General features: G+C 40.5%; 1 protein-coding gene across 1 annotated transcript; it reads right to left on the bottom strand.

Annotated features, from left to right (window-relative positions):
- Positions 1-1699: 1699 nt before the first annotated feature.
- On the bottom strand, positions 1700-58620 carry exoc2 (exocyst complex component 2). Its single transcript, XM_067596214.1, has 28 exons — positions 58517-58620; positions 47301-47455; positions 45015-45191; positions 43670-43796; positions 40286-40399; positions 38958-39082; positions 32369-32449; positions 30658-30803; positions 27332-27413; positions 27123-27225; positions 20407-20525; positions 14980-15096; positions 14460-14584; positions 13604-13672; positions 13336-13493; positions 13050-13171; positions 11765-11826; positions 11317-11397; positions 10677-10736; positions 9498-9559; positions 9333-9402; positions 7854-7970; positions 5651-5792; positions 3256-3311; positions 3053-3175; positions 2734-2795; positions 2322-2381; positions 1700-2227 (listed from the first exon to the last, which is right to left on the bottom strand). The coding sequence occupies exons 1-28, from the start codon at positions 58618-58620 to the stop codon at positions 2134-2136; spliced, it is 2913 nt and encodes a 970-aa protein (XP_067452315.1). The 3' UTR covers positions 1700-2133.
- Positions 58621-60948: the final 2328 nt, after the last annotated feature.

The following is a 60948-nucleotide window of genomic DNA, read 5'->3' as shown; positions in this document are numbered from 1 at the left end:
AAGTATATCTCATCTATCAGCAATAGAATTCAAGCAAATTTGTGCCGTTGACCGTTTTAACTCCTTTGTACAAAAAGGTCAGATTTCCTTAAGTTGTATCTCTTCCATGGAAGCGTTCAGACGACACTTAGATGGATTTGATCGACTCATCAGAGGCTCGTTCTCAACCTGCAGCCGCTGTTCACCTGTTATAAACTCGGCTGTTCCTCACGTTTCCAGCAGATCACTGCTCACTAAGTAGCATTGTAATATCGGGAAACATGGCATCAGAACGAAATGAGTGTCAGAAGTCAAAATGGTTTTTTAAGAGAAGAGGGGCTTTCTCAGTGTCAAATCACGGCTAGATTTGAGGTTTCTAGAGGGGGGGGGGGGGGGTGGCTGTGCATGGAAGTCTAAAACACTTTGCAGAAACTGGATCAGGCAGACCAAAACTGACCACAGCATCAGAAGATCAAACGCTTAGTTCCTTAGATAGATAGAAAAGCAACTCCGTCATACATACAGCGTTTGCTAAATAAAGAACACAAGACTCCCAATCAGCAGTAACTGTCAAGAGAAGTAGTGGTCTCGAGAGGACGAGTTGGACGAGTTGCGGTTTCTAAACCACTACTCAAGAGGTGAAACAAGGCCAATTGTTTGAGGTGGGCTGAGAAATACCAGCATTTCTCAATGGATGACAGGGAAAAAAAGTCCCATTAACTGATGAATCCAAGTTTGAGATGTATGGCAGTAACAGAAGGGTTCATGTGAGTATCAAACCCACAAACATGTCGGTGGGATAATATTGAAGTCTGGCGGTGTCTTGCAGAATAATAATGACCCTAAACACACCTCAAAGCTTTGCAAGAACCACATAAAGACCAAAGAAGACCAAGGAGTCCTGACTTTCCTCCACAGTCGACTGACCTCAAGCCCATTGAACGTTTACGGGGGCACTTGAAGACTGAGACAGCCGAGCACTGTGACATCACAGGAGCTCTTTGGAACATTAAATGTCATCAAATCCTGCTGGGATTAACGTGGGTCATCAAGTTTTGCACAAACTTGTGGAGTCTACACCAGCTCGAGTTCATGTTGTCATTAAAAAGGGGGACATACCAAATACTACTCTGAAATCCATGTACATTTTTCAAAGATTCAACCTTTCACTCATACTGTTAAGCTGATATTATCATTTGTAATGAAAAAAAATAGTAGTACATTCAAAACGAATGCGAAATAGAAGTATCTAGCTGTGAAATCTGGTGGACAGTTCGGCTACGGGCCGAGAAACGAGTGATTTGTTTTTGGGGTGGATAACTTCACCATGTGGTTCTCTTTATAGCACTTTATACTTTGTCTCTGATGATTTGGTTTCCCCCCAAAAAAAATCACAGCTGCCATCAGTCAGTCAACATGACAGTCAATCTGATCATCTGATGTTACACCTTGGAAATGAAGATACATTTTGTGATATGATATTTTGCCTGCTCGCACATTCCTCGCTGAAGGGGCTAACCGGGGTGGGGGGGTGAGGTCGCCATTAGAGGTAACTGAAACTATTTACCAAACATACTAATGCTGTATGCCAAATCACAAACGGAAACGTCGAGCTCAACTTTCTAGGCGTCATTGACGAAAAGCTCGCTCGCCGTGTGATACAGTTGACAGCTTAATCAGATCTGACAAAACAACCGAATGAAAACACATCACATTTAAACATAGTTTGTCTCATTTTATTGGGCATTTGAGATGGCACAGTACAAAGAGTGATCAAGACACATATTTGACTCTGAGTGGAGTGGACTGGAGACTCCAGTTTGTGACTGGTGATGGCCTCCAATCCCAGTAGTGACCCAGAGCTTTCTCAAAAAGTGTAGGTTAACTACTTGTACATTGTGTGCCCGTGTGCAATTAGCATAACCAACATGAATGGGACTGTCCAACACAGTAACAATGAAATCAACTCATTTAGCGTGTACAAGATTAGATGAACAGACATTTTGTGTTCGACCTAGTGAAGCAGAAATTGAAAGTGACACACGAGTAGAGTGATGAGTAAACAATAAAGTGATAACTGAAAAGATAAAGAGTTAAAGTTGATCTGCAGACAGATAAGAAACACTGACAGTGCAGAACAGACGTTCATCAGGTTCATCTCTTCACAGGCTGGACGGAGGAAGGCTGGAAGCAGTTGAGCTGTAGCTGCATGCTGCTCTTAAACTTGTTCAGCTGCTCCTCCAGCAACCTGGCGGAAGAGATGGAAAAACCCCACGTGAGATTAACCTCAAAAGCACCAAAAAGGTCGATTTATTAGCGACATGTGCCAGCGTCAGACTCACTTCTTATCGGCTCCGTTGTGTAACTGAGGCAGGGCGTCCAAAGCCAGTTTAAAGCTTTCACTAAAAGACGACAAACACCGGTTAAAAGCACATTTATTAACACTGCGACCAGAAAATACTGTTCAAAATAAGTCCAAGTATGTATTCAGGCATAAACACCGACCTACCCACATGCACACATACATGCATACACACACACGCACGCAAACACCGCAGCGCATGCACACAGCAGAACCAGATTACTTTCACTTCCTTTCTATAACCCACCAAGTAACATAAATAGGGATTGTAATGAGGGATGTGCGACTGCTAAGATTTATGTCTGTGACATTCACAGCCATAAATCACTGGGCACATAATGTGAGTTCCCGTCTGTGGCTACCATGTGAATGTGTGTGCGCGCCGCACTCACTTGCTTTCAGCGTTTAGGTATGTGGCTATGGCATCTCTCAGAGCACAGAGTTCAAGTCGAGCCTAAGGAAGGGAAGTGCGGGGTGAGGGGACGGGGTTTGAAAAAAAAAAAAAAGAGAGAGAGAGAGAGATAACAGAGCTGATATAATCACATCACAAACTGTCAGCAGTTGGCAGCTTGAACTGAAATATGGCATTATCAGAAACGGCAGGTAAATCCCCAACAAATGTGAGGGTCGACTTATGAGTCAAGGTCTTACTATGAGTGATAAAATACTCTCTAACTGTGTGTGTGTGTGCTTGTCGGTGTCAGTGTGTACCTGGAGCGCTCCGTTTTTACTGAAAGAAGAGACGCACTGCATAAGACGACACATCTCGTCCGCCACTGACTCGACAATTTTAGACAGAACCCGAGGTACCAGATCCTTAGAGACTGTGAAGACCTGAGAAAGTTGAAAACCTTATAAATAAAAGGGGGTTTGAGGAAAGAACAAGTGTTGAGGGTTTAAGAGGATAGTTGTACCTCAGCGTGAACTGTGATGATGTTGACCAGAGCTTCTTTTAGGTAGTTCCTTACACCTGAGGGAGGAGAAGACACAGATCCAATCAAAACACAGACACAGTGGGATGACAAGATGCTGTGAGAGCTAATAAGAAACAGGAACAGTTTTCATAATTCTTCACCTCTCCCACGAGGCCACTGAAAGCAGAGCTTCAGAGATGATTTTGAGTCAGTAAATCAACTATTTGGGTCATTTAAACGAGGTAGATAATCATTCTGACTGGAGACGTTTTGCCAGACGTGCACTCATTACACTAGAGTGATCTCATCAGAGAACAACTGGAGTCTAACGGTGTGTTGACTAGCAGATAACTTTTATTCATCCAACTGGGCAGACAGCCTGTGAAGCAGGATATCAACCGTTCACACATCCGGAGTCAAACGCAGGAGATGCGACATGATTTATGATGAACTCAACCTCAAAGTAACATCCTGGCGCTTCCCAAACCCAAACTCAAAAGACTCGAAAGGCTCCCATCTGTGCGAAGTAGGGACGTTGAGAAAGGTAACGTCCACAGATGAGGTGCAGGAGCAACAACCTGTCTTTTAGATTTCCTCGTGAAACAGAAGCACAGTCGGGGGTCAACTATAGATTTTAAGGAGCTACCGGGACTCGAATAAGAAAAACAAAGAGCTGACTATGTAAATGATGCCTTCAATGCAAACTGTTTTGCAAACTTTCAGTTCATGAAAAGGGAAGCTTCTTTTAATCTATATGTGTACAAAAGTCATACAGCCACATATCAGACTTATCTGATAAAATGATCATGATCAAAGAGAAGAGATGTGCTCGACTGAGGAACAGGTTCACTGTAAATGTAGTGAGGAAAAATCATTTTGTGTTGTTTTTTTATTTTTTATTTTTACATGTTTAAAATCAAAATGGACTGAAAGTGGTGTCGTCATATTCTGTTTCAAGAGCTAGCTAACTGTTTTTATGTCAATAAACCAATAAATATGCGTCTTTGTACAGTTTATTGACATATAATAAAACATTATCTAGATTTCCATCATTTGTAGCCTCATGAAATGATTTCATGTTTCTTTATTTGTCTTTATTCATTCATTAATATAAAATATTAATATAAAATAGGTGCAACTTGGACAATCAGCTTTTCCTGTGAGAGCTGCAGCTGTACAGCATTTTTAAAATCAAACTTAAAATATGCTTAAAATCTACTCAGATATGTGATCATGAATGACGTCTTTATTATTGATTAACTAACGTATTTGTAGCGTTTTATACCTGTCTGACTGTATCGTCTGTTTAAGATTGTTCAGACAAAGATCTGTGATACATTTTCTCCAGTTTTTTTCCTTCTTTTGATTGTAATTCTGCTATGTATGACGTGTTTTATCCATTTTATTACCTCGGCACATTTACGTTGATTAATGTGTTACTGTCTCCTATAAATAAACAAACAAATAAATAAACATACTGAACTGTGTGAGATCTTTTACAAACAATACAGCATGTGTCACTTGCTTTGTTGTGTGAGGAAGACAAGAAGCTACAGTCACCATGTTGCCTAGAAGTAAAATCTAAATAACATTAAGTAAACTTTAAAAGTGAAACAACAAGAGACAACAAGACCGAAAGCACTGAAACTGGATTTCTAATGCCTTGCACCGCCCACAGTCGCACGCAAAAAGTGCAACAAGTGAAAGTATCATATCCTAGAAATGCGGTTTAGTGTCCAAAATGTTCCTCTTTCACATACAGCCTCAACATATAGACACAGACCGACAGGAACAGACCAGAGCAAGGCCCAACTTTCGATCAGTACTGCCTTTTTTTTTTTAGAACACACTGTAATAAGCTGCTGCCCATCTGAATATTCACTCAGAGCAGACACACAAACACACACACACACACACACACACACACAGAAACGTTGCTTCACATCCTGTGCTAAGGTAAACCACATATACACATATAAGTTTCACCTGGGTTTGGAGTGCATCTGGTGAGCAAAAAGTCAAACTAAACTCATAAACACATATCGCTGCACACCCACAGTTTAAACGCAAAGGGCATGAGACTTTAAGGGGACCAACAGAATTATCTCTGTGGTGTTTACAGTAAGACATCAAAGAGCTGTACTTTACACATGACACATGTGAACCGCAACAGCGCAAAATCAGACCGGAGATGTTGAGTTCCCACCCCGCAGGACTGTTAAGGGCCGATTTCTGATATTACACGGGTCAGTTAGTGGTTTTCTGGGGTGATTTCCACCGCGGTCTCCGCCTAACACGCGAGGGTTCATCATTGTGACACACAAGGAGCACGTACAGGCCGATGACTTTTCACTTTTTTTGAGTGCACGTCCCATGAGGCTCTGCTGTAAGGTACCTGTAGGTGTTTGGCAGTCTCTCCAGTCGAAGTATCCAGCGTAGATACCGGGTTCCAGAGAACCCGCGATGGGATCGGCCCGCCTCTCGATGTAGGCGTCGAAGAGTTTCCTGTCCAGCTCCCGTACGGCGTCCACACTCACCTGGCGGGTCAACCACAGGAAATCTTACCACAACAAAAGAGCCTGCAGCCAGTTAACGGCTCTGTGAGAGTGAATGCTAATGCTAGCATGCTGATGCTAAGCAGATGTAACGATTACCATGATCACCATCGTAGTTTAGCATCTTAGCGGGCTAATATTTTCTAATTAGCACAAAACACAAAGTACAGATGAAACTGAAGGGAATGTTATTAGTGCTGCATTTATTGGTGAATGGTCATAAACCAAAGTGTTGGACTAATTGAAATTTTGACTTGATGGTGGGTCTTGATGAAAAATTAACCCTTTAACATCCACCCTTTTTACAGAATTTTCCCCTATTGGGCATTCCCAAATGGAAAAGCTTATAACAGAGGAACTGTAAGGCCATGATGCATGTATAAGGCTTCATTTGACAAGTGACATCTTCTAGTTTCTGGAAATGTGTTTGTTTAGCATGTGGCTAAAACACAAACGGCACAAAAAAGTGTTTTTGGTCCTCTCGTCTATAATGAGTCATATATTTGAATAACAATAATTAGGACACGCTTTATACCACAACTATGCAGAACACCATAAACCATCTACACATACCATCTATGGGAGTTTTTAGTTTGTGGGGTCACTGGTGTCACCACAAACCTCTCCAATCATCTCCAATTGGCCAAATTGTGCCAGTTGCTTTAACTCATTACTGCGTGATGCTGCCGCTTACAACTGGCTTAAGCGTGTCGCCGGTGACCCGGTGGATGTTAAGAGGATTTATTAAGAGATCACAAAAGTGGTTACAGTTCATCCAAAGGGGAACATGAATGCTGTATTTATCAAAATATTTCACAACCACAAATGTCAACCTCACGGTGGCTCTGAGGGAAAAATCAGGGGAAAGTCAATACGATACATCGCCTGGAAACCACAAATAACCGTACAAAGCAACTATTTGATGTGTATAAAGATACTGCATGTTTATCTAGTTGTTTGTCGTGAAACTTGGCACGTATCTTCACGTTACCATGAGGATGACCTATAATGACCTCTGTGATCCTGTAACTATTCATCTAGAGCCAAACTGCAAATTTAAAAAATCTGATTCAATATAATGAACTGAGCTCCAGATTTATGCTCTTAATTGTTTCTCTTTGTGTTTAATTGGTCCAGTTTTTAATAGCAGTTGTCTTAGAATAATTTATTTGGACAATCCAATCCTGCATATACCTATATGACGGAAGAGGCTTTTACTGCATATACAGATTATAACATGCAATTGTTTTAGTGCTGCAAATTTTCAGTATTTTATAACTTTGTATAAATTCAATATCATGTGTAATATTACTTTTATTGTTACTCTATTAGCCACTGGTGTTAGCATTCACTCCTTATACACTTTACATTTATTACTCTATTGTTTTTATTCTTATTTTATTTAGTTTTCCATCTTATCTTCACTTTTTGCAGTCATAACGTGTGAGGGGACATCCGTATGGTTGGCAGATGTGTGATCGGGGATTCTTTTTTTTTTATTTTTCAGAGCCTTGTTCGAAACCGTGTTATCTGCAGATATTTCGAGATAGAAATCTAGACAAACAGACACTCATATCATTCTTTCAAATTATTAACGAGACGCGAGTAAAAAGTCTAAATTGATCTTTCAAAGTAAATGCTGTTCACCTATTTTACTGGAAAGTCAACCGAACACTTCTTTGCTTTGTGATTCAACCATTAGTCATTGTGTGAAGTTATGTGTGTGTGTGTCTTTTAATGGATGTGTGAAGATGAGAAAGGAGAAAAAAAAAAAAAAAAAAAAGAAGAACTTTACTTCCAAGACAATGACCTTTACTTTTTTTTCAAGATAAGAGTCATATCTCTGCTCAGAAAAGCGAGGGGACCTTTAGCATCTCTAATCATCTCCGTTGCTCATGACAACAGCTTCTCACCGACTGTGTGAGCAAGAAAAACTGCTTACTACTTATTTATTTATTTGAAGATCTTACACTTATCTAAAAGCTCAGTGGCAGATTTAAAAAAAGGGGAGGATAAATGGGAGCTACTGTACACGTCACCGACCCGTGTGATCTTCTCTGTCCCCGTGAGGCCGTGTTTCTCGAAGTGATCGGCCAGGTTCAGGAAGGTGCGTCTCTCCAGGTATTGGCAGTTACTGAGGATGATCAGCAGGCGTTGTTCCTAAACAGACACCACAGATATTTATACATGTGAGGACTCAAATACACACAAAGCATTTCCTTGCCTCTAATCTTATCTAAATCTCAAATGCCCACACGTTTCCTAAATACATTCACTTCCTAAAATTGTCTTCACTTAAATATCTTGCCTTTCCTAAAATATCCTCCCTTTGCAAAAAATGTCCTGAATTATTGAAAATGTCCCTTTCTTAAAATGTTTTCACGTTCCTAAAACGCCCTCCCTTTTCAAAAGTGTCCCCACTTTCTAAAGATGTCCCCAATTCACTTTCCTTAAATGTCCTCAAATTGCAAAATGTTGTCACTTTCCTTAAAAGCTCTAATTTTTCTAAAATGTCCATGATTACTGAAAATGTCCTCATCAAATACTGAAAATGTTTTTAATTCTCCAACATGTCTTCCAAACAAAAATGTCTCCACTTTTCATAATTTCTTCCTTTTCAAAAGTCATCATCAGCTTTCTAAAAATGTCCAAACTTTCAAGGTGTAAAACTCAAACATTCCTCACAAAGAAATAAGTGTCAGAGCATGCGCACACACGCGCACACACACACGTACACATGCTCACACGCACACACACACGTACACATGCTCACACGCACACACACACACACGTACACATGCTCACACACACACACACACACACACACACACACATGCATAATGCATTCAGATTAATAAACAAACTCTGACAGGGTTGCTGACATGAAGGTTAGCCTACATTGTGGCAACCACAAATGATGTCGTCATTGGCTGCTATTTTGTTTTTCACAGTTCTTACCGCGACTAGAGGCCTACAGACAAGCTTAACGTGAACCAATCTTTGTCTACTAGTAACAGCAGCTTGGTACCGTCCTACTTTGTAATGTGGCTTTGTTTTCTAACTTGCCAACTACTCAAATGCCAGATTTTATATCAGCAGTGACACTATTCTTAACTCTGGTCAGCTGCACTCACTTGAGTCTGACTGCTTCACATATTTGGGGTTGGGGAAAGCCCCGTCTGCACCTTGCTCCATTTCCCTTTACCAGAAGCACTCTACGCCCTGCTCTTCTTCCTCCTCATCCTCCTCCTCCCCTACGCTTAACCCCCTTCACCAACATCTTCAATAACTTACAGGAAATGAGGACGTATCTGCTTCTTGTCCACAACCAGGAAACAGCCTGATAACATTTCGTGGTTTTGAATGAGTGAGACACATGTTTGTCTGGTTGTGTAAAGGAGAAGGCCCACGCTTTAGTGACGCTGGCAGTCACAAGACGTGGGATTTAAAGGTGTGTTAAACAAACACAGTTTAAAGGAAATAATAAAGGAAAAAAAAAAAACAAAAAAACATCAAGCTTACAGATGTTGGACTGAAGCCTTCTTGAATGCTGGTAAACCGATCCGGAGAGGACAGGTCCACTGAAACGTTGCTGAGCACACACACACACACACACGGGAGGAGACATTTTTAACATATAATAACACTGTAATTAAAGATAAAGTGCATGAAAATTGAAATACTTACTGAGATGTGTTAATTTCTCCGTCTGTCTTAGTGCTCAGCTGATCCAAACAGTTGATGAAAGCCTGAGATGAACACATGTTGTCAGGCATGTTGTGGATATATCTCACATATCATGATAAACTCACCCGAGGCTCACGCAAGGTGAGTCGGTGCAGGGAAAGTATTTGTATAGCAGATTTCATACACAAAGCCAATCAGAGAGCTTTACATGATGTTCAAGCTCTGTGCTGCTTCTCCATGTGTGTTACAGCATCTCTTCTACCGGATGACCTGAGAGGCTGAGATGTGTTTTGGTCCCAAACCATTGAGAGATTTATGGAAAAGCAGCAGTTCTCTTAACACTATTCTACAACATACTGTGTGTGAGCCAATGCAAGGACCTGAGAATTGGTGTGACGTGTTCAGTTTTTAGGACTTTCTTTTTTGGGGGAGACTTGAGAAGAGACTATTACAGTAATCTAACCTGCTAGAAGTGAAAGCGTGGATTAGTTGCCTGGACATTAATCTTTGGATTCATGCTGTTAAAGTAAGTTAAAGTCCGAGACTACACCAACATTTTTGACTTGTTTTTTTTTTGGGGGGGGGTTTTTTCAGAGATGAGCACTAACTCTCACCCTTCCTTCTTTTGCAAAGATAGTTATCTCACTTTTGTCTGCATAATCGCTTGTGTGGCACCATTACACCGCGCGATAACGACGGTCTTGCAAGGTCACGGCGCGGCAAAGTGTCTGAGATGGGTCTTTATCACACTGTAAAATGTTAAATGTTGAGTCATGTGAGGTGTGATGAATTACGGTACTATGATGTGAATAGAAAGAAAACAAAAAAAAAAAACGATGCAAGACATGTCATAAACCATGCCAATTCTGCTGAGTGAGTTTGAGGTTTTTATTAGTAGCCTGATAATAGCTTACATGTGTATTCGACATCATTTCATGTAAACGTGGGTCATGGCAACTTTGATCTTGACGGGCAACCAAGATTTTATCACATTTCTCTCACGGTTGTCATGTCGACTGTGAGAGAAACATGATGGCTGCCCGAAATAGGACAGTGTGAAGGTAGAGATAAGATTGTGGGTGCATGTTAAATGGGCTTATGAATCAAATTTACTAATTTCCTACTTTCCTTCTTACATCTTTAACGACACCGAATTTGTTAGTTTTGACAGATTTTTACCTTCATGATGTTCACGCTGAGCTCTGAGGCCTGGTCCTGGACCTGGTCCAGCTGCAGCACCTGAAGAAAAGAGTGAAACACAACAAACCGCATCAGTGAAATCCCACTTTGTCTGTCACGGGTTAAGTATCATGAGTATGTCCTTTGTGTGAGTACAAACTTATATGACAGCTTTTTGTTAATTGTAGCGTTGCAGGATTTAGGCTAAAATCTGACGGCTTTTCTCAAATGTTAGATAATTATTATTTATCGTGATTCTCCATCTGTGGGAACTAAATAAGTTTACTGTACCTTCTTTTATCACTACAGAGAAAACGTAGAGATCCTTTGTCAGGATTCTTAAGTATGCAAAATTTGTTTTATTAGTTTTGTTTAGTTCAGTTATGCTTTTATTAATCTCCTGTGTTTGGCCCAACCTAAAAAGGAGCAGCCTTTTTTGCAGTAGTAGGAGTTCAAGTATGAGATCAGTTTAGATCAGTCTTGTCAATAGAAAACAAAAAATGATTTGATATGAAACATCGGACACTTCAAACTAAGCGTTAATCTGACTAACTCAGCTGAGTCAAAATTGTGATTATGCTTATCATACGGCAACTCTGGTTATTGCGATGGCTTTAATGGTTGCGTGAGCTTATCTTACGTTGATCTCTCCCGGTTTGATCTCCAGAGGTTCTTTGAGCGACTGCAGCATCTGGACCATGCACTGTTCGAACTGCGACGGCTGCACAGAAGACAGAAACACAGATGATGAAAAAAACTGGTTCCAGCAAATTTTTCTACAAATTTGAACTTGTTGAACATGTTGCAAGAAACAGCAGCTTGCACAGATGTAAACACATTATGAGTCAAAAAACTGTCAAAAAACCCCCAGACACGTTACACACTGTGTCTTTAATGGTCAGAGGAAACAGAAAACACATACAAATATTAGCAAGAGCCAATTTATTTCTTATTGTTATGAAGAACGCTGCAGAGTGAAGGTGAAAAATTAGTATATTTATATTTGTTTTAGCGTGTATCTGATGTCTGATGTGTTATTTTTCATCATGAAATATAATATACTGCTTAATGCAATAATACATCCTTACCAGACTAGTGATTCCCTCATTATCTACAACCCAGTCCTCCTTTTCAGCGAGCCTCTTGACATCTTGAGTGCAAAAACAAAGCACACATATGAATTGAAAGGGCAATAACTTCACATTTTTCAACAGTTAACTGAACTGGAAAAAAAAAAAAAAAAGCCTCTTTGAATATGAATCGCGTTCACTTTCATACAGGGTCATTACAAATGAAAATATAAACAGGATTTGTTTCTGAGGGGAAACCACAACATGATATAAAAATCAAACTCTTGCTGCCGTGACCACAGTTTGATGTGAGTGTGTGTGTGTGTGTGTGTGGAGGGGGAGGAGGGGGGGTGCGGGAGGAGGGGGGGGGGAAAGTTAAGTGAAAACCAGTCACTCTTCTCAAAATGACCATGCCTAACCACAAGTGAAACCGAGCATGTCTGGTTTTAGTCTCATAACACATTCTTCATTACTACCTTGGAAGCTGTATGAGTTAAAAAGCGACATTTGAGGACAATGACCAGCAAAAATACTCAATGGATGAATAAATGCAGCATAAATAGATCTTGTGAATGACATTATTATAAAGCTTCAGTTTTTAATTGTCAAAAAGCATATAGAGTATATCTGTAGCACATTCAGGAGTGTTTTTTTTAGTATTGTATACATACTGACCGCTCTGAGTAAACTTCATCTAATGTGGTCCAATACAAAAGCTCTGCTATAAATTCTACATTTATGATATTTATAGCTTTTCAGCTTTTGTTGACATTGTCAGAAAGTTGATAATTCTACTTTATGTTTGTTATTGAAGTCGTAGCGGGTGGAGGTGATGGTGGCGTACTGGAGTGCCTTACATTGAAAAGTGTTCCTAATATTTTGCCCACCTCATGTATGTTAATGGAGTGGACAAAATATTAGAAACACCATTCAATAAAATGCACCACTACCACCTCAATATTAAACATAAAGTAGAATTATCACCTTTCTGACAATGTCAACAAACATTTAAAATGTATAAGCTTCATAAATGTAGAGTTTATAGCAGAGCTGTTGTGTTGGGTTGCATTAGATTGCACAGGTGTACGTTATGAAGAGGCTGGTGAGTGTATTCAGTGTGAACAATCAACGTAATAAAAACCTGCTTAGAATTAGTAAGTAGTATGGAAGTGGGACACGCTGATAATTAGAAGCTTATTTGCATTTTGAGACATAAAATCTCTGCTCTTTATAAATCTTGGTATTTTTCATTTCAATCAGTTAAAACACCCTCTTCCTTACATAACTCTGAGCCCTCTCTCACCTTCTGTTGTGTGCAGCAGAGTCACTATGAGGCAGTTGACTCTCAGGTCCAACAGCAGATCCTGGATCACCTGCAGCAAATCGTTCGGGATCTCGAGGGCAGACAGAGCCTCGTGACAACCCCTGGACGTGAGAGGAAACAGAGAGAGAGAGAGAGAGAGAGAGAGAGAGACAGGTTATTAAATGTTATGACAGGCATGAAATTAAGAATTCCTGCACACAAAGTATCCGTATCAGATCCGCACACAATCAGTAAGACTCATATTCAAACAATCAGCGTCGAGAACCTGACGATGTGTATGATCTGCGTGAGCCAGGCTCCGGTGAGCTCCGCTTTGTTCTCCCAGCCTCCGTAAAGGTTCAGCTCCCCCTGCGGAAGGGTGGCGGGAAGAAGGGCTCCCCGAACGAGCCTAACCAGCCGATTAGTCACCTCCTCGATCATTTTCTACAGAACAAAGCGTACGTATAAACAACAGGGTGAGCTGGCATTTACTGGTATTTTAAAAATCAACTGTGGTGAGTCAAAAATCTCAATTTAAAAAAAATGCCACATACTTTAAAATCATTCTGTCTCTGTCTGGCGTTCTTCTTGGATTTTTCCACCTGCCCGGATTTCTCTCCGGTCTGCAGAGAAAAGAAGAAGAAAAAACAGCTGATATTTAATATCATGCTAATATATCATCACTGAATGTCTTTTTTTGTTTTTATTTTACATCAGCGATTTTCAATTTTAACACCATCCCCCAAAACCCAAACACTATACCAACATGGAAACAGTGTGGTGGTTCAAAACCTGCAGAAATACACATTTTATGGCTTATTAACATGAAAAATTTTGACATTTTGTTGTAGAACCCTACATATTATATTTAATTAATTCATTTGTGTAGCTTTGGTGCCTTCAGTAGAACCATCAAATTAAAATCCAGACACTAGAACAGACCATACTTGAATGTTTTGTTGAAGATAATGTAGTAGTATTTTAAGTAATTTTATTTCTCTCATATAACAGGTACAAAGTTACCCTGAAGTAACCCCCACATTTAAAAAAAACAACCAAAAAACCAAAAACAAACATATTTTCTACTTGTTAATAAATTCCAAAGGAACCATTTCTGCTGACAGTTTGTTCTGTGGATAATCCAGATAAACATGGACGTTGTTTCTGGAAAGATGTTTTACTGCTACTTTGAAAATAGCATATTTCAATACTCAATTTCATTGGGATGGATGCAGATATTTCAGGGACAGATATCTCAAAACCTATATAAATAAAACCAAACGCTCTTCATGGTTTGATACCTTTAGAGGAAACTGTGAAAATGTGTTTTTGTGATTTTTTTGGACCCGATCCCTTTTTTTCTTTACGGATTTGTTCCTTCTCACTCGTAAAGCCTTCTTAAGGATTTACCTCACTAAAAAGACTCCCATTAACGTAAGAGATCCAAAGCTTCCAGAAGTTGGGCAGCTGACCGATCACCACATCGGACAGCTTCTCCACAAACTGCACCTGCTGCGGAGTTTCAAAGCGCGAAGCTGGAACGAAGACACACACATGTACAATATTTAATCTACAGTATTGAAGCTGTACTGAACAGCGACGGGAGACTTATAAAATAACAGACTAGATGTCTGATAACATATGTCATTAGTCACTAGTCAAGTGTTTCAAAGAATCACAGGAAATAATAATAAGCTTCGTGACACATCGAGCTCCAGTTATTTGTTTCTTTGTTACCGTACTGTCTCAGCAGACATACTGCAATTCCTTTAAGTATGACTCTTAAAATGTGATTCCCCTAAACACTGTACGAGGCAAAACAAACAAACGCACACCCATACTTTAGCTCTGACAGGGTAGTCCCTCCCCCTAGCACCTTGTGTGTGTGTGTGTGTGTGTGGGCGACCTGTGATGTGATTGTGGTACTCACTACTGGGTCTCGGTGTTCGCAGGCTGCCCCCTCTCTTCAGAGAAGCGGTGTGGCTGAGCCTGCCGAGGGCCGACGGACGGGTATCCCCCTCCGAATCCAGAACTCCAGCAGCACCCACTGACACACATAACGAGAGGAGAGGAGAGAGAGGAGAGAGAGGGGAGAGAGGGGAGGGAGAGATGAGAAATGAAAAGAAACACATACTTCAGATATCAAATAATCAAATAAGCCATTTTCATAATTCCACATTCCTCAATAAGCTCAGCAAGCTTTCACACCAAACAATCCTCCCTCGCCCCTCTCGGCCTTTCTTTATTTGTGTTCTGATCCATCTCTGCCCCGGCCCACAGCTGAGAGAATGTCCCGTTGTTTCCAGGGTGAGGAAACAGATCTGTGGGCTTTGTGAGAGCTGGGGTGAAGTGGGTTTACAGTATGATCGGCCACACTGGGCTCGGTTGTGTGTGTATAATCCTTTGACGGACAGCTGGAGCTCCACTAGATGGCGACAGGGAGCCGTGCTGCAGCCGACGGATGTCAAAGTCCTCCTGCAACCACACACTCCTATCTCGGCTAGTGAGATAACTTTAGCATAATGAATGTGAGATAACTTAAGGATAATATAGGTGGTGAAAGTTGACGAAGAGGAATGAAAGTGAAACACATTGCAGCAGCGCCGAGAGAAGAAGGGGATCAGACTTACTACAGTGAAAACTGAAACTCAAGAGACAAGTTCGTGCAACGCTGCAATACGCCTACATGTAGTTTATCTAAACGAAGGGAGACGGATGGCCACATTTCCAAAACATGTGTCTGACACACACAGAGAAAAGTGTTCTGGTGAGTCACAGGCTGAATGTAGAGTGTAAGCAAGTATTGAGAAATCCCCAAGCAGAGGAGCAAATGCGGTCGAGCGGGCCGCGCACACAACACAGCCATCCAGTCTAGAAAATGTAAGGAAATACTAAATTGAGTCAGATTATCTGTAAACAGACGAAGCGCTCTCACATCGCACACACACACACACACACACACACACACACACACACACACACACACACACACACACACACACACACACACACACGGCCCATATGGAGTCTTTCTCTGTGATGTTTTCTTCTCTTTTTTTTTTTTTTTTACAGGGATGAGAGCTGCTGTTGATCCAGGTGTCGGGTGAACCCCTGGCGTCCTCAGAATGCACAAGTGCCTGCGTGTGTGTGTGTGTGTGTGTGAGACAGTTTAGGTGTGAGTGCTCATGTATGCGTGGCTTTTGTTTGTTCGAACTCACTTCGTTATGCGGCTACGTTGTTTTGTTTTTTTTCTTGCCAGAAGTTGGAAGGTTAAAATATAGGAACCTCTGCGTGCGTGTGTTAAGACGGTGACAGACATCTCTGCTCACTTCCTCGTCGGGTTCGATGCTGTCTCTGCAGGTCGGATGAGTTCCTGTTCCCCAAGAGGTCACCGACCTTGACCGCACACATGCCTGCTTTTTGTCTAAGTGGTCACATTGACACCTTATGGATTCCTGTTTGAATGTAGTAGATTTCCCACGCTACAGAATATAATATTAGTAGAAGAATCTGCCCAGTTTTTACCCCCCAAAGTTATTTTTACCTGTATGTTATGTCCTCACTGATCCAAAAATTGTAATGTTTCTTGCTGCAAGACACAAGCCACTAGAGTTTATGATTAACAAGGTTTTTTTTAAGACTTCAAAAGCTAAAAGAATGTGAAAAATGAGCCAACAAATGAAAAAATAAACAGATACATTCATCAATTTTAGGCTATAGAAAACTAAAACTCCAAAATAATGACCATCAACTGCACTACTACTGTATACATGCACGCATATATACCAGTGATTAATAATTGAAGAGTAATAATTAACACGTTCCTTCTGCAGTGGTACTGACTGTGCCTAAAATCACAACCGCATGTTTCCTAGTCAAAACGCATGAACGCTGGAGTTCCTCTAATTGTTCACTGACAAACCTATTTTCCTACGAACAAAATTTCCTGCTAATTGTATTGACGTTGGCAGAAGAAGCGCTGTTCAGGAAATAAGAGTACTGCAGTTTATAATTGAATCGGGCAGAGTCGGATTGCAGCGCCGGGGTTTAGACATACGGAAGCAACTTGCGCTGCTATGTTTCCTCACAAGAAAACTCCAGCTTCAGGCTTTTGTTCCAGCAAAGATGGATGGGTCTATTTCACGTTTAAGGCAATTTATAGGGTAATTAACGGAATCAAAACTATACTAGAACGGCCTCTGGCCTCATATTCTGGATGTGAACGCGGCGTAGTGTAACACCAGACAGAGAGAAAATGACATCAGTTACTGCGGACGCAACTAAACCAATCGTAGAGGAATAATCTCTGCCACGTACAATGCTGACAATAGCATAAAAAGATGGCTTGTGAATACATCGAGCTGGTGAATGTGATATGAGGAGGAAGAGGAGGCCGCTTTAGCAGAGGGGTGGGCTGTGAGGTGCCGCTGAGGGGCTATATAAGAGAGGAGGGTTAAGGGTGAGTGGGAGGGAGGGAGGGAGGGAGGGGAGGAAGAGTGGGGTCAGGAGAATGTAGTGGATGTGGTTTTATGATGGTGGCTGCCTGGGGTTTGAGGGATGTTTCAGGAGGCACGGGGGTTTCGTACTCTGTGCGAGAGGTGAGCAGAGAAGAGCGGGGATGGTAAATAGCTACCAGGTGTGTGTATGTGAGGGGGAGGAGGAGGTGGAGAGTGTGACGGCAGAGGGGACAGGAGACAGCTGCCTGCGGCGAAAGAACAAGAGTAGAAAACACAGAAAAACAAGAGGATTGTGTGCTCGTTTCTCTGTGTGTGTGTGTATGCTTCTGTAATTTTGTATATGAAATCTGTCCTCACCAGAGAAACGATGGTGTTGTTCATTTGTTCAAACGGTCGGAGGTGGAGTTTGTGACCACTAGTGGCTCTATGGAGTACTGTTTTGATGAAAAGGGTCCACGTTTTACTGAGTAAGGATGCACATGTTACACACATGCGCACAACGGTGACAAAATAAACATCCAGTCAACAGTTTCACATGATTGCACTGAACAACAGAGCTGAATAAACCTCAAAAATAAGATGTAGGACACCTCTGATCAAACGTTTTCTCTGAATCTCTATGTATTGTGTTTGTATTAGTGATCAGTAATTAGTTTGTGGTTACTTCATTTAGCAGAATTTGATTTTTTTAAAACTTTAAATCCAGTTATATGAAGTAATAGTGGAGGTATTGCCATGAGGCCCCTTTCATTTCAGTTTATAATGTGATTTAGTGGTTCATACAGTGTTAACAAACACATATGCAATTAATTCAATGACCAGAAATGAACTTCCATATGATGAACATGGAGCCCCAGAGGGTTTGGGGCTCTGGGACCGGGGTTTCCAGCCCTCCTGATCGACAACTGGTGACACCTATAAACCAAGAAATTAGCAGTATGCTAGCAAAAGTCAGGGGAGAAGAAGCTTAGGCATATCCACGTTGCAAAAGATTTTTTAAAAAGCTGCTTTTCATCTCTTTTTTTTCTTGTGGCGGTGCGAATGATGTCCTTTCTTAGTAATAAAGGTGGAGATAGTGTGATGTGATGTTATTCATACCAATGTGAGTCAAAAAAAGGGAGGAGGTCAGGGTGGATTTACAAAGCTTAATAGAAACTGGCAGATTAGGAAAAACTAACAAGATTCTTGTTTGGAAAAGTCATATTTTGGAAGACACTGACGAACGGCCTGTTTTTGTCTTTAAGGTATGAAGGCTTGTTGTCCACAGTTAATTTTATGGTGTTACAATTGTATTATGTATGTAATATTGTTTGGACCTCATGTTTCTGTTGGATCAATTAAAAGTTGTATTTTATATATCTTATATTGTTGGTGATAAGTGAATAAACTTATGTCAAGTTCACACAACACAATTTTAGCCTTGATTTTACATTTAGCAACAGTTTTTGGAGATTGCCGACATAAACCCCGAGATCAGAGGCAAATCGGCGTTGGCTCGGCGCTCGCAAACCAGGCCAAATATCCGGTCGTATCATGGAAACCGTGCAACAAGCTACAGCCAATGAGAGCGCGAGACACAAGGTGAGGCTTCCTGAACCCGGTCTTATCATGCATCTGTTTGTATTGTAATAATATCTTTCTATCAGAATCAGAAACCTACGTTTCCATGGCAAAAATATTTATTTACATCCAACTCTCTCTGCAAAATAGAGAGAGCTACCTGCATATCCCAATCCTTTCTTTCACTGATATTCTTCTTTTTCCTCCTTGTTTTTTGCTGCAAATCAGTGTATATCTCATATGTATTTCTGTGAAAAAACATAATTTGGAGACCACACAGACTTGTCAGAGATTCCTGTAAGATCTTGTGATGTGTGACCCCCCTGTCGCTGATCAGTCATGTAATGTTTAAACCACAATGACTCCCAAGACTCTCGATTACAAGACAGAAAGTAGTGTGAACGGTACAGCGATCTGACGACATCGTGCAGCGTGTGTCTATTTTTGAGCACCTTTTTTGCAAACCGGCAATTTTTAGAACAGTTTGGTTCCGTGTGATTTGCATGTAATCTCAGATTCACTCTCTGCCCCGTGTTGCTCTGCTGTGGAATGCACATGTGGACTGAAAAAAGGGGGCCATCCCTGACATGATAATCAGATGATATTTAAGTGTGGAGAGAGGCAGGGAGCAAACCAACCCCCAGATCCATCAAGCCTGAGCCCCGGAAAACCACTGTTACCCTTAGCATTAGACATGTTTATGTTCCAGCTGCGCTATATGAGGCAGCCACCCACTCACAATGCATTTGTGTGGGTGCCTTTGCGTAAGTATGAGTGTTGTTGTTGTAGTAGTAGTAGTAGTGTGTGTGTGTGTGTGTGTGTGTGTGTGTGTGTGTGTGTGTCTGTAAGTGTGGTTGGCGAATCGCTGTTCTTCCTGAGCGGACGGTTTCACATCCACATTTTTCTGCTGGCTGATTTAACAGAGGAACAGCTTAATTGGGGTTAATTGTTTCAATCCATCTGTGAAACTGTGTGTGAATGAGAAAGAGGGATTGTGTATGTATGTGTGTGTGTGTGTGTGTGTGTGTGTAGTAACATGTCAAGCCCTGAAACCCAAATCCAAAGCCAATGCTCCCTCACTTTCATCTTATTCATACATTCATGAAAAAATAAACATGCGGGCCTTGAGCAGAACAGGCAGGGGAGGGCGGTGACAGAGAGGGGAATGCAGGCAGAGAGCTGGTACGACAAAGAAGCAGCTGGCTTTCTCTTCCCTCAGCCACCTTCAGACTCACATGACATCCACCAGCCGCCTGATTGGAAATGCTAAATAGGGGCTTTTCACTTCATGTGTAATAGGAGTCAGATCAGACATGTGTGCGCTCGTGTGCGTTACTCACCTCTCTGGCCGCTGATGAACTCATCTCTGCAGTTTTGCATGAGCTGCAGGATCCACTTGTGCTGAGCGTAGATGCACTGCCACGCCGGGTCGCCTGAAGCATGCAGGTCAGACAGGTACCTGCACATCCACGAACACAAAAGGTGTGAGAAATGAAGATTCAACGGGGAAAACCAGAGGAAATCACATAATTACTTCCAGCACATATTGGCCTTCTTAAGGCCAAAAAAAGAGCAAAAAATCCCAAAGTAGAAAAACATTTAGATGCTTACATTCAAACTAAAGGTCCTAAACACCCACAGTATTGTTCACCTACACAGGTGTTGTCACTTATTTCGGCTGATTAGAACCTGCTAAGGACTCTCTGGGAGTGTTCAGACTATGCCCATGACTCTCCTGTTGAGGTGGAACGTCTAAACTAACCTTCATGATTTTTAATTGTACATGGAGACCGGTGACATCGTGTAATTTCCAATGTAGCTCTACCAAAAATCAACCTGAGCGGAGGTCTAATCAGAAAGACTAATTGCAAACACAAGAGCCCTTAAGCTACAAAAAATATTAACATCACATTAGCATCAAAGGCGCACATACACAATATTTCAGGTTAAGCACCAAAAAAGTGCATATCAATATCCTGCCACTTTGTGCAGAATTTGAAAATTTCCAACTTTGGCGCCCCCCAGTGGGAACAATAAAAAAGACAAAGAATCTGCTGAAACATTGGTTGGACTGTTATTATTGGAAGATTTTAGCTTATCACAAATTTTATGTATATATGTTAGCAGTAATAATTGCAGGAAAGAAATCCTTAAACTTAAACCTTGATATTGGTGAAGCCCTTTAAAACAGTATTGCTTGTGCTACTAATAATTACTAAGAAAAATTCAAAAGATGCTATAATGACATAAAAAAACACACACATACAGTGGTTTTAAGTAAATGTGCAAATTAATTTAAATGTTCAATATAGACACAAGATAGAATAAAGACTAAACAATTCTACATCCAAATATATTAATGCCAAAAATGTCACAGTATGCATATATGTATAGAGGACATGTATACATCTTCCCCTAAACTCTGCAAACACTTCACGTGCTTATAAATCTCCACTTGTACTGATTTGTCTCTCAGAAGTTCCTGGGAGTTTCCGGAGAATCACTCAGTGACCTGTGGGATCTGAGATGACTCACTCTCTGGGCTGCGGCCTGGCTCCCTCTACTGTCATCCTATGAACTCGCCGCTTGTTTGTTTCTCATGAGGTGACATCTTTCAAAACTTTGAGCAAGACTCTCAGGCACAAAACACATATATATATACACACACACACACACACACACAGCTCCCACCATCCATGTGAAGAATAAACAGGATGACAGCAGGATGAAAGATGTTGCCATGTGGTTGAGAGCTGGTCTCTGTGATCCTGACAGGTCGGTCTTAACAATAATAAATCGAGAGAGACCACAAGTATGAATGGACAGATGGATAGAGGGAAAAGAGAGGGAAAGAAATGCAGGGAAAAATAGAAACAGAAACAAGAGAGTGGGACAACAGAAAGCTGAGAAGATTACTGAACAGTCCAGAGAAGTGAGAAGCAGACCGAATAAAGTGGATAAGAGTTCTGGGTAACGATGACACAGACCAATAAAACCAAAGTACAAGATATTTGTCAAGACTGTATTTGTATGTAGTGTGTATTTTACATTTTGAGTTATAACTTTTGAATTTTAGAATATTAAAAGCAAACAAATTATAATGGATAAGTACATTTTTCATTAAATTTGACTTTGAGTTGAATATTTTATGACTAGAATAGACTATTTCATTTATTTTTTGGTAATTGTGTAGTGTTACTTTCAGAGAGCGCACCCTCGCTCATTTACTTCAGTTAAGCTGTTGAACTGGTGAGTGGAGTGGAGACCAGACTAGCTATGGAGTCACACGGTTTTCATACTGTGTTCTGTCATAATTGTGTATTATCCAGCAAGGAAAATTCAGTGGATTTGACCTTCTTGTGACACGTGTGGAATAAAAGTTGTTTGTGTTTTTCCAACTCTACAACTAATGTCAAGTGGACGATTGTAAAACTACATCACTTGGACATGTGTAGGCCGTGACTACCGGCTAGGTCGCATTTTTAGCAGTAGGAAAACCTGCTCCTTGTGGTCTATTCCTTTGGATTGGAAAAGTCAAATAGAGCATCTGGATTTGGAATACCACTAAAGAATTCGCCATAATGAATAGCCCTCTCATGCAGCTCACGGAAGTGCATTACAGACTCTCTGTAATTGCTGGTGGATAAAGAAATATGTAAGGACTGGAAACTGGAATATTAGCAGCTTATAGTTATGCTAGTTAGCATCAAACGACCTTTTAACAACTCACGAACAGCTATCCTTTGTGTGTGACTGTGAGAGACGTTGGAGCACTTTGCTGTATTTAGCCAACAGCTGCTAGCAAGTGGAAAGGGCTAATCTTTAATATCAAGGAATCATGGAGGATAAAGATTCAACCACAATGGAAAAACAGCAAATGAAACCTACAGCCAGAGCTATGGAAGATACATTACAAAGAAAATAGGTTCAAGGAAAACTAAATTGGGTCAACTTTCAAAGAATGCTTCATTTGATGGATGATGATGGCAATTTGGTGGTGGTCAAGACCAAATTCTTTGGAGAGTTTTGTAAGCTGAATATATCTTTTAAAGGACTATTTCAGCAGATAATGTCAGAAGAAGATGTGAACAATGATCGGCAGTAATGGTTTTAACCAAAGACAAATTTATTCAGTGACTTCATTGAACAAGTTTGGATACGAGATGTCCATAGACATATGGAGGAAGCAAGGGAAGTCAATGAAAATGTTCTCCCTTCAGATAGCATATCAGTAGCAGCATCTAGGAAGTCCAAAAAGTCAAAGGCAAGCTCTGGTCATTCTTCAGCATCTTCTGCTTCTTCTGCATGCTTGAAAGCCGAATTGGAAAAGGCTGTACTTATGGCACAGGCAGCAGCACTGAAGTAAAGACAAGCTTTGGAGGAGCAAGAAGCTAAGCTTAAGGCTGAGAGGGAAGAGCTGGAGATTCGGACTGCTTTAGCTGCTATGGATGCCAAACTCAAGGTTTTGCAGAAGTTTGAGGGATCAAACCCTTCACAAAGTGATGACAAATACTGAGTCACATGAGAATCAGCCAGCTGTGGTAAAGGAAAGTCATAGTCATGAAAGGCCATTCTCATTTGTGGTCAGCCGTAGAGTGGCCACTGAGCATCGTGCGAACACAAGTAACGAACATAATCCAATGCTACTCACCAGTAAAACTACTCAGCTGAATCACTCAGCTACAGGTGATGTAGAAATAGCAGTTCTGCTCAGGCTCAGCAAGTCCAGACACTGTGTTCACTGTAATGCCACGTCAAAATGATATTACAGAATTCCTGTTAAAGCAACAAAGACTTTTCACTCTACCACCTAAAACATTCCCATCTTCAAAGGAGACCCTTTGAAATATAGACTCTTTATCAGAGCGTTCGAGTATGGTGTGGAGAGTGAAACAGAGAACAGCAAGGATTGTCTCTGCTTTATGGAGCAGTGCACCAGTGGACAGCCCCAAGAGTTAATACGGACTTGTCTACATATAGATCCAGACCAGGGTTACTGTGTGGCAAAAAAACTCTTGAAGGGGCATTTTGCAAAGGAATGTATGATCTCTGTAGTGTACATAAACAAGGCTTTAAGTTGGTCTACAATCAAGGCAGACAACGGTGACGCCCTCAATGCACTTGCCCTCTTCAACACCAGCTGTGGCAATGCAATGACAAATGTGGAGTATATGGAGGAGCTGGATGATGTAGCTAACATGCATACCACTGTTAATAAGCTTCCAGACAAGTTGAGGGAAAAGTGGAGGAGCATTGCCTTCGATATTCAAGAGAAACAAGCTCAAAGGTTTAAAGACCTTGTCAAGTTTATCAATACACAGGCAAGGTTGCGCTACACATTTTGTTTGGAGATACAGTGTAAAGGACGTCAACGAAGGGCAAGCCGAATCTCCAGTAAACCCCATGTCAGCGAGATAGAGTGGTTAAAATAATTTTCACCACAACCACAACACCAGTGAACAAACAAACAAGTGTAAGCACAGAGCTAAAGCCAAGCAAGAAGGGTCCTACCAATTCTGTCAGCACTTTCACCAAGCCCTGTCTCTTTTGTAAGGGTGAACACAGCATGGTGCAATTAAACAAAATGCGGAAATCCCCTCACGAAGAGAAGAGAGACTTTCTCTATGGGAAAGGACTATGCTTCAGCTTGAAACAAGGGCACATGATCAAGTTCTGCGAGGAGAAATGCAAAGTCTGCTCATTGACACTTCCGCTGTGTTGCACATGAAGAGCAAAGACGAAGCTACACCTAAGGAAGAATCATCAGAGAACGGTGAGAGGCAGTCTGTGATCAGTGGTTTTGTGGACACAGCAAATAAAATATGTTCTAACACTGGGGCCAGTGACACAGACAGTATCTTTGCCATCGTTCCAGTCCAAGTAAAGGCAAAGAAAGGCAACAAAGTGGTTACTTTATATGCTTTCTTGGATCTAAGCAGTACCGCCACCTTTCGCACTGAAGAGTTTATGAATGAGCTCAACTTATGTGGAAAGAAAATTGACATTCTCCTAACAACTATGGGAGAACAAGCAGCTATGTTAATAGGCCAAGAGGTGAACAGTCTAGAAGGCTGCAATTTTATAGAGCTGCATGAAATCCTCCCTCAAAAGACTATCCCAGCTAATAAAAGAAACATTCCACGGCAAGAAGACGTGGACAGATGGCCTCATCTGAAGCAAGCGCAAATCCCTCATATCAATGTAGAAATAGATCTGCTGATTGGGACTGATGTGCCAAAGGCAATGGTACCAGAGGTCATCAGGAGTGTAAATGATGGGCCTTGTCCCATTAGAACTATTCTTGGATGGACAGTGAATGGACCATTGAGGGGGGGGCAACTGCAAAGCAACAAGAGATGGAGTAGCATACGTTATGTCAAATAGAGTATCTGTGGCCAAACTGGATGGGCTGTGGAACCAACAGTTCAAATATGTCTTCTCTGAAGATAGCCAAGAAGAGCAGCTGGAGATGTCCAGAGAAGATCTCCAATTCATGGACAGCATGTCACAGTCTGCCAAACTGGTAGAGGGACGTTACTGTATTGGCTTACCACACCATGGAGTGTACCATCCCAAAAAACACAAGATATGTGTTGTATTTGATTGTGATGCTTCTTATTGGGGAGCCACACAGAATGAGCAGCTTGTTCAGGGGCCGGACCTAACCACTATCCTGATTGGAGTCATCACAAGATTCCACCAAGAATCTGTGGATATGGCTGATGTGGAAGCCATGTTCCACCAGGTAAAGGTCCCGCCTGAAGACACTGACCTACTCCAGTTTCTATGGAGAAGTGTGTCCAGTCTGACCACTTCAAAATCAGAATTGTCATCCAAGACATCATTAACAGTCGGCCCATTATCACACCCTCCAGCGACCCAAACAACCTCACCTCCTACTACTGAGGTAGTAAGCCATCTTTACCTCCAAGACTTTTCCAGAAAGAGGACCTCTATGCACGCTGAAGGTGGAGGCAGGTCCAGTATATAGCAGACCTCTTTTGGAAACATTGGATGAGAGAGTATTTGCCTGAGCTCCAAATACACCAGAAGTGGTTGCCTGTGTCTCAAAACTGTGTGCCTGGGGACACTGTTTTACTTGTGGACGAGACTGCAGCAAGAAACTCATGGGTAATGGGCAAGGTCATCCAGTTGGTGCCAGATGAACACAGACTTGTTTGCTGGGTTCGTGTAAAGACCAAGTCTAGGGAACTAGATAGACCCATCACCAAGCTCTGTCTTCTCCTAGAATCAGGAAGAGGCAGTGGTAAAGACTGCACTAGTACTAGTGACCTCTGACATTAGAAGAAAAAAGACAAGACTCAAGATTGTTCTTAAGACTTTAATTACCCCATGGCTCTTTGTTTTATGTTGGTTGGTCTCTAAATCTAGAGAACAATTAGGGGCCAGGTATGTATGAGGAAAGGATAGGCTTGTTATTTTTCCTCATAGTTTTGAGAGGATGTACATTTTGAGTTATAAATTACAAAAAATTATAATGGATAAATTTGACTTTGAGTTCAATATTTTATGTCTAGAATAGACTATTTCATTCATTTTTTGGTAATTGTGTACTGTTACTTTAAGAGACCGCACCCTGGCAAATTTACTTCAGTTAAGCTGTTGAACAGGGGAATCGAGTGGAGGCTAGACTAGCTGTGGAGTCACACTGTTCTCATACTGTTTCCTGTCATGTTCAGTTGCATATTATCCAGCAAAGAAAATTCAGTGGTTTTGACCTGCTTGTGACGTGTGGAATCAAAGTTGTTTGTGTTTTTCCAAGTTTGCAACAGATGTCTAGTGGATGATTATAAAACTACATCAGCTGGACACGTGTAGGCCATCACTACCACCTAGGTTGCATTTTTAGCAGTAACAGACTGAGATATGTGAAAACTGCTGCATGGGGAAAAAGAAACGCAAAACACGAGGGTAGGTCTTGAACACAACACCGAAAAACAAATCAAACAGTATGTCATGTATGAAGACCACACCATGATGACTGGGAGAAATATGGAAAAAGCCAAGGCAGTATTATAAAAAAAAGTAAACTGACCTGATGTATCTCTTCTGGTCATGCAGTGTTGATGGGGTCTGCAGCAGTTTCTCCAGTAAAAGACTCCTCAGAGCCCTGATCCTCGTCTCAACCTCAGCATACACTACACAAAGCAAGGAGATACTGTTAATCAGTAATCAGTTTTTACAAAGCTGTGAACTTGAAATAAAGTGATATTTCACTTAATTTCACTCTTTTGTTAAGTTTACCTTTTTTGAAAACCGGGACCTCGGTATTGCCAAAAAGAGATTTGGCTTTCTCATAGTCATTGATCACCACATCATAATCTCCCTGGAAAGAAAAGTCAGTTGAGTTAATAATATAGCCTAAACAGTTTTATCAATCATGACAGACACTGTGTATTTAAGCCTCTCTAGCTCCACCCTCTGGATGGCAGCTACACAAGCTGTGCCTTAAAACAAATAAACTGTACATACTGAGGACAGAGTAATAGAAAGGGAGCAAAAATGATGTTGAAACTCACAGCTCAACAGAGACAAATATGAACAGAAGACAAAAAATGTACACCTTTAAAAATTACCACAAACTTCCTCTGACACCTTTGTGCTACAGTTTTAACAAAAGTTTTGCAGAACTATTATTATTGCAATTAGTAGCACCAAAGGCATGTGTATCAAACAACAAATATAAAATTCCTTTGTTAGTCATGCTACTACATTTCTATATTTGTAAAACTAGTTGAAGATAGTTCCTTGGTTTATTTGTTTTTGAGGGTTGCTCTATCATGGGGTTATGTTTCTATGTGTATATGTTATGTATTTATGTACTGCATGTCTTCTATTGGACTTTAAATGGCTGCTGTAAGGCTAGCTTCCCTTGAAAAAATTAAATTAAGCAAAGTAAAGGGAAGTGAGGTGACATGAGGTTGCACATGGACTTGGCACAGGAAGCTTTTCATGCGACAGACAGGGTGTATGTAGGGTATGTACATCCAAAAACCTTCTACAGATCAAAAATCAAGCTAAAGGCAAGAATCAGAAAACTGTAGCAATAGCTCCCAGCACTTTTAGTTTTGATCTATCAGAGATGTTCTTCAGACACTGTCAAATCAACATCGCAAAGCAGAACAAACAATATACAGACAAAAACATATTACTCATTGTTTGTGATCTGCATGTTTGAGAGTCAATCTACTTTCAAGCTGGACCAATCAGAGCAGAGCTGTTTGTCTGATACTCCCACATGGGGGATAGAGTACGCTTCTATGAAAAGGGCAAAGAGTATTAGAAACATCAAGATCAGTATTATGTGGGCAAATGTTAAATACAACACAAAAACTACTAAATACATAGAAAAATACATAGAAAAAGTAGAAAAAAAAGAAAACAGTAGTACAGGCCAGTGCAGCCTAACAATTGCCCAGAATTTATATTGATACCTACAACAGGAAAGGCAACACAAAGAAAAAGGAAAAGAATGAAAAGGTAGGTTGCATCAACAGATATAAAATTTTGGGAGAGACAATACTTACAAAAAGGTCAAAATCTAAATTTAAGCCCTTAGGTGTTAGGGCACTAAGGGTAAAAATATAGAACGCCTCATTTTTCAAAAGGTTACTGTTGATGTGCTCTCCTCTTCTGGGGGTTTTCATGTCTTCAGTCTCACTGTATGTCAGTGCTGGCGGGTTTTGTTTGAATGAGTTGAAATGCAGCCGCAGGGTTCTTTTGATCATTTGTCTGTATGCTATTACACTGTATGCTCTGAAATACGTGTTTCGTGACAGCAGTGTTGTTTTTTTCTACGTAAGCCAAGCCACAGGGACATTTGATCATGCAGATGACATTTTTTGTGTGTCAAGTAATAATACCCCTGATATTTAATTTTTTTTACCGGAATACAGATGAGTAAACAAGTGACATTTGAAAGTGAAATTACATTGTGCGTACTGTGCACAATTGTAATTACCCTCTAGAATGGCCGATAAGAAGTGCGTAGGTTGTTCTGGTGGAAGGTCGGCTCTGACTATGAGATCATAAATGTTTGGAGGGCGTCTGTAAACAATGTGTGGGGGGATCTCTGAAGACTGAATTAAGATTAGGATCAGATTTCAAGATCTAACAATGTTGCTAGACAATCTCTAGAAATCCTTTTCTCAAGAGGAGAGTATTGAGCTTCCATTATCTGAAACACTCCTTCTCTTGTTGAGACATTGACTTTGGCTGACATTCTTAAATCTCTCAATAGTATTTTGGATGCAGCCTTCCTCATGCTGCCTATCCCTAAATCTTTCCACCATGTCACCACCGTGTTTACTGTAAGACTCATCTGAGCTGCAAATGCGGCGGATTCTATTAAATTGACTAATTGGAGGACTTTTTTTTTTGAGAGAGAGGTGGGATGGAAACTCTTGCCATGTAATGTTGTGCTCTTATCTGTCGGTTTCCTATAAAGATCTCTTGCCAAGTTATCTTGTTCTTTGAGTAAGTCTTTTGTGAGTAATCATAATTAACCTTAAATTTAAGATGATGACAGCTTGCATTTAGAAAACGTGTGAATCCAATGACTCTTTTATAAGAGGAAGATATCATCAATGTAACTCTGCTAAAGACCTATATTCAACACAAACTCCTGTTCAAAGTATCATATAAGGCGTAATTTGGGGCGATGGTGCTACTCATAGCTGTGCCTTTCAACTGCAAATAAAAAGAATCTTTGTACATGAAAAAAGATGCTAAATTTGGTTAATTCTTATTCTAATACAGGCAATCTTGGATGATTTATTTGATTTATAATATAAACATGTGCCTGTACAATATTGATCTTGATGTTTCTTGTTGTTTTTGCCCTTTTCTATCTCCCATGTAGGAGTATCAGACAGCGTTATCCAGCTCTGCTCTGATTGGTCCAGCTTGAGAACAGTTTGACTTTTAATCATGCAGATCACAATCACTTGAGCGATGAATGTGTGTTTGTCTATATATCGCTTGTTCTGCTTTGTGATGGTGGTTTGACAATAACTGACAAAGATTTCTGTTAGATCGAAACGTTGCTAAATTAACAGCTAATAGCTGGGAGCTATCAGTAGAGTGTGTGGATCTTTTGTCTGATTCTAAGCTTATCATGGGAGCCATTAGGTTTGATGATTGCTCTGCTGGGTTTTATAATAACTGAGGAATATTAAGTCACAAGGACACAGTGCACTGTACTTCACAGTTCCCATGTTTTTAAATGACAATATCCTGCTATAACAGCTAAATGAACTTAGTTTCATGAACACCAGGATGAAAAATAACAGCCTCTAAAATAACCATAAACACTGCATGTTCAGGAAAACAGATTTTCACCTCTTCCATCACTCAAAGGCATGAAAGTTTTCCCCTTGATGAAAGATCCAATATCTCACCACAAACATATCAGGACTCACAACAGTATAACAAGCAGGAGGGGAGCTGGTCTGAAACTGCAAAGGGTAGCTACGTTTGCTTTGTAATCTGTAGGGTAGTTGATATTTTATATTATATGAGTTTCTGTTGTTTTGTACCCTGCGTTTATACCCTCATGCCGTGATTAATACCTTCTGAATATTGCGTTCAATGTTGAGTGGCAGGTTGAAGAGAAACTTGAAACGTTGCAGGACGTTGAGCGCATTGCGTGTGGAGTCGGCTTTGTCTTTCCGCCCCAAGACCTCCTGGAAAAGAGTATCTGCAGTATCACTCGCTCCTACGAGAAAGACAGAGAGAGAGAGAGAGAGAACGAGTGAGTTAGAGTGAAAGAGGCAGGAGAAAATGAGAGACCGGGATACTATAAAAATAAATGTTGATCCCACATTTCCCTCTTACTGTCGGTCTCTGGTTTTCTTCCTGCTCTGTAAACTATCTGACACGGAGAAAAAGGAGTAGAGAGCCGCTAAGGAGAAAGTGACAAGTATCTCTCAGTCAGACGGCTCGGTGGAACCTTTTTGCACAGCTCGCTGGCTTCGTGGGTGGCCTCGGATGTGCCGTCGAAAAAGAAAAAAAAAAAAAAAAAACCCAACAAAGTCAAGTTCGACTAACGAAAACAAAACCCCACTCCCCCCCCCAAACAAAATCCCTGACAGAAAAACAGCACGAGAGCAAGCAGAAGAATATTTCACATTTTTCACTCGCCAATCTCACTTATCATGAAGCTGACATTCCACAAGACCATTTCATGATTGGCTGATTGTGTGTTTGACGCATTGGGGTTTTTTTTTTGAGGGGGGGGGGGGACGGTGGCCTGGGCCCATCGGGCTGTGGGCCCACAAGTCGCGAGCTGTGGGGATGAAAGGTACGTCCGGCTGGGAGGTTTATTTACTCTAGACTCCGGGAAAAAGACCTACTTATTGACCCTCCATTAAAGCAGTCACATTATCATGTATGAGATGAGAGGGTGGGAACACAGGATCTGCTGAGGGATCTGCTCGCTGATGGGGTGGAAGACCTACAAAGGTGACTGAACATACACATTGTACATGTGTTTGGTATATATGGACAGTGTCTCAGCATGTGTGTTAATGGCGGGATGTTAAATGCAGTCAGCACATAGCAGCACACTTTGTCTTTTCATAATCGCTTTAACCCCTTTTTAATCTTTGAGTTTTATTCGCCACAGTTAAAATTAAACTAAGTATATAGAAATAACAATAGAAAGTAATGTGCATGGGAAGAATCATTTCTTCCTATCATTGTTTTCCAATAATATTGAACACTATTAACAATGTCAAAGATATATGTACATTATATAAGAAGGAATGCCAAATATGTAGCTACAACCTAACAGTGACACATATGAGCAAAAGAAAAAACGGTATACCCTTTATAATTTGCTCTGACACCACTGTGCTATAGTTTCAACAAAGACTGGAACATTTTGTACCTGTTCATACCATGTAAAGGTAAATTAAAGACTATGACAGGGTGTAAAGACAGTGATTGTAGCTTTAGTTACTTTTTTTACTGACATAATCATCATGTTCTCTCCAACATCATCAACGACGAATGCTGCTACTTGCATCTGAAGCTAACTGGGAAGCTACTCAATAGCTGAAAAGTTGCATTGCTGCTAAATTCAAATCTGATTTCCCAAACCAGCTCAGGATCTGCGGCTAACATGATACTGTTTTGGGGGGAAATGTCCCAAAAATTGAACCGGTGCACTAATATGGGGAGTGCAAATGCTGTAAGTCACCATTTGCGATGTCTTTATTGATACGGTGAGATTTCTATCATTTATCTCGGGGGTTGGAGTCTAAATGAAAAGATGCTTACGGTTGAGGATGTTTTCCAGTCGTTGGGTCATCGATCCTTCCACTCTCTCTGTACCATCTGACTCCAGCCTCTGATGGATCGCTAGAAACACAAAAGTCAGTATTAATTCATATTGTAAAGACCTTTGCTGAACAAAAATCCAGTGAAGTCCACTGGAATTAACAGAAATATTCATAAGTTTAAGCATGAATATTGAGGTAATAAGGAATCTGAAGAAAAGGTTCTCTTCACTGTAGAGTAACCAACATGCGATCCCCAGAAACAGGAACATTTTCAATTTCAGGAACCGAAGGTAAAACAATAAACAGGCCCTACCCCAGTGGTAGATGTGAGATAACCTCGCTGGTTCTCCGCCTACAGATGCTGCTATTGAACCCCCCCCCCCCTCCTTGTGCTTGTTCCCACGCAACCGAGGACCTGACCTGGTCCCTGTGGTGACTGTACCGGATCAATTCACCTAACCAAAGCCATTAACAGCACAGTTTTGTGGTCTTGGGACATTTGGAGCCCTTTGACCTGGAGGCGATGCGAATATTAAATGTTTCTACTGTCTGAAAAATAACATTTGGGAGAGTAGAGCTGTAGGCCTGGATGCCAAAAATGACTGCTGCAGAGAGGGGGGGGGGGAACTCTCTGATGGCTTGTATCCATCACTTAGCATGAAGAGCTTTAACGCGGGAGAGGGAATTTGAAAAGAGGGAACGAGGGGAGAAAACAGAGAGAGAGAGGGAGAAAAAGAAGGGAGAGCGAGTGGTGTGGCTACCCCAGTGAATAAATAAATGGTGTGCAGTAGTGGGCAGCTGGGTGCTGAGAGCTGCAGTGTGGGTTTATTGACAGAGTGGAAGAGAGGTGGAGAAGGTTTAGGAGACCTTCTCATACATACTTGCGGAGCGATTCGAATATGCAAGAAGCAGACATCTCAAGAATGAGGTTAAGAGACAGAAATATGTAAAGAGAAAGAATACGGATAACGATCCGCTCGTTTCACTGCTCTCCACTATCCCTGCCTTTCTCCAACCCACAGTTGTTCCACTACAAATACTGGCTGAGCAGAGGGAGCGGGAGGCAGAGTGAAGGGGGGAGAGAGTTCTGTAAATAAATATGTGGGTCCATTCTGACAGACAGAAGCCTAGAGGCAGAGACCGAGGTATTCCTAAAACACGCTGTTCAAACATGCCACGGCCTAATCAGCGCGGACGTCACTGGCCCTTTCGTGCACCTCTCGCTGCTTGCCGACCAGCAAGAAAATGCGGCCATATGCAGGTTAGGACAAAAGCACGTAGACGTGGGAGTGTATATGGGGAAGTAGGATTGATAGGGCTGAACACACAGGACGACACACACACACACACACAAACACACACTGCAGGTCTGCTTCACGTCTCCACGCCCCCCCCCCTTTGCCCTGTTGCCAGCTGTGTGTCCTCTGCGTCTGTCACACACTGGAGGGCTTATGACGTCACAGCTAACCTAAACATCAGGTCAGGGTCCGGATAACACACGCAGCCAGGACCTGAGGAAGAGCTGCAGCTCCCGCTTCACTTCCTGGAACCATTGAGGAAAAAAAATGAATAAGAATAAAAATACAGTGTCCCTGGTTTCTAAAGCTGGAGATGTTTTGACTCCTGCCGGGGCTGGGGGCTCAGGGAATAGGCCCTGGGAATCTGGCATTTTTGGAACACGGTAGCCGTTCCGTTTCCTGCATCACTGGGAGACTTCCTTTTCACACAACAATGAAAAACCTCAAATTTCAACATTTTTAGGAGCAACAACGTTGTACTGCCTGACAGACTGTCAGTCAGTCAACCAGCCAGAGCTGCTCTGTCTCAGAAACACGGCTCAATGTCATTACGTTCCGTGACCAAACAGTCCCAAAGCCCAAAACCTCCCAACTCTTTCACCAGTCTGTGGTGGTTCACATGGAGAGTTTACAGAACCACTGGTTTCCTCACTGTAAAAAATCCCCTTCTGCAAACTAGCAAAATACCGTGGAAACTGTCAGCATCGAACAAAACATCTGCTCTACCAATGGTGTAAGCAGAAATGTTGAGATAAGATTTCTTGTAACTGGCATAAAAATCAGGCAACTACAAAACTATCTGATCTCGAAACTAGTTAAGAAGACTTGATATAAGCCCTTAAATTCAGAAATCTAAGATTAAGGTGTCTGAAATATCTGATTTAATAATAATTTCTTCTTTGCCCTTTTTAAAGTAGTGTTCCACACGTTTAGCCCCTCAACATCCCTTTGCCTTTCTACCCTTTTAATAACTAGTAAGCCAGTCACTCTCTTCAGGTTAGGGGTTCAATTCCCAATGGGGCAAACCAAACAAAAAATACATGATGTCCAGATTTTACATTTACATTTTGGCAAGACAGGAGCAAGACAAGAGTTAAAGGACAGTGGCTCAAGTAGCTGATCAGGTACAAGTGCAATGATAAAGAGCACTAGACAGAAGGGTTTTTTTTATGTTAAGGTGTTCACAGAAGAGCTGAGTTTTAAGGTGTCGCAGCAAGGGAGACAGCAGACCGTGTGGAGCTGGGTAGCTCATTCCACCATCACGAAACCACAAACAAAAAGAGTCCGGATTGTGATTTTGTACCAGGCCCGTATGGTATATCAGACCGGAGCTGAGATTTTAACACAGTGGTGACATATTTATCTTACATGCTGTCTATACACCTCTATCAACACTGTTAACTGATGTTAATAACCTATTTTTAATTACATCCTTTACTCTTTTCTCTTAAATTTCTGTTTGTCTCTCAATGATGCAGCATCACTGATCACAGATTTGATTGGCTGTGCTCTGTTGCACTATGACATCACCCAACAGCGATGACACACATAGGGTAGACGTCTACATCGCTGCGACAAGGTGAAGAAGTTGCACCTCTGGATATCAGCCAAGTTGCTCTTTAAAAGCTGTTTTATACTTGGATGTGTTCCTGAGCGTTTGAACTTTACCTTCCTTTAATATAATATCCTGTCTTAAGTCTACACTTGAGAAGCTTTAAGACTAGATCCATAGATCATAAAGCTAGCTGTAGATCTCGGTTTTGTTTCTTCGTGTGCTTAAAGCCACCGAACTAACCCAAACAGCTCTGCAATTAACAAGATTTGTGGTTCGCAGATGCAGAAGTTTAAACTTTGTGCTTAAGCACAGAGTTCAGAGTTCATTAAAAAGAGACATGGGATTTTGTTGTGCTATTTCTGTTGGAGATGCTTAGCTATACTGGAGAGCAATTAAGGGGCAATTAGTAGGGACGAGAAAAAAGAAAGGGAGAGAGAGAAACCCCAGAGTTCTGCTGTTTTCTCTAAATATTTTCTATCCGCCTCATTTCTTTTCCCAGATTTGGCTTCTCTTCCTTGTTTCCACCTAGCCGGCAGCAGTGTGCTTGCATTAAAAAATAACTCCAGACTTCTATTAAAGTCATCAATAAAAATCTCACATGCAAGCAGAACTGAAAATAAACAGGAGAGGAGACAAAAATGTCTTAATGGTGATTGAGAGGGCTGGAAGCACTGCAGCAACTTCTGACATGGCACATTCAGAACAAGGGGAGCACACAAGTACCCTGTTAATTTCTTCTTTTTTTTTTCACAGCCAATTTCTTTTAAATTTTTCACAGCTACATCTCAGGTGAGGTTCATTTGGAATGACTCAGAACAACTGCCACTTGCCAAACGCTGCTGAGGAGACAAAGAAAGGATTCACAGTTTCTCAGACAGCTGTGCTAACTAGGCCTGGCAGTGAGCTATTGCAGAGCTGTCTTGAGCTGGCTGGCTTCGCTAGCAGCGTGCCGGCTGGTATGTTGGTTTGGCTGACCATACCTAGTGTACAGAATATCTCCACTTGAGCTATCCATTCTGGGACACCACTTCATTTTTTTTTTTTTATGATTGAGAGCCAAATCTTGGCCAAGAAAGGATGTTGTAGTGCTGTAATGAGTCATGGTGAGAAGGCAGAAGTCAAGAAGTTTAAGAATAAACTTTTCAGTCATGTTGGTGAGGAACTGCACTAAATATGAGATGTTTTTTTTTTTTTGGTGGAAATTACATTTGAAAAGTGAGGGTTGAACTATACGTGAGGAGCAGACACTGACGTATTCACAACTCTTTGGATAAAGCGAGTACCTGTTCTTGTGTTACATAGTGAGTCTGTAGCCTTAAAATTGTTCTATTTCGAGTTGCTTGTAGCTTTGATGTTAATACGCAAGCAAGTTTTTCATGTCTGTATTCTGTCTGCTAGAGTTAATTAGCTCTAAATGTGTTAGGAAGCCCAGTTTAACCAACAGGAGTACTGGTTGGTAGATTACATGAGTGACGTGCTTTGCTGGCACAGAGGAAATGCTTTCCTTGCAAGTGAAAACGAGTGGAAAGTGTAGAAGATGACAAGCCCGAGAAGACGGTCTGGAAAATGCTAACAGCTAGGGACAATTATTACGACCTCTGCCAAAGAGCTTGTGCATGAAGACACACTTGAAAACAAACTTGGAGAAGCTACAAAAATGTGGGATCTATGCTTTACTTGGAAGCAGTGGAACAAATTGAAAAGACAACACTGAATATCATTCCCTTATAAAGTTGACATGGTGAACGTACTGCTAAAAATTGCTATTTACACATCCGACACGTCATTTCATCATCTGCTGATAATGTAAAACCAATATTCACTCTTTCCTTTTTGTATGGTCTCCACCAACTGCTGAGGGACACCAGCTAGTTGCTATCTTTGTCTGTTGTTGGCCAGGTAGCGTGTAGTGGGCCACTTTTATATTACACATGGTCATTTGATCCATTGTTGATATAAAGATATTGATAAGTGCAGCTTTAATTGAAGTATTTAATGTTTTACTTTAGATATTTACTAAAATATACGGCTTCAAAGATGAGGACTAACTGATGCGTTTGGCACATTTATCTCAGGGACACTTCTCCAACATTGCCAGTGAACTCGAGGCGTAAAATAAAAGTTTTTAAAATCACCAAACACCTGCATCAACCGTGTTGTGTTACTACTACAACTACCAACTACTAGGTGGTATTGTCATATAGCCAAAACTAGTTGAGACGACAGACTGTGTATTAGGGGTGCGCCCGAATACAAATACATTATTCGGCAAAGCACAAATAGTGGGTTTTATACGAATATTTGTTTCATACGAATATTTTATTTGTTGGGGGTGTAAAAAATAGGCAATAAATGAAAATGCATGAGGCGATGAGTAAAGTTTTAGCTCAGAAATCGGCGCAGTCGTCTATTATCTGGGAGACTCCGGTTCAGGACCTCCTTCGTAAGGTAGTTTATTCATGAACACTTATTGTAACACTTAAATTTTCTAAAGTGTCATAAAAACAAAAACAGGATTTTTAAGCCTCTTTCTACTTTTATTCAAATACAAATACAGATACAGATCATTTTTACTGCCTCAACAAATACAGATACAAATACAAATACTGGGATCTACTGTGTATAGTACAGCTAGAGAGGTCAGGATAGCTGCTACTACTCAACGTGCACGATATAGGCTACTTATGTTGTTGTATCACTATCATTTAGCCTGTTGAAGTAATCGGCATTTACTAAACACTACTGCGTTTTCTTATTCCCTTCAATGCAGGCAAATTTAATAAATCCCTAACCTGCCACACAGGTCGTAAAGCATCAGTATTCCCTCTTGGGTCACAGGTCACTTGAGTCTATCTATGGTGCACTGCTTCCTCCCATCAGTGGAGACTGTACATTTCCCATTGGGGCAGTGGGCACACAGTAGGCACGCTCAGTCTGAACGTGAGAATGACTCTGCATTGTTCCCATTGGTCATATTGGGTCTGTTATCAGCACTATCAGTCCTAATACTCTGGCCTGCATTGTGTTGGGCTGCTCCGTTTATTTAGATTCAGCCACTAACAATGAAAACATTGCCTCTCTCCCAAACGGGGCACAAACATACGGAAAGCAATAATAATAATGATGGAGGCAGAAAAGTGTACGTATAAATAGTAAGGGGAAGTAACTGAGTGGCTATGGCGGGAGCAGAGAGTAAACAGACAAAAGTATGAATGATGAAGCGAACAATTGATTTGAAGTACCTGGCAGAGCGACAGCAGTCAGTCTCGGCTACCTTGAAATCTTATTGGCATGTGAAGGTCAGTGAGTGTGTGTGTGTCAGTGTGTGTGTGTGTGTGTGTGTGTGTGTGTGTGTTGTGTCAACCCACTTCCAGACTCTAGGGAGACTCAAGTGAGACTGTGTGTGACAGGTGAGAGCTGATCTCATTTTGATGAAGGTGAATTAGCGGTGTTGTGGTTGGCTGGTGTAACTGTAGTACAAAGTGGAGCGTTTTCACATAGCGCCCAAAATGAGCTTCTTTAATCAACCGCTGCTAAACCGCATGCGGAGGGGGGAAAAAAAAAATCCCAAGACACACACACACACACATACACACGCTCTCACACACTTTCCAAAAATCAAGACCTCTTTACTGAGCAGAGAGACGAAGAGTGATGGTTTAGAAGTGTGTATATTAATCGTAGCCCATTTGGTGCGTTTCCACAGTACACAGAAACGTGTTAATCCTTCTCACCTGCCAGAGCATCCTGGGCCTCAAAGAACGTACTGAGGCCTCCTTTCACATAGGCCAGACTCCCCTCATTCTTCTTAGTGGCCTGCTTCTTCAGAATACTGGCCGCCATCTTCAACTGCTCAAAACTAAGAAACAACACGATAACATTGCAATAACGTTAAGTTAACTAACAGCTGCTTTAGCCATTAAAATTTAGGTCTAAGATGATGTCCTCAAATTGCTCCAAACACTCCAATTTACCATAAAACAAAAACAGAGAAACGCAGTAAATCCTAATATTTAAAATGTTTGGCTTTTTTTTACATTAATCTCCAGTTACTTTGTTGTTAATAGAAATAACTACAGTTTAACTACACAGCTCATACGCGACACACACAAGCATGTACGTCTATGTACAGAAACATAATCCCGCACACATGTGTGGCCCAGTGTGAGTACGTGTGTCTGTGTGTCAGTGTCCTGACTGAGGTTTCCTCCGCAGGAAGAAACAGTCACCCAGTGAGGTCCAAACAGAGGCCCCTGGTCATGCTGGATCCCAGGGTCTGGGTTACTGGAAGGCTAAGCAGGGGGGAGAGGAAGCCAGGAGAGTCCAAAATAACTCTCATCTGCCCTGACATGACAGTCAACTGGGCTCAGGGCTTTTGGGTCAGCAGACTTCTTCATCTACATACCTCGACATTCTCTGGAGGACCAAGTGACCATGAAGAGGAAATACAACCTCAAAACTGAGCGCTAGAAATTCTCAGTCTTTTCTTTTATTCAACATCATTTCCCAGAGTTGCAACTAACAATTATTTTCATTATACATTAATCTATTTTTCGGTATTGCAAATCAACTAATCATTACAGTTCTACTGGACTATAATCCTCTGTTGGCTGGGTGAGAGTATAGAAGGTGCCACTGATCTCACCTGCCAGCAGGAGATATAACTGGGAAAGTGCAAACCATATAATACTGGAAATGTAGGAGTTGTAGGAGTTGCCAGTAGGAGTTGCTGGCAAGAAGACCAGGAATTGCCCCACTAGTGTTAGTTGGTGTTCCCAACCAAGGAAGAGACCTGCAAATTAATCCCAAGTCTAAGTTTTTGCCTCAGCAGCACCCTGTACGCCTGCTTTACTTGTTTGTCTTCTAGTTACTAAAGATGGGGACAATAATAGAATATAAAGCAATTTCTGGTAGGTCTCCAATTAATTAAAACTACCGTAGCATTACTTTCTGGAGAGCTTGGGTCAAAGAGATAGATTGTTTTTGTTTTGTTTTTTTTCCTCTTCTTATTAGTAGTTATGCAGGATGGTAGTTTAAGATTAGTCATGAATGAAAGATTTACCTGCTGCCTGCGTGGTTGTCTATGAGGTACCAGGTGGCGGAGAAGTTCTCACTGGTGAAGTCTCCGCTCATCCCTGGAAACGTCAGCTCCAAGTCTTTCTGTGGGATTTTGCCTCTGGGAGGGAGAGCAGAAATAAACAGAGATGAACATGCAGCATTAAAAGACAATAAATGCTTATTTTTCTACAGATTATAACACACAAAAAGACAACACAAAGGATCACACCATGCAAAACAGACTGTGGCACCATCAATACAAAGAAAAACATCAAATATATACATTTATTAATGACAAACTGTCAAACTGATGTTAGCATCTTGTCGTCCAGCAGGGGGCAGTATGGGGCCAAGAAGTACCCAGACTAGGAGAGCTTGGCGTGGGAAGTGCAGTGTGTGACGCCTGGGTGCCCCTGGAGGACCCAGTGCTCATTAAGGAGGCTTGATCTCTACTAATGACCCGTGGCCTACACAAACCAAATCCCCACCACCACCACCACCACCCACTCTGCAGTTACACACACATACATATGTAGAGAGACCAACACACAGACTGTATAGCGTCGAGGTCTGTGAAACAGCAAATCCACATACGGGGGACGCACTTGTTGACATATATGCACATACAAACACATACACAGAAAACAAGAAGCGCTTCATTATTAACGAAGAGATTCTCATTAATGCATATGGACTCATAATAATGACATAATATTATTTCTGCAGAATTGTAAGTAAGACTATATCACAAGAGTTAAAGTTTCCTCTTTATCAAAGCACATACAGTGCACATATTATATTATGGATATGTAATATTATGTCTATATGGTATATAGGATATATGCTTAAAAGTATAAAGTGTCAAAGATCAGGGTTAATCCTTTATTAGTCTACTTTTAAACCCTTCCAGTGTTTGGTGTTTAAATGTAAATTAAATTAATGTAATGTAAATTTAAACTGCTGCTGGTCTCATTCCCTTTGTGGTCCTTGTTATTTCTTCTTCATCCAAATTCAGATGAATACAGAAGATATTCCCATACAGTGTTTTGCACCCGCTGTTTATTGCTAATCTTACATTTTATGACCGCTGGAGTGCTTTTCGGTACCTTCAGATACTGTCTTAGGAAGCAGGAGAGCGTCCTCACCTCTCATCGTTTACTTTCTTATATTATTCACTCGCCTCCATAACTGACACTCTATCGAGGCTCTTACATATGTACTTTGCAAAGACACATGTTGGTTGCTTTTCACTATTTAAGCATTCAGTAAATGTTAGATATTGTACTATATTATTATCTGAGCATCACACCCTTGACAGAAATGACATCATGACTGCGTCCGTAACTCCACACTAACATGATATTTATTAACTAAAACAGTATGTGAGATTTTTTTAGTATGTCCGCAACCAATAGTATGTGAAGTACATACTATTTGCGGGGAAATATTACAGTATGCAAGCGCTGGATACTATGCCGACATAAATATCCCACAATGCAATACGGTAGTGACGATGACAACAATAACATAACAGGCAGCTCTGGTGTAACATCAATAACGCTTCAAGCTAGGCGTAATTTTTTTTTTTTTTTTAAATTAGTTCAGACTTTATGGTTGGCACAAGTTACCATGGTTATACGTCTCCAACTTGCAAGGAGGCTCTAAGGAAGTGACATTACAGCTCAGTGCGTCCAAAAAAAAAAAAAAAGACACACACACACACACAAACACACACACACTGCTGTTTATTCACACAAAAGTATGTTGAACAATAAGTACACGCATTGAGTGTGACCCCCGGACCTGAGTCTCTGACCATACCGAAGCTTCATCCGCAGTCCCGGGTTTGTTTGCACCAACTGTTCAGAAATCCTTCAGTCTGTTTATGTGTGAAGTGCTTATCTAACTTCTAAGTAACTTCTGGCTAATTTCAATCTAGAGATTCCAGTAAGTGGCTTGTACCATTACAACTTAAGGAATGTATTAAAAAGCAAAATCCTTAGTTGTGTGTAACTGGATTATAAGGAAACATCTGTCATCCAGTCACATGGCAATCGTGGAAAAACAGAAGATACAGCAGGACTATGTTAAAAGTACTTGAAAATCCTCTTCAATATGCTATATTACTTTGATTTATTCTCAACATATACATGGAGAAATACACTGTATATAACAGGCTTTACTCTGTCATTTAGCCTAACGTCATTAATGCCCTATTATCTTGTGATATATACTTTAAAGCTACATGTAATTTTTGCTAGTTCCTTTAGCATTCTGTATGTACTGAATCAACTCTCTGACACTATTGGTTGACTGAGGTTATTAATAGAAATCCCTCATTATCATTGTTTGATGAGTAAATGCTCCAATTTCCATCATTATTAGATAGTATTTCAATCCAAATGTTAGATCAAATATGTTGTTCATATTAGCCTTAAGCATACACTGTGTGCAAGCTAGTGTAGTCAGCTGATAGAGTCAGCTGTGCAACAGTTGCACCTTGATGTTAAAATGTGGGAACATTTTGTAACAACTAAGCACTACATAGAAATTAGTTTGTGTGGTGCAACATGTTTTCATCCAGTGATTTGTAAATTTCTACTTATTAAACACTTATGTTATATCTAGGCCAAGTATGATGTTACAAACAGCTGGCGCGGACGTCTACAGTTGAATAACCATCCAGTGACATCACCGTGCAAAGATGCGCACAAGAGTGGTGATGCTCTTTTACTAACAAAAAAGCTTTTTTCCATTGAATGCTTTAAGAAGTATTTTATTATAAAACTCTCTGGCTGTAAGAGATCCACACAGACTGACTGTGATGGTGCACAGACGTTGTGTTGAGATAGAAGCGGATGGTTAATGCAACCCTAGGAAGGCGAGTGAAGGGCACAGCTTGTTTATGGGGGTCTTGTCTCTGGCCACGAGCGGTCACTTGCCCCCGGCCCCTCTAAACCAAACAAACACTGAGCTAGAAATGCCAGAACCTGACAACACAAACTATACATTACAACTTCTCTACTCCCTGCCAGGCACGTGGGAGGCAGCACCACGCTGCCTGCTCTCAGGCGGTACGTGTGTGTGTGGGTCCACTGCCTTAGTTCTTTCCAAATCCCTCTCAATCGTTGTCTTCTCTGCTTTATACACAATTATTCTGTTTCCACTCCCTGTACGTGGCGGTTAGAGGCTGTTCAGCCATTGCTGTGTTGGCATAATATTTCAAACGCCTGCATATGGGGAGAGTTTGTTTCTGTTTAGGGATGTAAACCATGACTCAATGACTAGAACGTGAGTGTTTATGGCTGTGTGACTGCGCTGAGCGATTTGTGTGTGTGTGTGTGTGTGTGTGTGTGTGTGTGTTTGTATGTTCTTGGTCCGTACGTACTTGTCTATGTCGATGCCTAATGGATTGCTGGGTCGCAGAGAGAGGGGGGAGATGCCTTTGTTGCGGTCGGTCCTCATGTCGTAGTAGTTCATCTCATCCACCCACACGGCAGACTGGTCCAGGATACCTGCGGGGCAGGGCAGGACAGGCGTGTCACACGTCACTGAGCTCAAAAACACATTCCAGATGTGCGCTCACACAGAGAGATGTACACTCTCTCAACCATATATTTAAACGTACGTTCATGCAGCAACATATATTTTACTTTACTTAGCTGGAACTCCTCCTTCTGTGCAAAAATGTGTTCCGAAACTTAACTAATATCAAGCTTCAGCGGTATGAGGAAGGGGGTTTTTTTGTATAAAAATCACTCTCTTTGTTTCCCAGTGTGTGTGTGTGACTGTGTTGAGCTGTAGTAACACAAGGAGAGAATTTCACACACACACAACAGACTGGAGACGAAACAAGACGCAAATACAGAAACACTGCAAGTCAGACACGAGACGACGGAGGTTTCCTTGGAGACGCTTCAAACTTCATCATGACTGAACACACTAATAATTAGTACGAGGGTTAATACTTTGTGTACAGGCGGTATTGGAATCGTGTAATCAGAATTTTAAAACTAAAATAAACATTGTTAGCTCGTTTTAAGAGTGTCGAGACGTGTTTCATAAATTGCTTGTGTTTCATTTATTTGGAGCATTTTATGTGCTGTCAAAGTGGTGAAGATGTTTTTTCTTCCGTTGCTTGTGTGTTGTATATTCCTATGTTTTATTACGTTGCAGAGCAGAGAGCCTCTTGGCCGCCGTCTTGTTTCTTTCATTCACTTTCCTCAATTGTGTGATTTTTTTTTTTGGTGTGTGTGTGTAATTTCTCCTTATATGAATTAAGGGTGTAAGCATGAAGGGTCTGGGATAAACTTGTAATTTTGGCCTAAATAAACTTCCCTTGGCTTGGCTACAACGAGCGCTGAACCAATAGATTTTTTTTTTGACAGACAGAAAACAAATCAACTGCTTCACTCCGCAATAAATTAACAGTTTATTGTTTATCGAGTTAAATTTTGAGGATTTACTTCTATCATTGTCTGTTGCTTGTTTTTCGGTTTCAAACTGATAGTTGGAAGAAAAAAATAATAATAATATGAAGAGTTCTGGGAACTTGTGACTTCACTATTTTCTGACATTTCATAGACTAAACAGTTAAGCAAAAAAATAATCAAGTTTAATCACTAATGTAAATAATCATTAGCTGAAGCCCTACTTGCAACTTTTATCTTCTCCAGACTAGCAAATAAAAAGTCATCATGTAGATTTTTTTTATTATATCTCCTGAGCCTCACCGATCCTGTCCGGCCTGAGCAGTTTGAAGGAGACCGTGGAGGTGCCGAGACCTCCGGACTTGGTGGTGACGATGATCTCTCCCTTGTCGTCTTTGGCGGGGCCCACGCGGCACACTATCTTGCTGGCCGACATCCACTCGGCTGTCAGCAGGCAGTTATGGCCGCAGATTGACAGACCTGAGAGGGGGAAGAGAGAGAGAGGGGGAGAGAGGGGGGGGGGGTAAAAGGTGAAAGGGTGAGAGATACGGACACACGGTGACAGCGCAAATAAACAAGCTGTAGCACAGACAATCTATAAACGAGAGGTGCTCGCTCGGACGGAATCGGCGTCTATCGGAAAGTTTAGTCAACCTGTCACCCGCGGGGGGTTAAAGTTCAAGTTGGGGTCGTGATGGGTGTGGGTGGCCTTGACTTTCCTTCCTTCCACTCAGCTCCTTCAAGCTAACATGTGTCACTTGAGTGCTAAGTGGCTCATTACTGGCAGGCTGTGCACTCTGCCCCTACATCAGTTGTCCTCTTTTTAAACCCCTCTTGAAAACAATTTGGACACTAGAAGACAGAAAAAAAAAATGGATTACTTTGACATTTCCAGCCAAGGGGATTCAGAAAGCTTCACGTGTGTGTATAATCAAACATCATAGAAGCCTGCGAGAGCTGATCAACAAATAGCCCATAAAACCGTGAATAATATGCCCATTAGAGTGCCATTTCCTGCCTCTGTTCTCTACTTGCTACTTTGTTTGAATACATAAGCATTCACACACATTTGTGCATATCTAATTGTCTAATTCCAGGCCCCAGGGACATTCATGGTCAGAAATAGACCTGTATCACCGGCCAGAGCACGGCTTGCCAAGCGTGGAGCAGTGTGTGTCCTCTGGTCCCACACACTCGAAACCAAAGAAGTAGGTTAGAGGAGGAATTGGCGAACATGAGGGAAAATATCGGCGTAGAAACAGTGTGACGTTCAAAGACATAATGAGAACAAGATGGAGGTAGTCCATCTGTGTGGCTCTTGAGAATCATGAAAAAAAGTCTAAGTCTATTTTCACATTAAAGCGTGTTGGTATGCAAAAGTGTATTGCAAGTTTTTTTTAAACAAAATGTTTACAGGACAAAGAATTGTGTTTTTAGTTTGTTGCAGATAGAGCTAACAGGGTAATTTGTTATAGATGATGCAAAATTGAATTACATAACAATAAAATATCTCAATATTCTATTCGGTAGGTCTGCACCAAGGTTTTAATTTTCTCTACTGAAGTTGCTGGAGCGCCTTTACAACAAAGGTAGACGATGTTTTTCATTGTAAACTTAAAAGCGTTGCAAACATCTCATCATACGTTATTGCACACATATATATTATATAATATAAGTTCACAAAGGATGTTTTTTTCAACTTGTAATTTCAAAATAAAACTGTAAAATGAGTTAAAAGATGTAAAAATGAGTTTTATTTAAATTTTACAACACAAAGAAAACTACATTAATTAAAAACACTTGTTATAACTCAGCGCATTTTTAAACATCACTATACGCATAATTAAACAGTTAATTATTGTGAATATTTTAAAAAAAAATGTTTGATAAGTTTTTTAATAAACTTAAAGACATTTTTACTCAGCTTATTAAATTGTCATGAAAGTAAAACCTAACTAGTGAAAAAAAAAAAAGAAATTCTTATTCCGGAGAGGAAAAAGACTCCGGCGTCCCGTCTACCTACGTATCATATAAACAAAAACAAACTTTACACCGGGGCTGTTTAAAAAAAGGGGGCGGCTGTGGTTTGTTGATGGATAAGTTAATAAAATCAGTTAATACGTCTGCAGTTACAAAATACTCGACATACCGGAGCAGAAATTAAATGAAAAAATAAAGCAGCTACATTCACTGGACAGCAGAGACTCCTTCAGCAAAAAAACAAACTGCTAAACTATTAAAAAAAAAAAAAAATCATCATCTAGGAATCATTATATTTACGGAAAATAAACAAATGTAAACTTCATAATGTGTTGACATCTTGTATATTTATATCTACGTGCTGATCTGTAAAAACATATATCTATCTAATATTTATCTTGACATTTTCATTTATATACATTTACATATATTTAATTACTCACTCACACAATTACCTTCATAGCTCACAACTACATAAAAAACCCCAAGAAAATCAATACTGCTGCAAAGAATTAAATTTTTTTTTTTAAATTAAAACAATCACAGAAACATTTAACCGAGTCAGAGCTACGTGTGTGCGGTTAGTCATGTGATTATAAATGTATTTACCGATGAGGTCAGCTGGGCCCGTGCCCAGGTTTTCTCCACGGATGGTGACTTTTGTCCAGGCCGCACCCTCCTTGGGCGAGATGCCCGTGACCAGCGGGGGCTGACGGGCACGAGACATGGCGGCCTGAAGCAGACAGGGGGGGGTCGATCGACACCTGCATGTGGAAGGAGAACAGAGAGAGAGGCGAAGGTCAGTAACACAAAAACTGAAAGATCAGGAAGAAGCATCACTTATTCTACTGAGTGATTAACTTTTTATTGATAAAGTGAACATTTGCTGATCACAGATTGTCACATCTGAGGATTTTATTGCTCATTTTAGTCTCACATCACTGTAAATTTAATAGTTTTAATTATCATTTAATTATTGACTGTCGGTGTAAAAAAAAAGCTATTTAATATGTCATATGAATTTGACATTTTGAAGACTAATTTAGTAATTCTTTCATTTTAAAAAACATAAAAAAAATAGTGAAAATAATCTATAATTGCAGTTCTGAGAGCTGAAATAACATATAAAGATATAATATATATTTTTAAAATGACTCAACTGTATCCAGTGTATCTGCGGTAAACCCTCTCCTTATAAAAAATCATAAAAAAAATACCGTAAATTATTTTTCAAAACTCCTCCAGCCTCTTATTATATTTGATATTTAGGGGTTTTTTTAGAATCGACTGGGGATGGCATAATTTGAGCAGCATTTGTCTGGCAGCTAGTGTTAATTTCCCACCCTGTAGGTCTCCAAACAATGTATGCATTGCAGCAGTTATCTCTCAGATAATAGGAAAAATAGAGAGAGGGAGCCAAGAATGAAGGAGCAGACAGAGAGCAGGGAGGAAAGGAAGAATGTAAACCTCACAGTGAAGGATAAATAAACCTGGCCTCCCCAATCATTCCACATAAGCCCACACAATACAGTGCAGATTATGGTACCAGAAGAAGGAGCACCCATGGAAATCAGTTCATGTTGGGGCTGAGTAAAAAGGAAGAGAGGGAAAGATTCCAAATGAAAAAATGAAAGGATGTATTTCAGCAACGCAGATGTTTGCTAATAAATTACTGCCAGGTCTCCACAAAAAAAAAAAAAAAAGGCTGACCAATCTAGACTCTCTGAAGCAGCTCGAGCGAGGCTTCCGCCCTTTTGCTCCGCAGCCAAAACACGTTCTCTGCAAACAATGCAGGAGTTCACACGGACCGGACCTGCAACGAGTTCACGGTGGTAACCCTTCGCACAGTTATATGGTCACTAATTGGCTGTAGGCGAACAACGGAGGTGTAAGTAAGACTTTCGGAAAAAAAAAAAAAAAAAAGCCCAACAGAGGCTGTATCAAAGGAAATCAAAATTGACAGAGGACAACACTGATTAGTCTACTTGTTAGAGAGACTTTCCTGGAACGAAAAAAAGTCACACGTTCAGTTCCTGCTGCAGCCAGTGTGTTCATCCAGAGCTATAAACTACTACAATTTACTAGCATTGTCATCAATTTTCTGCCTTTTTAAAGAAATAATAAATCGAGTGTTTTGTCTATAAATATCAGAGTCCTTCACCAGATCAGATGAGACAGAAATAGAAAGATAGAATAATAATAGAAAGATATTTACAGAAGAATATTATAAAACTGCAAAAAAAAGCAGCAAACCTTCTGATATGATCAGCTGTAATAAAGTGAATAGTTTATTCTATTTAATTTAAATGACCTCAAACCTTAGGGTTGGGACCCCGTGTAGGGTCGCCTGATGCAAAATAGGGTCATGACAAAAATTGCTAAAAAATAGAAAAAAACATTTTAAGGAAAAATGAATTTAAATTTTGTTTAATTTGAGTTTTTTTTTTAAAGTCTCATTCAACTTCAAAAATAAATTGCTTGATTTATTTATCTTGTCACTTGAACCTCATCAACCTTCACAGTAGAGCTGCAGTGATTAGTCAAATAATCAATCAACAGCTAATTAATCTGAACTGATTCACTTTTGAAGTGATTTTTTTAAGCATAAAAGCAAAACACGACCTTGTTTCTGCCTCTTAAACAGGATTTGCAGCTTCTCTTTTGTCTTATTCTGAAAAGACTTTCTGTCTTCAGGTTAGAAACTATGATTTTCTGATATTTTAAAAGACCAAACAATTAATTGATGAGTCAAGAAAATAAGCAGCAGATGAACTGATGATGTAATTAGTTACTAGAAGCCCTACTTGATGAGACTGCACGTCGACGCAACCTGACATTCAGCACAGATCTCATTAACGAGCGAGTTAAAATTACCATCAGTGATGACAAACTGTGCTTAAGGACTCTTAATTAGCATAATGATCATTAGGCTAAAATATCCCTTCATACCTCTTTATTAAAATCACCTTTAAATACTTTTAAAATAGCTGCTATCACATGATTTAGATCTCAGCTTTGCATTACCATTTTGAAAAAAAAAAAGGTTTTAATTAGAGTGCATTAATGCATATGACTTGACCTACAGTAGAAACCTCCCAGAGTAGTAGGAACTTTCTGGGGAACTGTTCTGCCGCGGGGACCCCCACCAATCGCCCCTGACATCGGAGTTAACGAGAAAACTCCGGTGGGATTTACCTCATGTTGTTGCTGCTGCCCTGTGCTTGTCAGAGGAAATGGAGGGGCTACGGATCGGACATGAAGAAGATAAGAGGTTAACAGGCCTAAAACAAGAGCTGGGTATATCCTTCATCAATCCCATATGTTTAGAGTGGGAGCGGCGAAGGGGCGAGAGGATTGGGCTCTTTATTTTCTGCGATTCGGATTCTGCTTCCAGGAGTGTTTTTATCCCCATCCACCCCTCATCTTTGGAAATAACACGTGCACAAACACACAGATAGCCTGCCCACACACACAACACATACACACACACACATACACACACACACACGCTGGGCAGAATGACAGCTCAGCTAGGTTGCGTGCGAGGGGCCCGAGCTGGTGTTGTGTGGCCTGTGTGTATGCGAGTATGTGGAAGGATCTGCGGAGAGGTCTGGGCAGTGTGTGTGTGTGTGTGTGTGTGTGTGTGTGTATATGTGTGTATGTGTGTGTGTGGTCTGGGTGTGTGGTCTCTGGCGCGGGCCTGGGGAGAGCCTGCTGACGGCTGGGATGAGAAAAGAGCCGCTGTGTTTACTTTACTCTGGGGGCTGTGCATGGACACGGGAACACTGCCCAGACCCCTCTCTGTAACACCGGCGTGCACGCATACACACACACACACGCACGCACACGCAGTCACACACACAAAGTAAGGGGACTCTTGTACAAGTCTCACGTCATGCACCATCACAAATACCCTGCAAACGAGGTAATAGAAACTATAACCTTATACAGGCTGAGGCCTAACTGTGAATTAATTTTTCCTTAAAGTAGCATGAACAGGAAAACAAAAGTTCCCGAAGCTCCAACTGGAAACTCATGAGGTAGTCAGTGTTTTCCACAAGAGGGATAAAAGTATTACCCTCTAGGGGGCATCAGAGGATCCCCATTAGATTATAACCCCGCTTTCTTCCAACATGTGTCGAGCCGTGTTGTACTGTGCGGGCTAAATTTAATCAATGACAACACAGACCCAGATTTAGCCCATTTTTCCTCACTCGAATCTCTTCCAACCATGGTAGCCTCCAGCCCCCTTTACCCCCAACTCTTCTCTCTCTCTCTCTCTCTCTCTCTCTCTCTCTCTCTCTCTCTGGTAATAGGGCTAAAACGGCAGGTTTGTTTTCCTTGGAGGCTGACTAACAAACAGCAGGGTTGGCTCAAAGCTGTGTGGTAGCTGTGAAAGTCTGAGGCTTGGGATTTTCTTCTTGCAGCGCTGCTTAACAAGTGACAGTGCTTCTTTGGCTCTGGTGCTGCAGGACACAGATACAAAAAAAGGAGGAAAGACTTTTCATTAAATCTCTAAACAAATCTTTTTTTTTTGTCACATAAAACCGCGGTACGTTCTCGAAAATGTTGTGCGCGACGGTCTAGGCTAGATGGCAGCGATGGATTTCTTTTTCAGTTTAAAAAAAAAAAAAAAAAAAAGGTTGCTACTTGCTAAATAACGTCATGTAGACACTTCGGTTTGAAAAGATTTTCAGATTAGGCCTGTTATACATAGACGACGGCAGCGCACCAGAGGAGAGACCACTATTGTAGGATATAGCTTAATAATCACAATTTGGGCTTCCAAAATAAAACTGTGTGATATTGATGCTTTGCATATCAAATGACACAAATTGAGTGTTACCTATTCACAGGTAAACTGTCTGACCAATCACAGGTGTTTGTTTGAGGCACTTTGGCTCGACTACATTTTCACACGTAGGGTTAAATATTTTTGAATTGGTTGCAGGGTGTGATGCGTGGTATGGTTACTGATAAATAAAACAGCAAATAAAATAAAAGTAAGCCTCTATTGATGACTGACACATAATGGTACAATCAGTGTCAGTCATATATGCTGAAAACAGACCTGGTGGACTAGAGCTGGACACACACCGACACCAATATCCTGTCGATTTATTTGAAGCAGCTTCATACGCTGAAAACCTAAAATCAATAAACGTCAAGATAAAAAAAAAAAAACTCAAGCCGCAAAATTCAGGCAGCGTTGTTGCATTTAATCTTCCCCTCTTTCTCTTTCCTGTTTCCTGTCAAATAAAGAGAAACCTGAGACAAACATCTGGACACCAAGAATGTTAAAAGCCTTCTAGAGCTGAAATGATTAATCGATTTATTGCTTAGTGGACGGACAGAAAATTAATGTCAACTATTGATCATTTCAGTCATTTTTCAAGCTCATTTACTTTATTTGCGCTGGAACCAGCTTTTCAAATGTTAAGATTTGATGCTTGTCTTTGTCATATATCATTGTAAACTGAATATATATGTCAAAATGTTACCTTTAGCTCTGGTAAAGTAGAGTTAGGACACCTTTCAGAGCCAAAATGATTCACTGATAAACTGAGAAAATAATCAGCAGATGAAACGATACTGTCAATAATTGTTAGCTGAAGCCCTGATTTAAAGACTTTATCTTAGACTTGCTGATGTCATAACTTATCTTCCTGATAACGCCCAGAGATAGCGGTCAGGGTGTTTAAAACTTCTACTTAGATCAAAGTTACTTAGATCATCCTTCAAGCTTCGAAACATAACAAACTCCCTGCAGCGATATGGATGTGGGAATCTTTCTATCTGGCACACATGTCTATCTTGTGAAAGAGGCGTTCATACCTTAGATCATATGCTGGTTTGAGCTCAGAGGTGATTCACATATGGCAGTGATTGGCAAGTGTGTAAGTGTGTGTGTGTGAGAGCGAGAGTGTGATGGGTTTAGAGGGCACAAAGGGACCCATTTAGACAGATCATCACCCTCACCCCCTCCGTCGCACCGTCAGAGCGGCTAACTCACCGCTCCGGCGGCTCAATACCCCCACCACACTAACACCATTTCACTCCGTGCTCTCCAACATTACACAAACACCAGATTCCATCAAAGATCCCCCTCCACTCCTCTGAATGCACAGAGCGGGCCAAACATCACCTTGCCCGAGATGACTGGCCTGATCACACAGGCTGGGCGGAGCTTTAAACAATCCTCCTCAGTGTTTCGCTCGCACCCAGGCCACCGCATGCCTCTAAGAAGTGGTGAGGTGCAAATGCAGCTGATAGTCAAAAAAATTGACCATAATATGTGTTAACTGTATCGTGTTTCAAATAAGCGGATCTTAACGTGAACTGAGCAGGTTCTGTTTGAGAGCAGATGCTGCGACCACTGGCCAGTCATTGAGTTCTTCCACAATGAGTCAGCATCTCCTCTACAAGCCCAGCGCTCATGAAGAGTCTTTCGTGACAAAGAAAGAGGACAGAGTGATCAGATGTGTGCCTCTGGCTCACTATCCTACCATCATGATGTCTGCCCACAGGGTTTGTTATCTTTAGGGCTGCCAGTTTGTTTGTTTGTCAGTCTCAAGTGCTTTTCAGCTTTAGGCCTAACGAAGTGAAGTCCCCAATTTCCCATATTAAAATCCTGAAACAACAAACAGAAATATGAAGTATAGGCCTGCAAATGCAGAAAATTGTTTTCAGAGGATTAAGAGACTGGAGACAGGCAGCTCTGCCCAATGACATGGCGAAATGGAGAGATTTGAACCTTCACGAGCCGGGCTATAAGACTGCTGCTTTACATAAAAAACACATCAGCAGCGTGAGAACCGTCCCCGGTCACATACCATTATGAATTATAAAAACAAAAACAAATCAACACTTTCATTTAGAACTGTGAGAGATTCAGATTTTCATTATCAATTCATTTATTCATTTTTTTTTTCTATTTATCAAGTGTTTATAGGGCTGCAAATTAACAACCGATATTTACTTGATCAATCAGAAATTATAGATCAATGAAGCGTGGCAAAATATTGAAAAATTCCATTACAATTTCTAACAGTCTGAATCATAAAAATATTCAATTTAGTGTAACAAAAGACAAAAAAACAATAAAAAACAATGACTTTTTGGCATTTATGCTCCTAAAAATGACTTAAAAGATTAACGGAGTATCAAAATTGTTCTGAATCTTTAACCAATCAATTAATTTCAGCTCTAAAGTTTCAAAATAAGTGTCACATGCAATAATAATAGAAAGGTATTGTTTTTAAATTGCTTGTTTATCTGACCAACAGTCCAAAAACTAAAAGGTTTTCAATTTATGACATTATAAAACAAAGATTTGCAGCAAATCCTCACATCTGAGAAGCTGGAGTTAGCAAACATTTGTTTTTTGTTTTTTTTTTTGTTGCTAAATTACAGAGAATAATTGATTTTCAAAATTGTTGTTTACTGTTCTGGCAATGAAGTAATTAAGGAATCTACCAGGACCCCTGGTTAACAATTATTTTCATTATAGATTAATCTGCTTATTATTTTCTGAATTAGCTGATTGATTGTTTGGTCTACAAAATGTCAGAAAAAAATGTAAAATGTCTGTGGGGTCCAAAATCAAGTCTGAAATCCAAACATATTCAGTTTACTATCACATAATACAGAAAAAAAAAGCAGCAAATCCTCACAATTAATTAGCTGGAACCAGGAAAAAAACAGGGGAAAAATAATTTAAATGACTTGCTCATTTTGTTTCAGCTCAATTATAAACTAATTGTTTCAGTAAATACTATTTTCATTACTTTCACATTCAGTGTAACATTGAATCCTGCTAGGATGAACACTTAATACACTGACTATGTTAGGATTGAGCGTGTCTCTGCGACCTTTTTTTTCCCAGCCCAAAGCTCCTCCGTCTGTCTGTCTGTCTGTCTGTCTGTCTGTCCAGGTCTGACTAGGTCACAGAAACCATGCTGTGAAAACCAGTGGCCCAGCAAGCCTGTCAGCAGGGGGAAGAGGCTACCAGGTGGGGCAGACTGCCGAGAGCAGACAGGGGTGAGAGAGAAAAGTGCCGCTTCACAAACAAGGCACGGCCTGACCCCCGTCGCTCGATTCACCCTGAGGTCTACGGAGCAGCGGCACTGAGGAAAAGCCTCAAAAAACACAACCCACCACATTCCACCAAAACAAACAAGCAGGGCCACCCAAATTTTTCAATTAGAGCCCTGGGAGGGGAGGGGAGGGGAGGGGAGGGGAGGGAGGGGAGGGAGGGGAGGGGGGGGGACAGGGGCAGGAAATGGATCAGTGTAGCCTTGCCCCAGCCGTTCCCCCAGCCAAGCGGTGCTGACTGTGTAGGAAGAGAGGGAGAGCTGATATGCAGAGGCTCTCACAGCAAAAAAGGCTGAAGACTTGTTAGCGCGGATGTCGACAGATGATGGAGCAGCTCGGTGACAACTTATTCCTGGGACACGGCGCCTGCCTGCTATCGACTTGTCAATCAATTACTCTCGTTGGCTCTCACATAGAATCAATCAGTTAAGCAAACACACATGTTGAGGTACCCCTTCCCCCCCTGAAAAGACCTACTTTAAGAAATTATGTTAGAACAATATTTGTCAAAAGTACACAAGAGGAGGAATTATAGAGGCTTAGACTATGTTCTGTTTGAAAACACCACAGTTAATGAGGCTGAGGTGAGAGAAGTGTATATATATCACAACGTGGAGGTCTTTAGGTTTATTAAGTAAGTAATATCTTAACCCTTAGACCTACTACTGAAATATAAGCACTACTGCAGCTAAAACTCTGCTTTGTTGATCTCAGAGTAGGTTTGATGAAACATTTCTAAGACAAATGAAGCTGGGCCTCGATTTATGATTCCTGCAAACAAACATTTTTATTTTCAATATTATCAGTTCTACCTATAATGTAGGCCTGAGTGTTCTTCAATTCACATACCTACTCACATTTTTTAAATCACTAAATTATGGAGGTAGAGTCACAACAATTAGTCAAATAATCGATTAGTTGCCAACTATTCAATTTGATAATCAATTAATTGTTTTGAGACATTTTTTAAAGGTAAATATGTCCAAAATTCTCTGATTCCAGCTTCTCAAATGTAAATATTTTCCATTTTCTTTAGTCTTCTATGACAGTAAACTGAATATCTTTGGGTTGTGATACTGCTGTGGACAAAACAAGACATCTGAAGACGTCACCTCGGACTTTGTGAAACAGTGATCGACATTTTTCACCATTTTATAGACCGAACAACTAATCGATTAATAGAGAAAATAATCTACAGATGAATCGATTGTTTGTTAGTTGCAGCCCTAGATGGAGGACGCTGTGACTGACACGTTCTCATGTCATGGATCAAATTGTTGCAATTCTTTAGTTCATTAAAATCATACTTATCAATTGGTTTCAAAGATAAAACGGATGAAAAAAAGTTGAAATCTGTTTATTCACTATTTGTTGTTGTCCTCTACAGAAAAAAAAACCTCCCTTGCTACAACTGGAGTTCTTCCAAACCTTTCCATGTATTTAGACTAAACCAACACTCAAGAGGATGATTACATATTTCAAAATACAACAGAGGAGAAAAAAATTCCCTCATACAACTCTTGTAAGCCTCACGGATGCAGAAATAAACTGAAATCATCATTAATGGCTTAATAGCAAAATACCAAGACATTCTCTAGAAATGCTTCAGTGTCTTTTACAACAGTTCCAAGCTTTTCCACTCCAGTCTCATATTGGCATGTAATTTATTCTGCCTGGTAAACATCCTCATGAAACAAAGAGCCTGTGTCGCTGATGAACAGATAACTTGGTTCAGTGAAATTATCGTCTATCCTTGTGTGACCAAATCAAGGCGAAGAAAAATGATGGTGAACTGAATGTAATGCTGATTAGACATTAAATGTAAACCGCAACATAGTAAGTAAGAGTAGTATAATTTGTCACTTAGTCACTTACAATCAATAATAAGTTAAGATTGTGTGCTTTTAGTCTATTGTAAGCTAAAATCAACCAATCAGTGAAAAGGAGTATTGCATGGTTCATTAACTACTAGCGTTTTTAAAAACCTCATGTTAAGTATTCTGATGTTTATTCTCACCACAATGTCTTCCAGTCAATGCAAGACTGTCTCTGAGTCACACGAGATCATTTGGTGTGATCATTTCTTTCTTTTTTTGTTCGTTCCCATCTGTATGCATAAATATGTTTTCAAACTATAAGCAAGGTGTTAGGTTTGTTACATTATCTTTGTTTTCATAGGCAGTTAAATAGGCAATCGTTATTTCTGTGTTCAATCTATTTTTATTGGAGTGGCACAGTGTTTCTAGACACTGTGAGAGAGGTCATGCCACCTGGGAATGAGTCACATCTGTATGTTCTCTCATGCAAACAACCTGTGCCGTTTCAAGGTATAGTTATAACTCTATTATATGTGTTTCAGTTGATGTGAGAGTTGAGTGCAGCACCAGTTGTAGGATGGGACGGTGGCGTGAGATGTTTTGGAGGGTGAAAAATTTAGCTATTCTCATTTCGATTTGGTTTCCCTGCACAAAAATGTAAGCAGTTTTCATTGGAACTACTTATTTGGTAGAAAGTAGTTCCAGGCAAAAATGTTTAAAGTGATGTCTGTGGATTATATTAGAAAATTGGGACATAGTATTTGGCAAAGTAGGTTTATCACTTAGTATTTAAGAATAAGTCATAAGTCATTTTCAATGTGTAAACAACATAAACAATTTTTTGCTGAAAACGCTGACACATAAAATCTAAATAATAGTCAATGTAAACCACAAGACACACATTTTGTGATTGATGGGTTTTGTTTGGGGGTTTTTTTGTACATATGTAGGCAACTTGACTTTTTAACATTACATTAACTGTGCGAATAAATACTATGACAATTGCTGCTCTGTGGAGATAAATAAAAAGTTGATTTGAACATGATGCTACTGTCACTACAAACGCAAAAGATTAATAACAGTTTATAGAACTGTTAACAAAAGAATTAGGTCATTAAAGAGAAAGAAAAAGATAGATGGGGAGAGATATACAAAACGTTTGCAGAATGAAAGTTTAAAAAAAACATGGCTGCAGCTTGATTTGATGTCAAAACAAAACGAGATAAGGATGTACCAAACTCCATTCAAATTTCTCTCAATTTAATGGTAAAGAGAGCGATACAGAACATGATCATAACCTTTCACAAATCAATAACGTCGTCGCGTCATTTCGACCATTCCGGTAACTTAATGACAGTACATTTGCAGCTGTGGGCGATAGCGGAGGGCGTAAACACTGAATTTTAAATAACGTTAGATATTTTAAGCACAGCTTTGATGTGTCAAAAATGAGCCGCATCTGCCAGAAGCCGTTAATGGCTCGTAGCGTTAAGTCTTGAAATATGTTCCGGTGGACAAAAACAAACAACACCCCATTTAAACTGCTGAATAGTCGGATAATTCAAAGGACTTTTGTGACTGCATTCCCGTTAGGACAATGAAAGATAACATCTGTCAGCTGCTTCTGTTACTATCAAACGTTATAGACGTCTGAAACAGCTTACTAAACAACCCAATGGTGATTTCAGAAAAATGAAAGTCTGCTTTGTTGACAATTTTGACAGCTAAGATAACGTTAGCTCAGGCTAACCATCGCTCGATAGCATGCTAATTCGTTATGCCGGAAGGGTTACCGGAGGCTGTCATCTGCGTCCGTTACGAACAGCTTATATTTCCACCTGTCATGCCATATTCACTTTGGCATTGCCTCACATATTTTAAGAGAAAAATGTCAAACAGAAAAGGGTAACTTACAGTTTGCAACAGCTGGACCGGAGCGACCGTTTCCTGTATCTTCTGACTACTTCCGGATATCCTTTCTTAGCCACAGCCTTCAAAATAAAATAACATAACAACATAACATAACATAACATAACATAACATAACATAACATAACATAACATAACATAACATAACATAACATAACATAACATAACATATATATTCTTTTTAATTTATGCTGATGTGGTAGGTGTTGTGAAACTGTAAAATCAGTCCATGCATGTAAAAAAAAATACTTCTTTCATATGATGTGAATGTGATTGGCCAATTTCTCATATTGTGATTTTTCTTTACACACACTCTACATAGTAATGCTGAAAAATATGACTATATATAGGCTCTTTAAAGTCTCATGTTCTGCACTCTGCTTTGATTCATGGAAACTGGAAACTCTCATACAATGTAACTGTATCTTAGTTAAGCTACTGCACTTAAGTACAATTTTACATACTTGTACTTCACTTGAGAATTTTCATTTTATGCAACTATTTACTTACTATTACACAACATTTCAGAAGAAAATATTGTACTTTTTACACCACTACAGTTGGCAGCTAGAGTTACTTCCTTGCCAATATTTTTCATTGTAAACACATCATCATCTTACAAAATACGAGATGATGTATTGTTGTAGATTAGACACAAAGAATGTATGGGTAGATTTGCTCCAGAATGAAAAGGCTCCTTACACATCAATGCATCAATGGTAATAATCCAATTTGTGGTATTTCTGTGTTAAATTCTCTGAATGTTTTTCCAATATTGCAGCCCAGCCAATGTTACATTACATAGCCTAATTTTCCATGTAACTACCTGAACAGACTGACTGATAAGCTGGCTGAATCTTTTTGAATTTGCCTTTGACATATGAGTGAGTTGGGTGGCTTGTTGGTTCTGCATCTCTGTCTTGAAGAAGTTATTCAAGATATCTTGTGGTATAAAAACAGCTAATGAGCAGTTTAATCCATGAATCCTATTTTTTTATGCTTGATTGAATCTAAGACTAAATGCAGCAATAACAATATTATTGGATTCATGCTTCTCTGAAGAGCTGAATGTCCTTTCAAGTGAGATTCCTGAAGCCCAGTGGGAGCTTTGCTTCTTTCCTCATCCCTCTTTTCACGGTGCATCACTGAGGTATTTCCACTTGTTCTGGGAAAGGCGCAGCATCATTAGAAATGCAACAGAGACCACCCAAGCACACACTAGAACACTGATACCATTACATTTATCGCACCAAATTGTGCGGGGCAGAAAGAATTTCTGTGATAAGGCAAGGCCCAATCCCCAGGGAAGCCATATTGTCCAATTAGCTGGGGTAATCTGATAATTAAGGGATCAAACTGTGACTTGGGAGTTTGCACAGATGCTGATGCAACACAGGGGCTGTTTGTCTATGTAAACATCTACTTACAGCAATGACGCTGGAAGATTTTGATCTTATTCTCAGTGGTGCGGCCTTTGCTAATGAATGACAACGACAGTGGTATATCACACATACCAACTAGTGAAGCTACAAATCAGTGGTTTATCTGGTGCATTATAAGTGTCATGCAAAGAGATATTATCATGTAATGTATGGGAAAATATCCTGGGAAAATATTTAATGTAATATGAATATAATATCAGTATTTATTAGTACTTACCCACCAACATTTTACAGCGCAGAACAGCAAGAACCACTTACACAGAGTCCTCTTTCAGTTACAGGAAAAGTTTAATGCTTTGGGAAATGAGCTTATTCACTTTATTGCCAGATGATGAGAAGATCAATATTACTGTTACACTTGTCCTTTTAATATGAAGGTGGAATCAAAAGGCGGATGGCTTAGCTTAGCCTAAAGTTGGCCTTCCAGCACCTCTAAAGCTTGCTAACCAGCCTTAATTCATAGGGATCCTTGTTTCTGTCTCAGTCTTTATGCTAATTAATGCTATTCAATGGACAAATAGAAGAGTGGTATCAATTTTTACATCCAACTCTTAGCAAAAAAAGCAAATAAGCATATTTACCAAAATCTTAAACCAAATATAAACACATATACCTTACAATATTCTCATTTAGCGAGACACGCGAACACGTCATTGCTCGTCGTGTTTTTAAATAGAATAGGCTTTCTGAGCAGGTGTCCCAGGTCTTGAGGGGACATCGATGGTGCCTTGATCCTTACTGTGACCCCCCAACCCTCTGTAATCCACATCCCGTAATGGCACATGCTGCGCTGGCACCATTGCTCATCCCTGAACCCTATTGTTCATTGTTTGTCTTCTCCAGTTTTTTCCCATGGGCCCCTGGCCAGTGAGAGGAAAAGGTCACTGTAAATATTGCACTGAAATCCTCCCTCCCTCCCATAGAGCTCCTGAAGATGGAACAGGCGACCAGTGGGTGAGCACTTCCTTCCTGCGCA

Source organism: Thunnus thynnus, chromosome 8 (genome assembly GCF_963924715.1).
Source record: "Thunnus thynnus chromosome 8, fThuThy2.1, whole genome shotgun sequence".
Classification (NCBI taxonomy): Eukaryota; Metazoa; Chordata; class Actinopteri; order Scombriformes; family Scombridae; genus Thunnus; species Thunnus thynnus.
Note: the sequence above shows the minus strand (reverse complement) of the source record. Positions and strands in the feature narration are given on the sequence as shown.

Bases quoted from the DNA above. Each gene is read 5' to 3' on its own strand.
- exoc2 (XM_067596214.1), bottom strand. From the start codon at position 58,620: ATGTTGTTATGTTATTTTATTTTGAAGGCTGTGGCTAAGAAAGGATAT. The intron at 15,097-20,406 runs GTGAGTAACGCA...TATGTGTGTCAG, and splicing joins GTTCATCAGCGGCCAGAGAG to TGGGTGCTGCTGGAGTTCTG. The intron at 10,737-11,316 runs GTAAGATAAGCT...TCTTTTCTTCAG, and splicing joins TCAAACCGGGAGAGATCAAC to GTGCTGCAGCTGGACCAGGT.